The sequence below is a fragment of the Nomascus leucogenys genome, chromosome 12, assembly GCF_006542625.1.
Source record: "Nomascus leucogenys isolate Asia chromosome 12, Asia_NLE_v1, whole genome shotgun sequence".
NCBI lineage: Eukaryota > Metazoa > Chordata > Mammalia > Primates > Hylobatidae > Nomascus > Nomascus leucogenys.
The window spans coordinates 85,739,840-85,811,928 of record NC_044392.1 but is presented as its reverse complement, the minus strand read 5'-3'; the positions used below and the strand labels follow the sequence as shown (position 1 = coordinate 85,811,928).

Below are 72,089 nucleotides of genomic sequence, written 5' to 3'. Positions count from 1 at the left end.
GTAATGGTTGCCTAGTACAGAGATAAAAACTTGGCTGATGAAGTATCCCAAATTGACTTGTAAACTCCAGAAAACAAACAACTTTTCATTATACAACTCATTTCTCATCTCCAAGCTTTGGCAGGGAGCATTCTTACTTTGGAGAGCTGGTCTGATGAAGAATGCTTTTACTGCTCCATTTCATGAAAACCATTGTTTGTGTCTCTGAGTTCAATAAAAAGTCAAAAGTAGCAAGAGAGTGGGAAGAGTTAACATGCAAGAAGGTTCCAAAGATCCTCTAGAGATTATTAATCAGTCAGAAGACAGCATTGCCTGTTTTTCATAAAATCTTTTTCTTATAAGTGAAGCAAGCCTGGCATTACCAACAAATGTCAATGCCATACAAAGAGAGTAGATAAATTTAGAGTGAATGATTTTCCAGTTAAATAGGGACCAACGGTGAGTTTATAATAAAACAATTTGCACACAGTTTGGAATATGACAATGGTAATTGTTCTTATGTTGAAAACAAATCTTTTATGATGTGTGCTGTGGCAAAGCAGGGCATGACCTACCTAATATAGCCCTTGCCACATCTACACAGTACCAGGAAGACCATTCTATATTTGTAACGCTTGCCCAGCTTACCTAAGAGAGTGGCACATTTAAAGGCATGATTATACACAGGAGTTTTGAAACCCTTATTTTGAGCTGGAAATACAGCGTTCAATACCAGACATTTGAAAGCAGTGAAAGAATGGAATGTCCTTTTATCTTCAGCTGGTGGTTGATGTTTCTGTTATCTGGAACTTCTGAAGCTGTTTTAATCATGCTAGAGCACTGACTTTCAACCTGGCTCCACAGTGGAACCACCTGGGGAGCTTTAATAAACTGATATCTGGGACCTACCCCCAGAGATTCTGATTTAAGTGATCTGGGGTGTGGCCAGGCACTGGGATTTTTAAAAGCTCTCCAGGTGATTCTAAAGAGCAGACAAGGTTCAGAAAGACTGTTTTTTTAAAAAGAAGAAAACTATTAGATGACACTTTGTCATTTATAGCTACAAAAGTTAAATCTACCTAAATAGTTCATATCTCATTTTTACTAGCATCACGACAATCAACAAAATTCATCACATAAAATGTGGAATAATAGAATATTTTAATTATAAGGGACCCAAGAGATCATTTTAGTCCAGGGATTCTCAACCAGGCGTCCCTGGGCTCCTCGAAGTCCCTTAGGTAGTGTGTGAACCCCTTGAAAATTGCAAGTATGTGCATTTTTCTGAGAATAGATTCCATCACTTTCTAAAAGGAGGGCCTGGCCCCAAAAAGGTTAAAAAACACTTACATGGTCTAAGTTCCTCAATTTGCAGACAAAGAAATGAAAGACCAACATGAAAACAGAAAATAATATATTTCTCACCACCCCCTCCAGGACATCTAACGACCAAGCCCATTATGGCCAGTATGCTTTTACACAAAACTGATTAAAATTCCCCCCACAAAAATGAAACCCAAATAGACTGATGTTTTGACTAGATCAAGATTTTGACCAGATAAGTGAAGTTTTCAGAACTGCAGAAATAGTAAGATTTTTGAAGAAGACTTCCCTAGACTTCACTGAGAAGAGTTCCATAGAATGAACCTCCTAAGTAAGAACTTTCCCTGCAAAACTTACTTATCAGATTAAATATAAAGTCAGGAAATGAGCAAATATTAGCCAAGCCCAAGCAGAGATTATCCAGTGTTCCCAAGGTAGTGTTAGAACCTCAATTTGATTTCTGCAAAGTTTGTATCATGTTTAATTTATATTGTCCCATTACCTAGTTGTTATCACCAACCTTAAGAATTACTCTAATATCTTATTTCTCTTCTGATTTTGGCCTATGATAGCAAAATTTCATAGGAGTTCCTCTGGCAAAGTGTAAACAAATACAACAGGATAGTCAGGTATAAGTTAGTAAATTCAGAAAGCTGGAGTCAAGCCTGTGTCCAGTTGATTCCCATAGAAATTATGATATAGCTTTGACTATGATAGAGTAAAATGAGTATGGATTTTGGGAGTCAAACTAATTAATTTGCTTTTGTAAAATAGGATTAATTACTCCTCCCTCATAGGTTGATGTGTTCATGTAAATACCTAATATAACTAATGTAGAGGCTTGAAAATAATATTAAATATAATACTAAAATGTGATTCACTTCTTACTATCTTCTAAGGTTTGTGTTCTTTCTCCTAGATCAAGTAACTTTTCATAACTTTTCTATTCCTCTTTCTCACCTGAGCACCACTAAGCAAAGATGAGCATTAAAAAAAAAATTCTAAATCATGGCAGGCTCACTTAAATGGTCTTTGAGTTCTTAATTGTTTTTCAGGTAGATTTTACATTTATTCACTGAAGCTTTTAAAGTCCAGAGCAGAAAACATTACATTAATGAATAAAAGATGTAGAATAATTTTTTTCCCATGGGCTTTGAATTCTTACCCCAATTACAATACTAGGCCAAAAATTAATATCATGAATTGAAAAGAAAGATATATAGAAAAGAGCCAAATCTAAAAAAAGAGGAAGAAGGAGGAAGAGAAGAAAGAAAGAAAGAAGGAGGAGGAGGAGGAGAGGAAGGAAGGAAGGAAGGAAGGAAGGAAGGAAGGAAGGAAGGGGAGGGAGGGAGGGAGGGAAAGAGAAAGAGAAAGAAAGAAAGAGAGAGAGAAAGAAAGAAAGGAAGGAAGGAAGAAAGAAAGAAAAAGAAAGGAAGAAAAGAAAGAAAGAAAATGAAGGAAAGAAAGAGAAAGAGAGAAAGAAAGAAAGAAAGAAAGAAAAAAGGAAAGAAAGAAAGAAAGAAAGAAAGAAAGAAAGAAAGAAAGAAAGAAAGAAAGAAAGAAAGAAAAAAGGAAGGAAGAGGAGAAGGAGAGAAGGAAGGAAGGAAGGAGGGAGGGAGAAAGAAAGAGAGAGAAAAAAATAGGAAGGAAGGAAAGACAGAGAGGAGTATTTTGGCACCTACTGTCAGTTCTGGGCTGTGGTTTTAACTGAGACTAGGTGCCATGTATTCACTTATTCATTAGATGTTCTTTGAACACCAAATCAACATGAAGCCAGAATTATGTTAGACAGTGTGGGGTGAGGTGTCTGATGGATATTTTACAGGGCATCATTTCAGCCTTTGGGAGTTCATTTTATTGTAACATAAAACTGCTTGGTAAAAGTGTAAAGATATATATTTTTTATTTAATTAATGATATAAGTACTAAATGCTATAATTATTCATAAAAACAGAAGAGAGAGTTAGAACAACTGGGGAAGGCAGGCATTGAACTAAGACAGAAGTGACTTGAATATTTCAATCTAGAGGATATAAACTTTGGTGCGGCCAGGCACGGTGGCTCACGCTTGTAATCCCAGCACTTTGGGAGGCCGAGGCGGGCGGATCACGAGGTCAGGAGATCGAGACCACGGTGAAACCCCGTCTCTACTAAAAATACAAAAAAATTAGCCGGGCGTGGTGGCGGGCGCCTGTAGTCCCAGCTACTCGGAGAGGCTGAGGCAGGAGAATGGCGTGAACCCGGGAGGCAGAGCTTGCAGTGAGCCGAGATTGCGCCACTGCACTCCAGCCTGGGCGACAGAGCGAGACTCCGTCTCAAAAAAAAAATAAAAATAAAAATAAAAAAAAAATAAACTTTGGTGCAACTGGAGAAAGCAAGTATTGAACAGATACCTAAAGTACTAAAAGGTGTCAATCTCTGAAGCGTAGTTAAGTCGAGGTTCTAAGCAGGTGGGCTAAAATCCTAGGGTTGAGGCTTGTTCATGGGGCATTAAAGAAACTAATCTCTACCAGATGGTGTTTTGGAGTCCTAAGGGATAAGACAGTTAAGAGACTTGAATGTCATGACTATGTGATGTAGCCCTCGGACATTTTCTAAGCTTCATAAGCACATTCAGTGACATAAGGAAGAAATAATTAATAGTAGAAACAAAATTCTTCAGAAGTTCCCTAAGAATCTAAAGAAAAACAAAGAACAACCAAAATAATGGCCCATATTTGGGTTTTCTTCTACTTTTTCATATATGGCCATTTTCCAATAATTTGCAAAAATGCTTCAGAACTTCAAATAAACCTCGGACTACATACATTAGCCTATGTCTCAGTTTGGTGCTCCCAAGCTTGGTATATCAGTACTGCTCAGAATTCAACTGATAAAGACACGTCATGTGGACATATTTGTGTCATCTTTTCATTTCTCTATCATTTTTAAAGTGGGAGACCTGGCTGGGTGTGGTAGCTCACGCCGGTAACCCCAGCACTTTGGGAGGCCAAGGTGGGCAGATCATAAGCTCAGGAATTTGAGACCAGCCTGACCAATGTGGTGAAACCCTGTCTCTACTAAAAGTACAAAAATTAGCCAGGTGTGGTGGTGCACACCTGTAATGCCAACTACTCAGGAGGCTGAGGCAGGAGAATCGCTTGAACCTGAGAGGCAGAGGTTGCAATGAGCTAGATCGTGCCACTGCATTCCAGCCTGGGCAATAGAGCGAGACTCCATCTCAAAATAAAAATAAAAATAAAATGGGAGACCTAAAATTGTTTGTCAAAGCACACAATATTTTTTTTTTCTAATTTTACATTGTTCTTCTTGCCAAAAAAAGAAACTTTTTTTTCACTATACTCTCCATACTTCTTAGGGAATGACCATACTTTCTTGGTGACTCTTATTCCTGAATTCTCTATATTAACAACACTCTAGGCCACAGCAATGACTCAGTCAGTCCTCAGACTACGGTTTTGTGCCTAGAATACTTTTAATGGCTCATTTACACTTTAACAGTAAGACTTAACATGAATGATTCCTAGGTTTGCAGAGGAAAAGGGACAAAACATGCTTTTTCTCTCAGCCTCATGCTTAGTTTTGGCTGCCAAGGGAAACTGGCCCTATTCAGTTTCCCTTGGTACTCTATGTAAACAGCTTGAAGCCAGGGGGAATCAACTAATCCTGGCTAGTAAGATCGAGGGTTATGTCCTTACTCTGGGAATGCTAGCCTGCTCTGGTTATAATCTTACACAGATGAGGTGATAGATCCAATGATTATTATATGAATGCCTGCTTCTTCCTTCCGGGTGGGAAAAAAGATCAGGGAGGAGGAACAAAAGAATAAAAATAAAATAAAAAAAAAGGAGGAGTGAATAAGCAGAAACAAAGTTAAATATGAAGAAGAAAGAACAAATGAGAAGACAGGTAAACACAAAATTATAACTAAATTCTAAAAAAAATAAAAAGAATGGTTGAAATGGAAATAATGATGCTCCCAGCAGTGTTGAGCACTATTACTTTTTTCTCCTACTTAAACCACCATTGACACCTTTGCAGAAGTTGCTGTCTTTTCCAAAGTTAAATGTAATTTATCTTAAAGGCACCTTACTGGTTAATACATCTTTACAATAAACACTCTGCAAAGTGTAAAAAAACTGAAGAAATAAATTGAAGTGGCTTTTAGTAGTGGCTGGGGGTACCAGATTGACAGCTTTGGAAACTGATGACTTCTTTTTCTGCCAAGAATATATACAGCCTGATAAACAGAGGTGTAAGATTCCCCCAACTGCTTCTCCAATACGCCTTCACCCTGACAAAGTAATGGCTGCAAGGAAGAAAGAACAAGTTACCTTTTCCAGCCAGTTGTCTGCAGATACTGCTCAGGAACTGCCATTTAGCACCAAGGTGATAGGAGTATTTTCCTTACTACCAGCAAAACAGAGACAACTCACTTATTTCACTTGGAACAGTGAACAGTCAAATCAGATAGTGATAACTTTTAACTACCCTGAACTCTGCTGGATTCAACGCACTGAACTCAAACCGAAAGCTAACTTGAGTTTCCCATTTCAATTTCCCACATCCATCTAGTCCCCTAACAGTCCCCAGCACTAAATCAGGTAGTGCAGTATAGTGTAGCTATTTTATCTGGTTCTCCCAAAGTTATTTGAAATGAGTACTCTGCCATCCGTGAAATCAAATGAATCTCAGGGGCATTTCTATTTATGTGGTGTGAGGGGGATCTTTCAAAAGAGAAAGGAAAAGCATAAAAAAGGATGGAATGTTTCCAAGAGAACAAATAATGTGTATTTTCCTTTCCAAAAGAAAAGCAGCAACTATGTATGAAAAATTGAGGTACATAAGTTAAAGTGGAGCCTTAACATTATTTATTTATGTGCCTAACTTAAGAACCACTAAAGTCGTCTTCATCACATAACCCTAAAATGAACAGAGACCAGTATAACATGACTATCAGATTATCTTCAGTAGATGTTAGAAAACATATGCTTTGTTTGTCTTATACTTTTCCTAAATAATCATGCACAGCTTTATTTTGTTCCAGGAGTCATTCAAGCATATAAGAGTTCCATTAAGTTGAAACCTCCTGTATCTGTTTATTTTCCTGGAGTTGTAAACCTGCTGCCACCAAGTTGGTAGTTTTCTTATGTTAACAGCAAGAATGGAAAAGAAAAAAAATGCCAGTTAGAAAAGAGCTGTTCCATCTTCAGTCTCTTCACTCTCATTAACAGTTTGCATTTTTTTTAAGACAGAGTCTCACTCTGTTGCCCAGGCTGGAGTGCAGTGGTGCAATTTCAACTCACTGAAGCCTGGAACTCTTGGGCTCAAGTGATTCTCCCACATCAGCCTCCCAAGTAGCTAGGACTGCAGGCACGCCCCATTAGGCCTGGCTCATTTTTTTTTTTTTTGTAGAGATGAGGGACTCGCTATGTTGCCCAGGCTAGTCCCAAACTCCTGGCCTCAAGCAATCCTCCCCCCTCAGCTTCCCAAAGCACTGGGTTTATAGACTCAAGCCACTACATCTGACTGCATTTACTTTTAAAACAATTTTAAACACTTACAATGTTTTCAAGGCAGAAAGCTCTCACCCATCAGTCTGCAGTTCTCACTTATTGTTCCCTCAACTATTTTAATTCTTCTTCCTGGCTCTCTTCTTTCCTTGCATCTCAGAGCAAATCTCCAAACTTCTGTGCCTCATGGGCCTTCAACTGGTTTTCCTACACATTTCAAACCTTGTCTTGTCTTTGCTCATCTGTTAATTCATTCATTCCTTTATTCATTCATTTACTTAACAGTCATTTACCTAACATTTCCTGAGTCTTCACTTGTCCTACATACATGTGGAATCAAATCCAAGAATAAATATTGTGCAGTGGAAAAAGCAGTAGAACAAAAGTCCTGAACTCTAGTGTCATTGCTATGATTCATCAATTATGCGACCTTCAGCAGGTCACTTTTTTCCTATATATACTTCTAATAATAGGAGTTTGGCTATGTCATGTCTACGATCCTTTATAGCTCTGAAATTCTACAATTTTATCACCACCCCAGTAGCTCAGTGCAAATAAATTCATGCATCTGTGTTAATAACTTTGAGGTACCCTTTCCAAAATGTTTACATTTTCAATAGTTGAATTATAAGGGCTTTCCAAAGGGAAGTTAGAAAATCCTAACTGATATTTTTGGCATGTTAGTGGGCTAATGGAGGAGTATTTGAGAAGAGCAAATTTCATTTAGGAGATTAGTCTTGTCTACTAGTGTATTTGCTGTCTACAATTCATCTCCTTTCATTCTGCCCTTTACCCACCTCAAGTAGGCTGTTACTTCCACATGTCCAATGAAACTACTGCCATCAAGGTCACTAATGGACTTTGAGAGTTAAACCCAGTAGTCAATTGTTATTCCTCAACATATTTGTCCTGTCTTCAGTATTTGACATATTTGATCACCTCCTTAATATACTTTCTTCATTTACCATCTGTGACTCACACACTTCTCTACCTACTGGTCACTCCTCAGTTGGCTTTGCTAGTTCTTCCTCTTCACTGCTTCCTCTTCACTTAGTGTTGGTGTGCCTCAAGCACTGAGTTTTGGGTCCTATTCTCTATCTGAACGTAATTCCTTATTAATCTTACCCAACTCTTTGGCTTTAAACTCCATCTACGTGCCAAATACTCTCACATTTATGTCTCTAGCCAAGACACTTTCCTGAACTCAAGACTTGCACATCCAGATCACTAGCAGACCTCTAAAAGAAAGACTCATGACATTCTTGCCCAAACCTAATCCAATTAGTTCAGCTGATAGAAACTCCATATTTTCAGATATTTACCAAAAAAAGAAATATTTGGGGACATCCTTGGTCCCTTTATTTCTCTCATATCCTACATCTAATCCATTAGGACATTGGTTAAAAATATATCAGAATTTAATCACTTCTCAAGTCTAATGCCACCCTCCTGCTATGCACCATTACTGTCTCTCCCCTGGAGAGCTGTAGTAGCTTTCTAAAAGGTCTCTCTGCTTCTTCCACCCTTGCTCCCTTAGAATTTGTAATCAACACTGAAGTTAGAGTGGTCTTTTAAAGACACTAACTCAAATCCTCTGATGGACCACCAAAGTCTTCACAATAGCCCTTGAGGCCTTACATCATCTGGCCCTCCGTACTCTTCTGATTTCATCTCTTACTCTCCACTTTGCTCCCTCCGCTCTAGTCACACAGGCCTCCTTACCTCAAATATGAGAGGCATAGCTTTGGTGCTAGCCCTCCTTCTGCCTGCATATATTTGCATGACTAACTCCCTCACCTTCTTCAAGTTTTTGCTCAGTTCTCATCTTTCCAATGAATCTGATCCTGACCATCCTATTTAATCTGCAAACTGCCCCCCAAGCATTCCTCATCCCTGTGACCCTGATTTACCCTTTTGCCCTATAGCAGTTATCATCTTCCAATGTTCTACGTAACTTACCTGTTATATTTATTGCTTATTTTCTATTTTCTGTCTCCTCATGCTAGAATGTAAGCCACAGGAGGGCAGGAATCTTTTTTTCTTTGTTTGTTCATTGATGTCTTCCAAGTACCTGGGAACTGTCCCAGGCACCTTGTAAGTGCTTAATATTTCTTAAATGGATTAATAAATCAATAAGCAAATGGATGAACGGGGAATGGTCCTGTAGCTATCAGATTATCACCAACAACATGAGAAGCTACATATGAAATGTGTAAAGTCTCACTTTAATTATCCTATCAATGCCCAATCCTGCTGCTGCTTTTTGATAATTCCTGATGGAGAGATGGCCTTTGGAGTTCATATCTCTCCATTGTGGAAACCCTTGACCTTTCACCCATCAGAACCTCAAAACAAAACATACCTTGGGTTGGAGAGATATAAAGAGCTCTAGACCCATCGTGGGTGATTTACAATAAAGCCTATAAGATAACTACCTCACATTTCTGCTATAAGACATGTAAATAAGAAGAGTAATATCTAACAGTTATTGAGCTCTATGTGCCAGATATTATCCTAAGGTTTCACAGGTATAAATTCATTTCTTCCTTGCAACAACCCCTAACTCTTGACCTCACATCTCTCTCCTAATTATTGGGTGAGTTCCCGCTGGATAACACTCAGAAAGTAACAAAAAAATGCAGTGGGTCAGAAGGGATGACTTGAAACTAAAGAAGTAAACCATGGCCCTTAACATTTCTAAAGAAAAATGTTATCTCTGTCAAACACAGCTGCCATATCTCCATGAAGCCATGTTGTGGAAATATTTATGTTGACACATTGAAGGTCAAATATTCAAGGGTAATTAGATCTCTCCAAGGTGAATTATGGAGATGGCCTAGTTAGAAATAAATATAGACTTTTTGCTGTCCAGCCATAAATCGGTAGTAGCCTGCCAAATGCACTTAAGCACATTTATAAGTATTTTTGCTCATAGTTTAATTAATTATTTTATATATTTCCTATTACTAGTCTTTTACAAAAATGATTAGAATGACAAAAAATTTTACTAGCTTGACCATACTCATCTCAGTATCATTTCAAAGAGCTTTTCATTATCCTACTTTCCCATCTCCATAAACCTAAGAAAGAACTCTTATTTTAACTAACATTCTTGAAGTCAACCTCTACCTGCTGCTAATCATGTTCATCTTCTGAAAGTTGAAGACCTTCATTTCCCTAGTTAGCTTCATCAGTTCACCCAGCATACATTTATTAAATGCCTAGTGAATTGCAGGCATAGTTCTAACCACAAAGAAACATAACCCACAGTCTCTCAATCAGAGAACTTAGTGTCTAATAGTAAAGGGGAAACCAATACAGTGAAAAAAGTTTCATATACAAACCCGAATGTCCATAAAAAGGGGACTAGATAAATAAGATATTTATGTTCATGAAATGGAATACTACACAGCACATAAAATGAATTTAAATGAATAAATTAGATTTAAATGTATCGATATTACTCTTTTATAAAAATTGAGTAAAAAACAAGTTTTCAAAATGCATATGCAGTATTTACACTGTTCTCTTACAAAATGTCATTTTGTATCACAAATATGAGAATATATAACAAAAAATGAAAAACATAGACTTGAAGGTTAGGCACCAAATTCAAATTAGTTGTTGCCACAGGGGAGGCAGGAGGCAAGTGGAATTGGAAAGTGTATAAAGCAGACTTCAATTTGATCAGTAGGGAACTAATTCTTTATATAAAGAAAAATACTTAAAGCCAGTATTTTTTAAATAGTAAATTGTGTCATTTGGGGGTAGTAGTTTACATAGTGCTTTCCTATAAATTAACTTTTTTTCCAAATGTCTTACAAATGTATAAATGAGAGAAAGAGAGAGAGAGGTCACACTCAAAATACTACTCACAATAGAAGGAAGTCCCAAAGGCTACAGGGATTGGGCCAGTTAGGTTGGCAGGTGCCACATGAGCAGAACAGTAAGAAGGGCAAGAAGTTACACTGGGGAGAGACTAGAAGCTGGGAGCGCTCCTGGAAGCCTCTCTAAGAATGCTAGACTTGAGACAAGCATGGAGGATGACTAAAAGCTGCACAGACTGAGATGAGCAAAGAAGGTATTCCAGGAAGGAGAAACAGCCAATACAGAAAAGAATATGGAGCATTTTGCAGAGATGCAGCCTCAAGACACAGTCGAGAGTCTGCATTTTAATTTTGCTATTTACTAGCTTGGTGACTGTGGGAGGGTCACCTGATCTCTCTGAAATTGTTTCTCCAACTTGAACGTGGGGTAATACTATATTCTTGGCTGCATTATTGCACAGGCTAGAGAAAATGTAAACAAAGATGCCTAAAAAAGAGTAACATAGTAATTGCTCAGAAATTAAGATAATGATGAAGAATTATTAGCTGGGACTAAGACTCAGGTCTCCTGATTTCCTGAGTTAATGATCTTTTCATAACAGCACACTGCTGATTTTGTAATTAGCATTATTCTAATTTCATGTGGCCAAAATTTCACAATAATACACAAAGGAATCTCAGTGGAGTACTGGGCAATTCACTGGATCTGATAGGAAAAATACCTCTCTTTTCTCACCCACTCAACGCTCCAGACTCTGTCTTTTACTCAAGACTGTTAGTTGTTCTCTGAGGCCTAGCATATCCGATTATTTCATATGTCCTATCTATGACCTTGAAACAATCAAAGCTGAAACTTTTGGTAAATTGGCTTTCCAGTTATTGAGACAGCTGCTGGCTGAAATTCGGAATACCAAGTTTGTCTCACCCAGGAAGTTAAAATAGGAGTGTTACATGTTGAATTAACTGGCTTTCATTTGCTTACAGAAAACATAAGTATGTACAACTTTAGTCACATTGCTGTTATTGATCAAGTATTCACAGAGTTCCTCAATAGACTCTAACATACTTTTCATGTTATTCAATTTGTTATGAAAATAAGTTTAAACAGCTTTAAAACAAAAAGGGGAAAAAAAACTTCTGAGACTTAAAATGCCATGTTGTGTGAATAGTACATACTACTCTGAAAGTCCTTATGACTCTTTGGTGAGATCCAATTATCAGTAAAGGAAGGCTGCATCCACATGATTCTCAAACATGACACTTCCTCCAAAGCAGACTGATGGTCCCTTGCCACTCTACTGAGCCAGCTGCAGCATGTTCTAAGCCCAAATTTGGGCAATTAAGTTATTTTTCTCAATGAGGTTTTAGCAACCATTATCACTGTCCCAGAAAGTGGTCCTTTCTTAGAGATAAATTGAAATGGAAAACTCTGCTTCTCTCTCGGCACGTATTTCCAAATTTCATTGCTCTGCATGAAGGAAAAGAAGCATATGTTGCTTCTCAACATCACTCACTTTAAATAACTGAGAAAGATAGGGTTGTTTCAGCCACAGGAGCAATTGACATGTACCATCCAGAAATCTTTTGTCTGACAGCCTCAGCTAAATATGCCACAAATTTGCATTGATTACACTTTGTTTTTGTGCTCCATACCTCTGCTACTACTACCATTCCCACCGCCACTAACCCTTCCAGATGATTTCAGGGCTCGTCCATCTTCCATCCCTCTTCCATTCCTTTTCCTTCTCCCAAAGAACAAAGAAACAACTCGGTGATTTTTATCAAGGTTAATTAATAATATTTACTAAAAGTACAAATTTTAGCACATTGTTTTTAGTTTGCAGTAGGGTTGTCAAAAAAGGAATTTGAAATGATCTAAGACAACATCTCAGCCCTTCAGGAAAAACATGCACAAAACTACAGCCAGTGTTGGTTCTAGTAGTTGGCATTTGGATCTACAGTCTAGTCAAGGCATCCAGATAGAAGATAGGCCAGGAATCAGCAATTCTCTTAACACAATGTCCTTCCAAAGCATACTAGAGGACAAAGAGGGGTGGTAAATTACCTTCCTCTAACTGCTCTAAAGAGAAATATAACCCATCCCTGAGATTATTGGTGTAGTGTCTCCTATGGTTATACAACCTCCCAACAATTACAGGTAAGAAATAAATGAAAATAGGAAAAGCCTCAATTTTCTTTTCATTTTCTACTTTTAAGAAATTCTAAAATTAAAGGAATCTTTTTCTTTAAGAGAAGTAGAGACCAATAGGCACAGTACATCTAATGATGCTTTGAAGGTAACATTTTGGTGTTCATCCCCAAAGACAGGCTGGTGTAGAAATCTATGGGACTTCGATTAGCCATCACAGTTTTTCATTTTATTTTTTGATTAACTTTTTCATGCATAGCTGAAAAACACTAAACAGAATGAAAGGCAAGTGACTGTAATTAGACTAGATTGCCCAAGGCCAGAGAAAAAGAGAGGCAAATCCTGTAATTCAGCTCCTAAGTAACATCCTCCACATGATAGAGTTGCATCATACATTTTTAAATCAGGCTTTTAAAGTTTTGCATGCATACATTGAAATGAAAAAGTGTTTCTGTTGGGAAAATATAATTTGCATCAAGGTTTTCATTGCCTCTTAAATACACCTTTCCTCCAAATTTTAAAACATATAGAACATAGAGATATGTTGAGGCAGGAAGGGAAGGAAAAATATGAAAAGATGAAAAAGGATAATAAAAGTTACATCTGTGAATACAGTTTTTCAAAAATACTATTCATTAGTACACAGATTAAAATATAAAATGGACCAAGTCATATTCTCTGGGTTGGCAAATAAAAAACTAAATGTTATATGTTTATTATGTGGAAGACTAAGTGTTATATGTATATTATGTGGTTACATACGCATATTAAAAAACACCTTATTTAAACAAAATATGCTTTAATTTTGCAAAGGTTTTCTTGTTATCTTTATGGTCAAGATGTAAAAATGTAGACTAAATGTAGAATAACTGAACGAATGTACCCAAGGCAGATCAGTGTCATCCTGGAGTAAGGTTTCTCATGGGTGACACAGCTCTCCACCTTTATACCATCAGCATATGTAAAATAATAAGCTTAGCTAATTAGTAACAAGTGCACAAAGGGAGAGGAATATCTAAGATGGCAAAATGACCGTATTAAGATTGCTGAAGGACACAAGAGGCTAGAAGTACAGGACAAAACTTACAAAATATAATGTAGTGAGGATACAAGTATAGGTCTACATTGGGATCAAACGCACAGGCACAAAATTAGAAAAATGATAGATAACCAGAGCTAGGGTCCTTATGAAAAAAAGGCCCAAATATAAAATTAGAGAATACCTATGCTTTGAATCAGCTTAACTCCCATGTCTCCCTCTGTTTTCTCATCTGAAAACTGGCCATAACAGTATCTGCCTCTCAAGATTGCCAGGCAGTTTAAATGAAATAACCTATGAAACAGTCTTACAGCAGTCCATGTGCACAGAGATATTCTGAGCCCACACACTGTGTCACATCCAGTCAAGCATTATAATGCCTCCACTGTGCTCAGTGCTGATCAAGCCAATGGAATAAAACTAAAATCAGATCTAGGGGCCTCATTTTTAGAATAACAGAGAAAAGTCAGAAAACATTTATTGAGCATCCACTTACTTGTCTAACATCAGGCTCTGGGGATACTCAGGTGAAGCCATGGTCTCTGCTCTCAAAGAGTTCTCAATCCAGAATCAAACGATGGGATACTTCATCTAGAAAAAGGTGGCCAGTGTGTTGATGGCTCAGTAAGCAAAGTCCATGAGAAATAGTTGTCTGAATCATGCTTACATCACCCACTGCCTCTAACCTAATATTTGCTCTTTGAAGCTACTCAGTAAACACTTTTTGAATGAATGAGTGACTTCAGTTTCACCTGGAAATGAGAAAAGTTAGGAAAAAAAATGAGAAAATCTTCTTTAATATTTTGAAATTCTAACTTAAGAGAGAATATATGTATATTTGCAGCTCCAGAAAGCAGAACTGAGGCAAAGGGTTCAGAGGGCAGGGAGGCAAATGGATCCTGCTCTTTTATGTTTGTTACTATGTTAAGGACACTGGTTGTATTATAAAACTAATGTTTATTTTTGGTTCTTAATGGCCATATCATTGTTGCTTTGCCTCCGGGCCTATTGACTAGAATCAAGGTAAAAAGAACAATCCTGAGTTTTCTGTCCAGAGTTGCATGTAGAAGCAAAACCAAAGACTTAACACAAAAGGGAAGTAAAACTGTGAAAAGTCCATTTCCAAAATTAACAAATAGAGAAAGCCTGAAAACCACATACCTCAGGGCTCCATTACATCTTCAAGTAAAACCAGGATCTAACTTTTGGCTCAGAAGTTTCCATCCCAGGCCACTTCAGCCGCACAACATTTCAATTCTATTATTTAAGGAATGGTTTGAAATATCCCCCAATTCAGCTTAACACCTCCCATAGCACATTTCTGCAGAACATAAGTGCACTGCCAAATGGCCAGCCCTGCCGCAAACACAGGTAGAGTAGCTGGGCCAACAGGAGAGTTTACATTTGTTTGGCAACTTCCTCCAGGCTATTAGAGCTGAGACTGCAAGAAGCTAAAAATGAGAAGTGCCTCACCACTTTTACAGTGAACTAAACAGAATAGCAAAGAGCGTGGCTCAGGTTCCAGTACCAAAAGCAAAGCAGGAGCAGTGATGTGCCCACTCCTTGGATGTTCCAGCACCAAAAGCAAAGCAGGAGCAGTGATGTGCCCACTCCCTGGATGTTCCAGCCCCTCAGCAGGTCACACACTGAAATGCTTTCTGAGGTCCATGGCTACAACTTGAACCCGTGACCCTCTGAATGAACACCAGAACCCAGACCAGCATGTCACAAACAGCTACTTCAATCCACCTCCCAGCCTACATTTAATTAAGTGAACACGATGAAAAATAAATGAGGTTGTACTTAAGCCTTCAAAGGCCTCCCTAACCTTACCTTTCCAGGGGACTTTTGGCTAGTTGGCTCTACTCTCCTGCTACCTCCATTTGCCATAAGTTGTTATATTACATTTAGGCTCAAATCTGCTCAGGCTATAATCCACAATCCATTTTTCATTTAACTTCTAAACGTTAAGAGAAATGGAAACCTCATCAGTAAACATTGTGACAGTTATCTTTTTAACTGTCATTTATATAAACTTAGGCACATCCCATTCTAAATCACGCTCAGATGAATCAGTTGTTCAAATATAAACATATTTAGCAGAATTCTGTCATTTCCTCATATGTATATTCATTTGCGAATGACTCACTTCATACATCTTCATAAACCTGAGAAACTATCTTTTGAGTTATTCACAGATTCAGGTGATGATGCCGGCAGAGTCAAAAGCTGACTACGTATGCAGGGCCAGCACTGGGAAAAAAGTAGCCAAAAGTCATAGCTCTGGGATCATTTTAATCTATCTTTGGGTACAAGAAATGTCACAGAGGTTCACCTGAAAAGAAATTATCCCTTTCTCTTAGCTTGTTTCGTACCACCTAATCCTCTAACTCTTTATTAAACATTATCTTTCCCATCTGCTCTAGTGAATGTTCAACACCTTGTGGACCAACTCCAGGCTGACTGGTTTTTATGGGCAGCATGAGCTCAGTTTTATGCACATACTTAGGATTATCTCAAGGACAAAGAGGATAAACAATCCATTAACTGTAATAAGCAACTGCACATCTCAAGGTAGCTACAGCATATATTTGATTTCAAAAGAAAAGACTGAATTAAAATATGTCTGTCCAGAAATGTCTAACCTCCAACATACGGAAACAGCATTTTCTGTTCTCCATGCTCTGGTAAGCGGTACTACTAGAAATCACATCTCAGTCCCGTTCAATCAGACTTTCCAGCCCTTAAATCTTATTTTAAGATCCGACACTAGAGCAAGAAAAAGACCCTTTTGAAACTACTCTTCCTGATTATCTCTGGGCAAAGCGTGTAGAGGATGTGTGGACACACACACACTTTTTTTTTTTTAAAGGAAAATGCATTGTTATTGCTTTGTGTAGAAAACTTAAATTCTTCACTTTAGAATTACATGTGTTCCCATTGCTTAAATTTGTAAAATATAAATCATGGAAATTTAGCCAAATACACAGTGTTATCTGAGAAAGCCAATCTATATTGCTAGCCTGTGTTAATTACAGATATTAGAACCACATTACTATTATTTATTTCAATATTTAATTCAATCTAAAGTAATCCACTAAGACCTCATTTCCCTACTTCCTAATTTAAATGTGAACATTATTGAAAAAGTCTTTGCTTATTTATTTTCATAAGAATCCCTTATAAATGCTTATCTTCTTGCATCTGTTTTATTGATGAGCTCAGTTCATTTTTTTGGCTAACCTTTCAAACAAAGGTACCTTGCTTTTGCTGTTACTATAAAGTTTTATGATCCTGTAATAATAACAATTATGATGACATCTGATCATACTGTATACATTAATGACCAGACATATCTGGCCACGTGTCTTCACAGCTTACTGATCTCACTGATGAGCAATGTCAGGCTTCCTCCTTGCAACTTGTATCTCAAGATAATTAAAAGCTAGCTTTTTTTTAGCAGTTTGAAGTTTGTTTTTCAGTGAATTGGTAATATCACATACTGCACAAAGAGAGAATGTACCAGTCACCTGCTCAGCTTTATGGCACAGAAAGTGTGAAAAACAGGTACAGGAGTTAACATACTCAGAGTGACAGCTTTCAAGCTCTTGCATATGCTTCTTTATCCATTACTTTTTCTAAGGAAAGAATGCTAAAATGCAGAGCTGAGTGTCATCTTCTAATTTCAGTTCAGGCCCTTACTTAATAGGTCAAAGCCAAAGTAAAACCAAAGTGAAGAACTACACAGGGCATTGAACTGGGCACAAGCTATCTTGAAGAATGCACAAGCCAGGGGTGGTGCCCTCCGGGGACAGAAGATGAGTAGAAGTGAGAAGGAGAACTACTTTTCACTGGATTCTCTTTTGTTCCAGTTGAACATTTTACTTGATGCCCACATTACTTTAATAACAAGAACAACAACGATAACAACTTAGAGATAACTGAATCGTGTTTGCCCCCTCCCAGTGCTGTAACAACCCACATCCATCCCAAAGGTCTGCCCTAGTGAAATGGTGCAGTAGCAAAGGTTGTGTTCCAAAGTCCCAGACCCTCACTCTTTGCTCCTGCTGCCTCATGGGGATCCCTCTTCACCCCGTTCTCTCAACCTCAGCCAGTGTCCTCAGGTTTCACCCTGTCCGAGCAAGTTTCCAAGAAACCATCTGATCTACTGAATATAAGTAAATAATGACAGTTTTGCTTCTGTACATACACATCAAAAAACAGTGTCAGATTGAAACAGTCCATTCAAAACCTCATTGTGAGAACACCGAAAACAAATTTGCCTGTATTAAACAATCAGTTGGTGAAGATGACTACGCATGTTTTCTGTTCAGGGGAAGAGGAGTATCTAGGCAGGGAAGCGAAGGACAGCTGAGATCATGGACACAAGGGTTAGCAAGTTTACGGGATCCTGTGCTGGAGACCAGCCCACTGCGTACCAGGTTGAGAGTGACCCAACACATCTCTGGGTGGAAGGCTGAAAGAACAATATCCTGGCCTCCAGCCCCTCCTGACATTGCTGGTGTCTGCTCAAACCCTAAGCACAATGATACACATAAAACACTGACACTAGATATCTTCAAGGAAATGTTACAGCCATTTCATCAAGCAGGACCCTGGACTACTGAAAATGTGCTCTGCAAGGTTCTTTGAATGCTTTCCGTGAGGTTGCTCTAACCTTAGACTGATTTTACTACTTTTCTGTGTTCTCAATGCCCCATTTTTGATACTGCTGTGAACCCAAATTTTCTTCTATTCACATATACATGCATTAGAACACAGTAAGACGAAAGATTGCCTACTTTGAGAATTAAATTTTTCACCTTTAGGTGGTTAGTAAGGCCAAACTCATTAATCTTCTATTTGCTGTATTCTGCAGTATAATTACATGGCACCAACCAGTGAAATTGCTGGTGAAAGGCCTGTGTTATGACTCCAGGGCTATTCTGCATGCCCATGTCATTCTGTAAAAAAGGTGGCATCAGAATACTGGCTCCCATTACTAAACAATTCTAGTAAGCATCTACTTTAAGACATCTGCTTTTGTGTCCATCTGGGAAATTATTACATTAAGATTAAGCATCACGCTGTTTTGCAAAATGTGAACATACTTAATACCACTGAACTATATACTTAAAAATAGTTAAGATCATAAATTTCATATTATGTATTTTTACCACAATAAAATTTTTTTAAAGATTAAGCATCACTGATCTTCCCCCAAGTTAAAAACATGTTTATTGCTTTTGCTGGATTTAGAGTAATAAATATCTGCTTTATAAAATCTAACACCAGAAAACAGTACAAAGCTATAAATGAAAGGCCTTTTCATAATCTTCCCTGACCAGGATATTCACTCTTAGCCATTTTGTATGTACTTTTGGAGATATCTGTTCTACACAAACCTTAATGAGAGCATATAGCATGCTGCGTCAGACTTTTTTTGTTTCAAGTAACAAAATCTAATTCAAACTAGCTTGAACATAAAAGATCTCACATAACTAACTCCAGATGTACATCCAGCCAACTTCAGGCATAGGTTGATCCAGATTCAAATGGTATTACCAGGACTTGGTTTCTATCCATCTCTCACCTGGGCCATTCTCAGACTCCACATGGTAACCTCCAGCAGCTCCAGGCTCACAGCCCTTTGAATTACATTCTAGCAACAAAAGGCAGAGAATCTCTTCCTGCTAATTCTTATACAAGTCTTATGATTTGTATAGACCAAACATGGTACAAAACAATCAATATGACCAGGAAAATGAAATATTCTGATTGGCCAGGTTTGAGTCTCACAGCACCCATAGAGCCAGCTGTCAAGCCAACTCCTTTCTAAAAAACTAACTCATAGGGGATGCCCCCAGAAAATCAGGGACTATTAACAGAAGGGTGAATGAATGCTGATAAGCAAAAACATCAAATGTCCCCAATACGTTTTCTTCTTTCATCTTTGGCATCAGGGCCAGCTACATAATTTGTGGGGCCCAGTGCAAAAGGAAAATATGGGGCTTCTTCTTCAAAAGGCAGTAAAAAAAAAAAGATGCTAAGTCTACTAAAATATAAAGCTCTTTCCATCTTTCTGAAGCCTCTTCTTCAACTTACCATGGTATTTTTTTTGCTATGTAATGTAAAGAAAAAATCTAAATTTGACTTATTAGCATGAAATTTACCATTCATCATTAGGTTGTTTTTAAATCCAAATATGAAACTTTTAATTCATATGTGGAATCACTACAATTACAATTCATATTTTATAGTTCATGCATGCACATGTATTTCATTCTTAGCAGAACTCAACTGTTTTCATTTCACTTTCTGGTATGTGCATCTTCTACAACACTTCCTACCTTCAGCTTACTGATGAGTAAAGTAAGATTTAAAGAAAAAGTAATTATATGTTGCCTTTCTTTCCCTTTACTTCTTTGTCATCGTTTTCAGCATAAGTGCTTGCCAAATACACAGAAGTACAACAAGTATGAAAGAATATGATAGAGTTTCTTGAACACTCTTGTTTCTTAGAATGTCGTTGTCTTCTTTCTTATTCAAAGCAAGTTCTGGTTTGAATGAACAGAGTGGCTTCTTGGGGCTGTCAGGGACCTCATTTGCTGAATAATAGATGGAACTCCCTTACCTTTTATTCACTTTGACCTCCCACACATCGTGGGTCCACAGGAATTCTGTGCCCATGGACATTGAAAATGCTATGTGCAAATGGGGTGGCAAAGAATGGCAGACATGCATATTGCATGTGTCTTCTCGGCTCATGCACATGAGCCATTGTCCCATCAGACTACACTTACAAAACATGACTTTAAAGATAAAATTCTTAAGAATTTCAAGATAGTGACAATCAATCATTAAACCAAGCGTGGGGCCCTTCTGAGCACAGGGCTCTTTGCAACTCTGCACAGATCACACACCCATGAAGCTGGCCCTGGGTCTCAATAAACTAAATCAAACTATTTAAATAACCAAAAGTGACTGAAAAGTTCTGCAAAAAGACTGAGATATGGTTAAGGAAACCCACTTCTCAGAAAGAAAGGGCATTCTACAGAGAGCAGTGGCAACAGTTATTAAGGTAAAAAAAAAAAAAAAAAACAGGAACCATTTCAAGTGTCTGCCCTACAATTTATGACTACTCAATTCAACCTATCACACCTGTAAAACTCATTCATTTTTAATGGTTTTATAGTATTCCATTGTCTGATTGCACTACAGTTTAACAGTCCCATATTAACATTTAAGCTCTTTCCAATTTTCTGTAGGACTTTCATGACTATTCTTGAACACTTACTTGATTATTTTCTTAAGATAAATTTCCAAGAGTAGAATTGCTGAGTCAAACAAGATGCATGTTTTTAATTTTTATACTCATTGCCAGACTGCCTTTTAAGATGACACACTAGTTCACTAGTACTATAACACTGTACGAGAAAGCCTATTTCTTCACACTCAGCACTGGATATTACCATTCTTTTTCATCTTTACCAATCTGAATGATGAAAAATGATATTTCTGCACATTTCTTGAACTATGGATGAGGATGAGCATTCTTTTTATGGTTATTGTTCAACTTCATTTTTAACATTTCTGAACATTCAAATTCTACTGAAGGCCCCTGTCCCATTCTGTATGACAGATGAAAGAAAAAAATGAATTGAAGCAATATATTATTTCCTACCAAAATGAGTGCTAATAATAAGAGCAAACATTTATTAAGTGCTTACTATATACCAAGCACTTTATACACATTTCTCTTTAAATTCTCACAATCTCATTGAATCAAAAAAATCTTGAGGACGATTATTATCCCCATCTTACAGACGAAAGAAACAGCGATTTGGAAAGCTTAACTAACGTATGTGGCAGAGTAAGGACCCAGTGGGAACATAGATCTACCTGAAGCCAAAGTCTGCTATACGACTATGTTTCTAAATTCAATCTGATGTTTTTAATTTTCATATTAATATGGCAAGCAGTCCTGCATCTGGTTGAATTAGAGCATAAAATAATCCTTAGCCACAGAATGACATTGTCTAATACCTAGCAAACCCTGAGGATATTAACCAAAAGGAAGAATGTTACCCAAACTCTATCTGTCTGGCCAGGAGCTGAAAGCAACTAGGAAAGCTGAGTGTGCATCACTCATCTTGAAGCCTCATAAAAGAAGGGAAATTGTATTTGCAAGTCCAATTTCTGAATGTTTGAAGAAGCCTCGCAGGAACACTGCAGTGAGGAGTTAAAATGAGGGCCCTGAGAGGGGATGTGGATAATATAGTGTGTGGGGCTCTCTACTGGAGGGTATGTAAATACTTTATACACTAATTCAATTACATTTTCAGATTATGCAGGAAGACTGATTTAAGCAACAGTTCACACCGCTGCCCCATCACCCATGCATGCATGCAGGAGAACTGAGTTAAGAGACCTGAGTCGACCTTAACTCTGTATTTCTTGACTTTTATGGGCATAAGTTGGAACTTTAATGTTTTATTAATGTCGAGTTTTTGGAGTTGGTATTCAAAATATTTCAAGCAAAGATATGACAGATCTCAAATACCTGGAACCTGTTCACATTGGCAGGTAGTAAAAAAAAAAGTCCACTATCTTAGACAAATTATTGACCAAAGAACTCAGTGGGATTATTTTGCTTACATTATTATATAAAGGATTCTGACTCCACAAAAAGTGAAAATATTTAACTTGCAATTATTTATATATTGGCATGGATAATGTATATACTTATGAATTTTTGAAAGTCCCTGTTCCAATGTATAATTAAATACATTCTTAAATTGATCATCTTCGGCGAATGGGCAATAAGGAACTATAAATAAGATTTGCTCAAAGCACAAAGGAAATGAGCTAATCCTTGCAAATGCGTCAGAAAGTCAAGAAATTATAGTGTCTTCCTTTTTATTCGTATCATGTATTGATTTATGAAGAAGTCTCTTCCAAAACCTTAAGGCGCTGATTGTATTTATTGTTTTCTAGGAGGAAATTCAAAGATAAGCCAAGGTTGCAATTTTCAGTAATAAAAACTTTTCTGTCAGACTGGTTCTCTTCAATTTCAGAAGGTTTATCCTCTGGAAAATAGTGAGATTTATGTAGAAATTTTCTGACAGAAGAGGGTGGAGTTACATTGAGAGTTTATTTCAGCTTTTTTGCATCTGAATAAATAAATGTATTTGGTGACATGTATTTTCCTTGAAAATATTATTTAATGACAGATTCCCTTTTGAAAGGCCAAGGATCGATGTGCTGTAAAAATTTTAATCAGATTATTAACCATTAATGGGTGTTAACACATTTTCTCAGTGTTACTTGTGTTTTTGCCAACGTTTATATGACTTGCTTTACCTCTTTCCCAGTTCATTTGCAATTTTCACAGGTTTTATTAGGGAGATTTTTATTTTTCCGGAAACTGAAGATTTTAGGTTACACGTTTCCATATTCATAAATGTCTTGACTATGAAGAATAAAGTGAAAAAAGATTTAAACTGGGCAAAAACACTGCTTATAAAACATTCAGGAATAATCATATCAACTAAAGCAACTGCTTGTGCAAAGACAAAGGGGGCCAAATCCTGTCCTTGGATGTGCACACACAGCTCCTATTAGCCGTTGAAAACAGCTACGTGAGTGTAGCCAAGGACAGTGTTTAGCCCAATTTGGTCTAATTTATCCAGACCACTGCAGCCATGAAAGATAAAGACAGATTATAAGACATTTTGCACGTCAGTACAGTAGTATGCTTTGTGTTTTTCCAATCCCCAGGGTTTCCTAGATCAGGCCAAATGTCAGTGACTGCATCTGAGTTTGAAAAGTATATACAGCAAATTTATATACTTTGCAATGCTACTTGCCATAGTTGGCAGCCCTATCTCAGAGGATGCCATTCTTTCAGTGTTGGGAGCCAAACTATAGCAAATTAAATTTACCAAAAAGAAACAGGCTTAGTCATATGCAAACAAAAATAAATGCTAAAACAGAAATAGAAGAACATTTGTTTTAAACAATTTTTTAAGATACCAATCAAGAGATATTGAACTAATGTGTTTTACTCAAGAATAGGGCCATAAGTCACAGGACTGGCTTTGTAAAAGCCAGTGCTTAGAAGATTGGTGAAAGAATCATCAATTCCCCACCAAATTGGTGCCTCTGTACACTATACATATCTTGAATATCTAATAACCTATCTTTCTTATACAATATTATAGAAATTATCCAATAATGGGACCACCATCCCCCTATTTTTTCTTCCACTGACATTTCACAGAGAGAAAGAAAAAAATGATTTGGCAAACTCTTTTGTAAATCCATGTCAAACAGCACACTGCCAAATATGTTCTGTTTATTGAAGTTAATGGATACCCAGGGATATTTGCCCTTGTGGTAGACACTTATTTGACACTTCTTATTTACTGACAACTTTTGAATGCTTCTTGTCTGCTTCATGTGTCTGGTAACCCAATCCAGGGCTTTTTACATGAGTAAAACTATCGATGTCAACAAAATACTTGACATGAGTACAAGATGTATCACTAAGGCCATCTCAAAACTTTTGGGGACATGTCAAGAACAGATTAAGGGAGAAAGAGAGATTTATGAGTAATTTGTCAAATTTCACAAAATGTAAGCTGATATTTTATGTAAATGTTATACCATTCTCTAGAGAAAGAAACGTTTCAAATTCCATAAATCTGACATGCTGATGGAAAGTGTGTGTGTGTGTGTGTGTGTATGTGTGTGTGTAGAGAAGGGAATACACACATGTGTGCATCACACAATTATACTATGTGCTCAGACCTGTCAGGTTTAGTCTATAGCAGTAGTTCTGCAAACGGCTTAACAAGCTAAAAAAAAAAAAAAAGAATAAAAATGTTTAAACTTTTGGCCAAAATAAAGCAACTGAATGTGGTTTTAAATTGTCCACACCAGGCTTTGCTCTTTTCTGGAGATGGCAATGAATTCAACATGCCCATAAAATTCCAGAGAAGGTACGGATTAATAATGATGTTGGCAGCATGATGGGTGGGACGTTTGGGGAGACTGCAGTAAAAATATCAAGCTATAGCCTTCCTTTTTCCCTAAGAGAAGTAACATCCAAGAGCCTACATGGTTCTTTTCTTTCTTTCCCCTTGAATTTGCAAAAGTTGATTGGAAAAGTCTGCTCCTGGTTTTAAGGCTGAAGTTGGTCATCCGGACCATGGATAACTGCAAGATAAAGGTCTGTGATGCACAGCTTGTGAAACAGGAACCAAAATCAATGCAGATGATATACTGGGAACTTCATACTCCAAAGGCACAGGGAGTTAGACAAAGTCTCAGGCAGTAAAGGGTTAACAATCCAAAGTTAAACCAAAGAAGGCTGAGAGTCAAGAAATTGGGTTGTCTGAGAAAGGGTGCTTGCCTCCTCTGAGACATCAGCCATTAGCATCATCCCAAATAATTGTTCATTCACTGCTTCTGCTTTTTGCTGGGCTTGTGTAGCCCTGGAACTACAGGCAGAAAAGGAACGAAAAGACTCTTCTGCTTGGTACAAGGACAATTTTGTTAACATTATCAGGTCATTTTGATGGTGCCACTCTAATGAATTGAACAATTCAGCACTCTGAGGCAGTCCCCTAAAGGTCATCATCAAGTAGATCTAATTACAGTGGCAAATTACATGACAAGGAATTTTCTTTCTCCACTCTGTGGCTTGCATATTTTTTTGCTAATTTCTCAATCTGTGCATTGAAGTTAATAATCATTAACGTACTAAAGTATCTTGAGCTTCAGGGGGAAAGTTTGAGAATTATGTAGACAGAAGTGCTATTGTTTATAACAACAACAATAATAGCAATACTAGCTTCCACATATTAAACACAAACCATGTGGTCAATAACATACTACGTAGTTCACACAATATCTCATATTCATAAAAATTCTAAGAAGTGGGTTTATTATCCAAGTCATACAGATTTTTTTTAATTATGGGTTCAGAGAGAGTAAAAAATTTTCCCCACTTCATACAAGTAATTCAAGGTATAAGCAGAGTTGTTACATTTGCATAAAAACTGGACTCCAGGTTTGTGCTTATCAGCTCTTGGGTTAATATGGAACCAAGGTCAAATCCTCACCAAGAAGAAGGTTGATTTTTATTTGTATGTCCACCCTTTCTGAAAGTCATCAGAAAGATTCCCGGTTCCACAAATATAAATTTGTCTGTTACCTTTTCTCAGTACCCTTGTGATTACAGGTGATTTCTTCTCCTTGTAACATTAGGTGTCATGGATATCTTCGTTTCTGTTTTTGTTTCTCTAAAAAATAAGAAGAAATGGATAAATACTCACAATATGTTTGTATCCACAAATGAAGCTGAATTGAAATTGGTAATAAATGGTCTCTCAAATATTGTTTTCATTTGCTAGTGCTATACCTAATGACTGACAATTTCCTCATCTTTATTCTCAAACAAGCTGAATGGCATTGGTGTTCTGAGCATTGTATGAAAGAAAGGCAAGTCCCGATTTTTTTTTATTTGACTGGTAAACTGATTTTACAAGATTGACAATTTGTATTCACATCCTGATATTCTTTGGGAACTCATCAGGGCCTCAGTGCACCAAACAAGGTGATAATACAAAAGCAAAGAACCATTAACTATTTCTTGTATCACCAAATGTTCCCAATATTCTACACAACAAACTAGTACTTTGTCAGTTGAATTTTTAAAGTCATCCTTGAAACTTTTTCTTTAGGCATTTTTTTTCCTTATGCTAAACTTTTTGAAAAAAGAAAACTCACTAATGTTTAATCAGAGTATTTTTCCAACTCTATCTGTCTCTATGACCTACACCCCTGCTGAGTCATATTGGTCAAGGCCATCTCTCCTGTGGAGTCTCTCCTTCAGCCCTCCAAGGCTGCTGTGTTAGGCCGTTCTTGCATTGCTATAAAGAAATACCTGAGGCTGAGCAATTTATAAAGACCTTTAATTGGCTCATGGTTCTATAGGGTGTACAGGTGTGGCATGAGCATCTGCTCAGCTTCTGGCCTCAGGACGCTTACAGTCACGGCAGAAGGTGAAAGGGGAGCAGACACATCGCATGGCAAGAGAAGGAGCAAGAGAGAGAGAGGAGGGGGCCAGGCTCTTTTAAACAAATGGCTTTTGCATGAACTCGCTCATTACCAAAGGGATGGCCTTGAGCCATTCATTAAGGATCTGCCCCATGATCCAAACCTCCACCCCATGATCTGCTCCACCTCCAACCTTAGGGATTACATTTCAACAGGAGATATGGAGGGGCAAACATCCAAACTATATCAAATGCCTTTCAGGAAAAGAGAAAAATTGGTATCTGAAGCTCTCTGAGCATATGAGAAGAGCATTTGGTTCATACGAGAAGAGATCACCACCCCCATCTCTCCTCTTTTTGCCATTTTACTCCTTTGTCTGCCAAAGTACACAGCAACAAGAAGTTCCAAGAAGACAGGAACCTGGCATGCCTTATCCAACATCCTATTCCTAGTGCACAGAATAGTGTCTGAGAACCTGACAGATGCTCATTAAATATGTATTAAATAAATAAAAAGTCATATCTGAATATGGGGGCTATCAAGGAATTTTGATTATCCAAAATGAAAAGTTTTGATTCTCCATTCCTCAGGATCAGAAATCGTAAGTGTTTGATATGATTACAACAGGTTCACACTGCCTCCCCTCTCCTTCCTCAGAGCTAAAAATCTGTCTCTATAATTGTTTCTGGTCACAAAGTTATATATGTATATTTTGCATCATTGGGACATTATTATCTGGGCATCTTGGCTACTGAAGACTGATCCTTTCCCCATTCAACATAGTAGATTTGGGTAGAAGGGTGGAAAGGTTAAAAAACAAATCTAAAACTTCAGTACATAACAAATGAAAGATATAAGATAAAATTATAGGCCACTTCCTGGAAAAAGTTATGCCCAACACTACTGATTAATTTACAATATGACATTATAGTGGTGTCTAATTTATTATATAACTTTTCCCAATTTAAAATAGGAATGTGTTAAATAGAATTTCTAAAATGTCTCATTCTAATCTCCAGACTGTGAATATGACAAAATATCATGCCCATAAATATATTACATCACATGGCAAAAGGAGCTTTGTAGATGTAATTTAGGTTGCTAATCAGTTGACCCTAAAATTAGGAGATCACCCTGGATTATACCAGTGGTCCCAATGTAATCATATGAGTCCTAAAAATCTGAGAGCATAGTCAAAGGGTGAAATCTAAGAGAATCAAAACAAGACTTGCCATGGCTGGTTTGAAGAGGGAGGAGGCCAGGTGAAGAGAAATTTGAGTGGTCTTTAGCAGCTAACAGCAGCTCCCAGTTGACAGCCAGCAAGGACACAGGGACTTCCATCCTACAACTGCCAGGAACTAAATTTTGCCAACAACCAAACAACCTTAGAATGGGATCTTCCCAGAGCTTCCATATAAGAGCCTAGCTCAGCCAATATCTTGATTTCAGCTTTGTGATACACTGAACATAGGACCCAGTCAAGCTATCCTGGACTTTTGATCTGTAGAAACTGTGAAATAATAAATTTGTGTTGCTTTAAGCCTCTAAGTTTATGGTAATTTTTACAGCAGCAACAGAAAGCTAATAAAGGGAATGATAGAGTATCTGGCTTCACATCATTAAAAATAAATATTTATAAAGAGTTTAAACATAAGAATAAATTTTTACTTGCGGGGTATTTTTTTAATGTTCAAACTGGGAAGCATTCTTTATGGTTCTATAATGAATGGAAGGGTGAGAGGGGTGGGGAAGATAATCCGACAGAGGTATATGCTAAAAATTAATATCAAACATTACCCAGGGAAGTTGAGTCACTCAATCAACCAGACTTGATTGTTTATCTGTTATCCACAAAACATCAAGCTGAGCAATGGATATAGAGATTAATCAAATAGAGTCCGAGTTATAGACCCTATACTATAACAGAAAAATAACATAAAGTGTGAGAAATGCTATCATTTTTATGGGTAAGTGTGCCACAATGGGATAGAAAGGAACTGAAGATAATTGAAAGGGATAGCTCAATCCATTACCAAGTCTTTTCCATTATTGTTCTTTCATATCACTAAAACCCACCACTTATTTTTACCTCTATATATCCATATTACCACTCTATCGGATCAGACCAAGGCCATCTTGCCTAGATTTCTGCCACAGCCTTTTAACCCAACTTCCTGCCACCACTCTTACCATCACCAAATTCATTATCGCAGTCCAGAGTGGTATTTCCAGAATATTACTGTGATGATGTTACTCCTCTGTATAATATTAACATGTTTCAGTAGTTTCTCATTGCCTTTATACAATTTCCAAACTCTTTAAAAATGGCTCATGTGGCCTTCCATGACCTGGTCCCTGCCTCCTGTCCAGCCCATTTCTTACAATACACACCCTAACCCCTGTGCTCCAATCACAATGAACTCCTTGAAGTTATCTGAACATTCCTGTCCTCTCTCCTTTGAATTTTGGTAGAATTGCTCCTTCTTCCTGGAACTCTCACCCTTGGCCCCACATGACCTAGACTGTTCCTAATCACCCCTCAAGCTTCTGTCTAGAAGTAAGTCCTCTTTGACCCCCACAAGCATACGACTGAGTATTTTCCATGTGTAGACTTTACATCATGAATTGTATTTGCCTATTTACTTGTCTTTCTTCTACCCTACATTGTAATATCTGTGGGGGCAGAGACCATGTTCCACTCCCCTTTGTATCTCAAGAATCGGAGTAGTAGATAATCAGTAAAAATATGCATACTGATAGGTGTGCTGTAAGCCAACAGTTGGAAAATATCAAAAAGTCAGGAGAAGTTGATAGTATTAAAAGATGAGACAATATTGAAAATTGGAAATGGGTCACTTGGCCTAGTGTTGGCCAATGCGCTATTGGATCTAGCATTAGGAAGTCATCTTGCTTGTAGGGGTCAAAGAGGACTTATTAGTCATCTTAGCAAGACCAGCTTCAATTGGATAAGAAGTGAGTGGGAGCTGAGGAAACAGGGACAGTGCTTTTGTAGAGAACAGAAAATGTACTCCAAAGCACAACTTTAAAAGGCTTCATAGTTTAGAAAAATGTCTAAAACTCCATTTCCTGGCAGAAAGGGCCAAACTTTGGCCCAAAAACTAAGGTTGAGACACAGTTTAAATGAGGAGTATATGAAAGCTACAATCAAGGAAACCATAAAACCAAAAATTGAGTATCCAGAAACAGCTCTCTGAAGGCAGGGTGAAAAACCAAGCCATAGAGAACAAAGATTATGAGCTAGGAGAGAAAAGAAAAAGACAGGACATGAGCTCCTAGGTGATTACCTGGAATAGGTGTGGCCTTCTTTTACTAACTCCCAATGCATGGTGAGTGGGGGGGAGGATGGTAAGTAAAAGAGGGCTGGCTGCACACAAAGGGCCAAGGTAGGTAAGATGAGAGTTGGGAGGAGGCTAAAGCCAATAGGAGATGGGGAAGATTAGATTTGATCATGTCTGTAGGCTGAAGAGAGGGAATCAGAGATAAGAGAAAGAAAAAAAATTTACATCCACGGAGGAGGTCAGAGGAGATAGAATCCAATGAACCCAAAAAGTTAATAATGGGATGAAAGAAAAGCCCTCTTACTTTAAGACTGAAGAAGAAATACTAAAAGATGTGTGCTTCTTGGCCAGGCACAGTGGCTCACACCTGTAATCCCAGCACTTTGGGAGGCCGAGGCTGGCAGATCACTTGAAGTCAGGAGTTCAAGACCAGCCTGGCCAACATGGTGAAACCCCGTCTCTACTAAAAATACAAAAATTAACCGGGCATGTTGGCGCATGCCTATAATCCCAGCTACTCAGGAGGCTCAAGCAGGAGAATCGCTTGAACCAGGGAGGTGGAGCTGAGATTGCGCCATTGCACTCCAGCCTGGGCAACAAGAGCAAAACTCCATCTCAAAGGAAAAAAAAAAACAGGTGTGCTTCTGTAGGCGAGTCTGTAGGTGGAAGCAAAGAAAGTCCAAGGAGATAGCTTGGAGCTGCTATAATCTCTGTAAATTATGAAGAAAGGGTAAAGGCTGAGAGTGAGGGGCATGAGAAGAATGGTATGAGTTTAAAGGTTTCAAACAGCTGCCTCAAGAGGAATTCTAGAGGAAGTCCTTCGGGGACAAGTGAGAGGATTGCCAAGCTGCATTGAGAGCCCAGCCAAAGTTACATAATTAAAGAATAATGATTATTTTTCCTGAATCTTAATTTCCATACACATCCAGAAAATGTTGCCCTGCTTGCATATGTTGCTGCTTCCACAAAAGAAGCTAACTTTGAGAGAAAGAAAATCCAATTGAATTTTTAAAATAATTTCTTTTGTAAAATGGTTTTACAAGTGTCTGTGGTTAATTTCCAAATACTGGAAAGTCAACAATTTTTGTAAATCACAACCACATGTGTTTTATGCTTATATGTGTTTCTACCTTTTCACATTTGGTTTAAAAAAAACAATTATAGATGGGGGTAAAAACGTCAGCCAACAGGGTTTTGTGGATCACACAGCCCCATGCAATTAAGGCACCATTGTTAATTTTCAAATTGTCATAATCCATTTGAGAATTTAAGACAATTCAAAAAACAATTATGAGTGAATGAAAAGTGAATTGGGCAATCAACTGAGATGAAATTCAGCCCAGAGAAACAAAACGTCGAGGAAAAAAATCCTAGATTATGGGAAGAATGAAAGGCATATGGAAGTGACTGATTGTGTGGGGATGGCCTTTAAAGGCCAAGGTTACTTGACAAGAAGGTGGTAGGGGTTTGTTTTACACTGAATGGGATTTAGCTGTTTCGTTAAGTGCAGCAGATTTGGCTTTTTCATTTTTAAGTTGCATAATAAAAATGTTTAAGCCTACCCAGATGCACATAGATATAGCTGTATGTTGTTTACCTAAGACTATCATATAGCAGCAAATAAACAAAACCAGTCCCCACAGACATTATGGAGCAGCTTGCTGCAAAACAGAATTTCCATTGCTTATTCTGATTCTATGAGGGAAGATTAATTTCTGATGCATCTAAATGAATTATTTTACCCTAAATCTACAAGTTGAAATTATCATGCCCTATAATTTTTAATTTTTGAACTTGAAATAATGTAGGTGAGAGGATCATCTTCATCTTCAAACAACCTAAAAACACTCTGGTATATTCTGTGGAAGGCCACACTAATGTGTTCCAAATTAATGTTTAAAAATTTCTGTTCCCTGAAATTTTACATTCCACACAAGCAAATAGGCCCATGGAGAGGAGTCAAATATTATTACCTGATGGCTCCTGTCCTTTTAAATTCTTCTTGCTAAACCTCTATTCTCCTCTAAGCCATTTCCTCCTCTTCCAATCATCATTCTATGCCTTTTTTAAGGCATCAGCCAAGATTCATCGGATGCTTTCCTTGATAAGTCACAAACCATCATGATTTTTCTCATGGTTTAAATTCCCTCTGAACTCATTCATTCATTCACTTACTCATTCATGCATCGTTGTGCACCTACCATATGGGACCTCCATAGCATCAAGTTCAGTGTTCTTCATGCAAAGTGCATTTATTCTATGCCTCCTTAGGGTCCTGGAACTATGCTAAGCACCATAAAACTTACAGGAAGAAGTAAGTATATGCAATGATTTGTTTCTTTCAAAAAGACTTCAAGCAACCAGCTGTCAAAAACAAACTATAGTACAGTAACATGATATACAAAATAAAAGAAAAAAAGTCAAGCAATAAAAGAGAAGAAATTTATATCAAAATTCTCGGCTGAATTTCTAGCAGTTACAATGGGGAAATTAAATGGATCATGAAGCCCTCATTCTCTAGTAAAAGAAATGCTATTTCTTTTAAAAAGATTATAAGTTGAGCAGGAATAACAAAAACATGGCAATGCTGGTACTGCTAATGCCACAGCCTCAGAATCATTCTTTACAGAGCATACCAGTGAGTAACTACTAATTCATCAGAGATGCCACTCAAAAAACAAATTCTTCTCATTATCCCTTGTATAAATGAAGTTTTTCCCTCAAGAATTTTGCCATTTGAAAATGATAATAAAGCATGCATACCTGTAAAAATTGGAGAACATTTTACAGCTAAACTGTGTGATGCTAGTTAATTATTTCTGATACTTCTTTGTACCCCTGCTAGCAATGAATGTATTCCTTGCCCATGGTGGGCACATACAAATCATTGCCTGGTTAACTTACAATGCAACATGATTTCAGAGACAGAGGACTCTGCTAGTGAGAAATCTTTCTTGCAGAGGAAGAACGGAAACCGAGCCTAAAAAGATGAGCGTTTGTTGAATGAGTGAACTAAGATCTTGAATCAGTTAACTTTTTAGAAGAGATTGTTTTTAAAATCATAATAACTAAACTGAATCTGTACTCTTGCATAGCGACTTCTCCATCTAAGTTGCATTTTCCCAATAATTCTTTGTTCATTTTATACTGAAGCCTGCTTTCTTCTGCTTTCAGACTTTAATATGTTAAAAATCCACAGATACCAACTCAGTGTGTTGGCCTTTATAGCCACACAAGAAAGTAGGGGGCAGTTTGTTGGTGCCCTCCACTTTGTCTTCTTGAGATGCGCAAGAGTTTTGTGTCATCTAAGGAAGTAGAAGTTCCTTATAAGGTTAACAGTTCAAGGAGCTGTTAAAAGATCATTTTAATTGCATCAATAATCCATTCAACAGCACCTACTGGATTTGTCTACTAAATTAGCCTTTGGTTTTCATCTCCAAAAAAGAAAAAAAAATTCATTTTCATTTCCTTCCTGTTGCTGGTAGTTAGAGGTTACAATATGCAAAAGCATATATGCTGTAGACACCCCCAAATCAGTAAGTACTCAAAATTGTGTGCAAAATATGAATAAAATATTGATTTCATTAAAAATGTTAAGGACTACTTAATTCAAAAACATTTTATATGTTTGCATATTTATTTCTAAATTTGCATATTTGTTTGCATATAACTTGTAAAGATGAATGTTAATTATACTTTAAAATCATTTATAAATTGTAACTAAGAATGTTGTATGAATTTTTAAAACTGCCAAATTCTCAAGTACAACTAATTATAAAGTGTCATGTAAAGTACACTGGAGCAGACTTCATATTGAAAAAATATTGAGATCTTGACGAATAGAAAAGCAAAATTATTAACTGCACTTGCTGATTAAATGATACCTCAGGCAAGTGAAACTTAAGTGACACTTCATGCTTTTCCAAAGCATCCATTTACCGCCACTGAATTATGACGAGAAACTCATGCTCCTAACCAGACAAATATTTTACCTGATGCCTCCACATTATCCCATGTTTAAATGTGAGCTTCTGAGAATTATTCCATATTTTGGTTGTACATATTCTGAAAATGACAAAGAATAAGTAAATAGGAATCATAATAAGCAGTAAAGCTACTTCAGCAGCACCCTGTGTCAAATGAGGTGAGCTGAGGCGATTTGACTGTGCACTAATTGGATTTGTAAAATGATTCAGAGTAATTTAAAAAGCATTTACACAAGGTCAGATCTGAACTGGTTTCTAAAAAGAACCATAGAAAAGAATGAAATGTCCAAGTAATTACACTGGACATGTAGATCTAACACTGTATCTATTAAATTGGGCATGAAATTGGACTTTTTTTTTAAGTACAGTAGGTCCTACACTATAAATCTCTAGACAATTTTCTACATGTTTGATAAAATGTTTAATTATACTAAGTACAGATATGTCATAGAAAGGAACTATTGCTCATGTACCATTTTTCCTAAATTAGCAACTACTGTAAGCTAATTTCTTTCTTAAATTTTGTAGAGTTGCGGCATATTGAAAATTGGCTGACTTGGTTTCAGTTTATTCCAATATCTACAGTCTTGCCAATAGAAAGAGACATTGTTATCACTTTCTCTTCCACCACCACCATACCCTTTGTCTCTCTTAGTTTAGGGTTGATTTGTAAATGTCGTACTATAAAAAATAATTAATGCTAAATTATTCCATGTTGTTATATTATCAGTGTCCTATCTGAATCCATACTAATATAATTAGAGATAAAGTCGACACTGAAATAACAAGTATCTCTTAAAGTTCCATGCATGTTAAGTAGCATTTACTGTGCTGGCAGAACAGAATTTAGATCTCGAAAATAATTTGATATTAAAAGACAAAAGTAAACAAATTAGACTGTAAGTTTGTTTCTTCCCCCTGGGTATTAATCAGCCCCAGTAAACCTTGTATTGTACTCTTCAAATCTGCATTAATCAGAATTTAGGTTTTGAAAGTCAAAAGGAAAAAAATTGTCTCCCTCTGGTGGGGAATCTAACAAGTTTTTCTTTCCTTTTTTTCCTGCAGTCAATTTCAGCTAAGTTTCATGATGCTTTAAAAGAGTACACTTGGATAATCAGTTTATCATCTTTTAAACAGATTTTACTATCTTTTGACATGATCAACACTCAGAAAATCCAGATTCAAAAGTCATTTTTACTTCTTTTACTTTTTTTTCCTGAATAAAATGATAAAAGAAGGAAAATAGAAAGCCAATGTCAACAAGTAGGAAAGTTCTGTTTTACATGAAATACTCAGCTCTGAATGGACTGGGTGATAAAAATTTTATTTTAGAATCTGTTAGTTTTGAACTTACACCCCTGAATAAGCTGTTTCAGAAAAGGAAAGTCCTGGAAGACCACCCTACACCCCCTTCACCCAGATCGTCTGTCATGAGTTCCCTGGCTTCTCTCCTTTCTCTATAAGGCCAAAACACTTTCCCATAACCTCCATTGTATCACCTATTGCCTTACATTGCCATTCTTGTTTGTGTGTCAATATCTTCCGTAAGACTATGAGCCACTCAAAGAGAGAGATCCTGCCTCATACATCTCCAAGTCACTGGTATTTAGCTTGGTCTTCAGCACAAAGAAGAACTTACCTCTGTGCCAGGCAGTGTGCAAAGCTCTCAGCATACAACCATGGAGAAGATACATCTGTTTCCTGCCTTCATGAAACTATAATCTAATGGGAAAAAATGGGTTGATCTGGAGTACATTTTACCATGGAAAGAATATATTAAATAGCAACTATTAACCCACAAAAGCCTATACAGTTTATATTTGACGTTGAAACGAATTAAAATTTCCCTTTAGGCAGATTCATCCCTTAAAAGTTCTACAGAGTTATTCTCATTGTGATGTATAGAAAGAATTTTGAACTACAAGTTTGTATGTCTGTAACCATTCAGTTAACAAACATGTACTGAGTATCTACCATGTGTCAGGCACTGAGCTAAGCCATGGAAACACATTTTGGTCAGGAATGGCAGGTAATAAATAAGTAAACACATTTTTAAAAGCTGAGTATAGCTTGTAATTTGTGCTGTGAAGGAAAAAATTAAGGTGACAGAGGATGGAGTATATCAATTGGTGTTTGAGCAGGAAACAGATTTTATACTCAATGAGGTAACTGATGAGAGTTTAATAAAGGGACTTTGTAAAATGTGTGGACAGTATTAAGGCGAACGAGTAAGGGAAAGCAAAACACCTTAGAACTAGTAAAAGTGGAAAGTCACTACCACCCGTAGGCCTCAGTAGAGAGGGAAAGGAGCAGTTACCAGAACACAAAGAAAAAGCTATAGCTAAGGGAAAGGATCTTCCAACAAGAACTCTGGTTTTCAGTATCAAAAGCAGCCACCAAGGACTTGCAGTCTGGGCGTGCAGGGTCATAAATGCATTGATCTCTCTCTCCTCTGAGAGTACCCTGCCAAGTCTCCCTTTGATCAAACCCAACCAGAAGCCAGAAGGCAATGGAGCTTTCTGCTGCTTTCCTTAAAGGTCAGCTTCCTGTCACAGGCAGAAAGAGTCTCTAAAGAGTGGCAAATGGAGAACAGTGGTACAGAGAGTTATTAAGGCATCCAATGTTGGAAGAGGTGACATCAGAGCCAAAATCCACATAAATTTTTTTTTAATGGGGACCAGAGCAAGAAGAGATTTTGAAACGGGAAAAGTCTTGGTGGCCCAACTCTACAACTAACTAGAAACGTAATGTTGTACCAGTCACTTCACATTTTCGGCTACATCAGTAAAATGAACAGATTGGACTATGATGACCTCTACGCTCCCTTTCATCTTGAACCATTTGGAATTCTCTTTGAATTTCATGATTCTACTTCCTCTTAATATCCCCTCCCATGATGCTTCAATAGCATGAGGATACATTGAATGTTTATAAATTAGGGCCTCACTAGATTTTCTGAGAGTTGACAGTCCCACAAGTAAAGAAGAAGGGAAATGAAAAAACCTGCCTAGACTTATCTAACTCACAGAGTTTGCAGCAAATCTTTGGCCTGTGTGTGAAAGCATATGAAGAGACCTGGCTCATGACATACCCAAAGCTGACACATCTTCATAGAAAATGGTTTAATTGAAATTATCCCAAGAATATGATTTACTCCTTTTGAAAATTTCACCAGAGTTTTTCTGTTTTCAATCAAAACTTTTTACAAACCACATTTTAAAGTTGGCGAAAGAGAGTTCAAATGACATAGATTATCTTTCTCTTGGAACTAATATACATACATCAGGGTTTATTGTGACAGTCACAAGTGAAGTACACTTAATTAAATTATTATTCCCATCTTAACTGACTCACTGGGTAGAAATAAGTTCACATGTCAATATAGGGGCTGGTTCTCAACCACACGACTGTACCATTGGGATATAAATTATCATAGTATTTGTGTACTAACTGGATGAAAAGTGGTAGACTTTTTCTTTTTCTTTTTTTTTTTAACTTTTTTCTCACTTTCATGGAGACTGGCCTATACATGGAATTCTATGTAATGGGTCAGAATGCAATAGTAGAAGGGGTAGACATTTCTCAACCCAAAAACTATTAATTCATTCTCTTATTCATTCATTCCAAATTGACTTACTAAATGCCAGTCACCAATGTTTGTGTGTTAGATGGTAAAGAAGAGCTAGTACTCATGGAGCTAATCAGTAGGAGCTGCCACCACCAGATGTCACTAACTCAACTCCTCACCAATAATCCTCTGTGAGTATGGAAACACCTTTTTAACCTTAAAAGGTTTCATATTCACCACATTTGTACAAAAATAGGTATGTTTTAGTGTCTGTTAATTGAAAAAATACTTAATGATACATATGACAGTAAATTCAGTAATCCTTTCAATAAACATTTATTCATCATAAGAATCTCTACATATATTTGAAAGGAAGTAGCGCATTCATTCAGGAAAAACTGTTTTGCCCATTGACAATATATCATGTGCTTATGGAATTGTGGACCTTGTGCCATGCAGCTTAACCCCTCCCCAGAAATCTACAGACTTCAGGTACAGAGATACTGTGCTGAAGCCTGTGACGACCTAAAACCAGGCTGTGACCTCCACAGTCCCAATGCACTTGCCGTATTATGCCATAAGAATGATACCATGTTCATACAACGTTACTCTGTCAGTTTCTAGCAATGCTATTTTCTCGTCCCCAAAATCTCATAGTTTATATGAAAATAGTTTTCAGATGTTTTAGTTATATCCTCTTTCACATCACACCACCTTTTGCCCCAGACACAACTGCATGTTGACAGGAGGAAGGCTGAACTCTTCAAAGAAACTCCACCTTCTTATCATAAGGATGATGGTTTTTAGACAAAGGATGTGTTTCGGATCCTCTTGTTACCTAATATCATCCCTGCCCACAAAAGACACTTCTCGATCACTCAGCTAAATGGACTCTTATCAGGTGCACCTCACTAATATGACAGATGTGCCATTAAATGTCGAAATCCCAAAGCAAAACCTAACTTGACCTGATGCTTAGCATGACTCCACCATGCTAAACAATAGGTAACATGTATCAAATAGTTGTATAGCCAATGCGCTGAGAGACAAGAGACAAATTGTCGCTAATTCTGCTGGGGGAAGAGTTCCCAGAAAGTACATTTGACTTGGGCCTTAAAGAGTAAGTGTACTTTTTTCTTTTTCTTTTCCTTTTTTTAAATTTATTTATTTTTATTACTATACTTTAAGTTCTAGGGTACATGTATACTTTTAGCACATTGTGGAGATAGAAGAGTCATCCAGGGGAAACATTTCTGGGGAAAAATGAGAATAGAAGAGATCTGGAACATAACAAGCAGTCTAGGGACTCAGTTTTTTATTTTAGGCAATAATTACTGGCTTAGGCAGTTTAAGAAGTCAGTGTTGACCATTGCTTGGTAGACAGAGAAGCACACCAGTGAGGGAAAGCAGCATCCCCAAAGAGCAGATAGAAAAAAAAAAAAAAGATAAATGCCACAGTGAAGACAGAACCCAGGCAGAAGTAATATTTTTCTCCTTCAAACCCTTTGGTACTTTTCATTCTACTCACATTCTACTCACATCTACTCACATTCTACTCACTTATCACAGATTACTTTGCCATCCAGTCCTTTATGTTCTTTTATTTTTTCCTCTAGTGGATTGTAATTGAATTCACACAAGGGGCAGCAATGTGATACAGTGTAAATAGCAGAGGATTTGTAACCGGACAGTCATGTTCAAATCCTAGCTTCAACTCTCCATGTATATAACCTCAGACAGGTCTCTCAACCTCTCTTAGTTTTCATTCTTTATAAAATATGGATGATAATGCATATTTATGACAAAATGATGAAACGACTCTTGGGGTTGTTTTTAAGAGTAAGTGAATGAAGTAAGGCATATGAAGTCTAGCATACAGGAGACACATAACAAATATGTTTCTTCCCCAATCTTATCTCCATTTGAGAAAATGATTGTCTTCACACCTTTCACATAGTTGGTGCTCATTATGGGCTGAAGGCAAAGTAGTTGTGTTACAGCATTGCATTCCACGTCACCCAGATTATACTGCCTTGAATAATTTGGATTGGTTTGTAGTCTACATGAAGTTTACTCCAAAAATCATTTATGAATCACCTTCAATTACTGGCATTGCTAGTGCCCAGGGCCATAAAGTATGTTCAACAGGGGCCTTGCACTCTGAGTGAGTTATTTCTTTGGTGACTAATCCCTATAGAAAAACTTTTAAGGAAATTAACCAATCATATGGTGAATGGGGTCACTAAACCGGAGTAATACAAGAATATATTTTTAGAGTCGGGTAACTTCTTCATGAGAATGCTTGATAATGCTATGAGGGCTTTAGACAAAAACTAATACCACAGCTAAAATCAAAACTCTTACCAGAAGAAAATATCTGGGGAGAAAATGTTGCATTCTATGCTCACAAAACTGTGTTTGATCTTATTAGTTAATTGGTCCTTTAAGTATGATACGGATGAATAGATTTAAAACTGGTTCAGAGATATAATAAAATTCCTGTTTACACTTTTGTATAACCTCAGGAGCTGGAAAATCACTACCCCAGGTTGTGATCCAAGATGAGATTATTTAAGGTAGCACCATGCATGATAGAAGCCTAAAGGAAAGAGGCCCAGTGAGGAACAGCTCAGACAGTGGCCACAAGTCATCTCCCAAGGACAGAATGTCCCACTATCATAGATAGAGCAGTACTAAAGGTGGCAGTACTTGTGGACAAACACAATAATCCAAAGATGCAGAAGAACAGGAAGAGATAAGAAAACTCAAGCATACCTTAGATAATGAACACTAAGAGGCTGCTTAATTAGAATTGAATTGGAGTGGCTCGAAAATAAATTGTAAGTAGGTCGAGTTTAGGGAGAAACCTTCTGCCTAATCACATTGCCATTGTGACTATGCTCTGTTCTCTCTCCTTTACTCCACTCTCTAGCATCTTGACCCAATCCCTTATCCCTTTCTATATTAATAAGGAGAGAATATTTATCAAGCCCCTCATATTGGCTGGGCACTGTGCAAGGCTTTCATATGTGGTATCTATTTCATATTACAATTACCCTAAGAATTAAGTGCTGGTATTAGCCCCATTTTGCAGATAAGGAACTCAAGACTTAGAAAAGTATGGACCTGCCCATATTTATACATAACTAAGTAGAAGAGCTGAAATATGAACTCAGGTCTGTCTGATGACAAAGTCTGTGCTTCTTAGACTGCTCAAGTTTAGTATGTTACCCCTCTAACCAGTACTTATATTTTATACCTTGATAAGTGTTGTTAAATTTTAATTTATTAAGTACTCTCAAATAATTTTTTTAAATCATTTTAGACTCAAAGAAATACATTTCTAATGGTAAGACTTCAGCTGAGGTCCAGTGATAACTGGAAGCCAGGAAGATAAAATGAGCAGTAGAAAATCATCCTAGTTGAACTCAAATTATATCCCATAGGTGGCTAATGCAGCCAAGTCATAGGGTTAGATGTGAGTCAGAAAGAAAATGTTTTTGAACTTGCAGCAGAGCTTCAAAGTGGTATGGTTGAAGGAGAGTGATAAGGTCGAACAAAAAACTGTCTCCAACTTAACCTCAAGAAATGGAAAAAAAAAAACGGGAATACACTTCAGAATGGGGATAAGAGCTGGATATACTGGTGCTGAACTTCCCTCCTCCCTAAAATACATTCTATGACTTTACTATTCATGAGTGTAAATGTTGTCTAGGCTATTCCCAGTTTAAAAAAAAAAAGCAATTGGCCATATCCTTTTCAGCATTTTAATGTTGAGCTATTATAATCTCACATTCCAGTGGCCTTCCAACTGCATGGTTATAGTCTCCTTACACTTACTCTGAAATTGTTTTTCCATTGTTATCTTACATTATAGTCGCATCGTAATGTCATGTTTAAAGGTTCCCCATACACTTGTAATGAAATCGTTTTGCAGTTCAGAATGGCATCATATTGGCACTTTAAGCAGGGTATCCATCACCCTGTATTGATAGTTTTCACAAGAAAACACCCTATTTTAGTGACTGTGAAAGTAAATAGCTGTTGCCAGTGATCTGTTCTTCCATTTCAAACTTAAATGGTCTCATCTGTTTTATTTTACCTTGCAATTTTCACACCCACTGTGGTATAGGCCAAATTTATACTAGTTGCTTTCAAATGAGGACTGTCATTCCATTGGCTCATAAATGTTTATATGACAAGCCATTTATCTGTTTTGGTTTGGTCCTTGTGCAATAGATAACTCCTTACAATCTGATAATCAATACACTTTGGCCACTTTATTTGTAAAGCTAATGTAGATAAGTCTTCTGCTAATCAAAATCTAGAGGCAAATTATTTGGTAAAGTTTTCAAATCAAACAAACTGAATATCTAAAAGCAATGTGTGCAACTACAAAAATTTTATAACACACTGACACCAGAGAAAGAATTCAAGCCCAAATGACTTCCAAATGGTCACACATGAAAAATTTGAGTGGTAATTTAAGGCAAAATTTAACAAAAGACAAGAAATTTAAAAAGAATAAGTGTTGTGTTATAATTATTACCAAAAACCAGACATTTTTATTTAATTTTTTAAAACATCATCATCACCTCTTATTGGTTAAACTTTGAGAGGTTAACAATTTGGTTCGAATCTCCACTTCAGAAATTAAATGTTACCTCACTTACACTTGGAAGTAGGCCAAGATGGGTGCAAGTCTCCTGACAATAGGCTTTGTTTTCGAGATCTTTCTATTCTCTGCTACTAAAGGAGCCATTACTGCCTCCACCACAATTCCTCTACAGCTGTTTCGACAGTTCTTCACAGGTCCAGCTAGAAGTTGGAGGAGCAAAAGAGAAAATAAAAGTAATAAATTCTTGTAAGAAAAGATTTCTGCTAGCATTTTCAAACTCAAATTTGGCATTCAGTTGGAGCTGGGGGCAAAGCTTCAGATAAGCCTTTATTGCATATAAAACTATTTCTCTGTTTTTGGGAGTTAACACTGATAATGAGGATGATGCAACTAGCAAATCAGTTGCATCCAAGTGTTAAAGACCATAAATCCACTTGTTTTAGCTGTTTTTGCTTGAGCTAATGCTCAAATATATCTTCTGTCAGGAAGCAAGTGGCAATAGCTGCAGCAATAATATTGGTTCTTGGATAACCCAAGGTGCCCCGAGAAATGATAATAAACTCCTTAAAATCTCCTCCCCAAATTTGAATGCACTTTATTTAAAAGCTAAATATATGTTCTCCACAAGAGACTATGGCATGAGGTGAAAAGCCTAACTAAATATGAAATAGGATTAAGAATCACTCCACAGTGCCCAGCCCAAATGCTACCATCTCGGTGTGAAGGTTCCCTGACTTTCACTTCAAAATTGCATTTAAAATAAACCAAAGATAAAAATTCTTATTTGAATGACCACATATTAAAAACTTGAGTGCAGTTTTAAAATATAAGCCTAATTATAGGCAGCTGAGTACCGCATGGGAAAAAAAATCATATAACCTTGTAGAAGGGCCTAACTATACAATCAGTGTCTGAATTTCTCTTCCCTCTGGCTCTAAGAGCATTTTAACTGCTTATAATCAGCATCCTCTTCTATTCCTGAAAGTAACTGGTAGTTCCAGGCTTTTATCAGTCTCCACAGAGACTCAACCCTGCCCCTCTCATTCATAGCTGTTGATACCCGTTCCCTCTTCATCGGGAAAATTGAATTCATTGGTGTGATCCCATCATCCAGCTTTCTATCTCATTGTACCCACTACAACCTACAAGTGTATCTATGGCCACACACATTGACACTTTTCTTCCAGTCTCAGACAAAAAGATGAGTTTTCCTTTGTTTAAGACCCATCTTCTTCCTCTGGGAGCATCATTTAATTAGGTGAAACTCTCTCACATGCATCTCAAGCCAGCCTCTCTCTCTCTCGCTCTCTCCTACTGTCTCCTTTTCAGCACATAAACATCTTCAAGCTACTCCCATCATTAAAAAAAATTCTCCCTCGATTCCATATCTCCCTTAGCCCCATATCTGCCCCAAATTATGGTGTAGCTTCTCTCCCCACCCCACCATATCTCCAGCTAAATTTTTCAAAACATCCATCATTTTCAATCACAGCTCCACTGCAATGTCCTCTATACCTTCCTTTCTACTGAAATTCTCCTTATTTCAGTAGTCATCTTTCGGTATTTCACTAGCTACAATGGATTCTGTTAATAATTATGTCCTCCTTAGTGAAACTCTATTCTACCTCGACTTCAATTCAACCATCCTTTCCTGATTTTCTCCAGTCCATTCACTATTTCTTCTCTCCTTTTGACATCAGCTCCTCTTCCTCTACCTACCCCTTCAGTGGTGTTTCTTCACCTTCTAAATGCTATTCCTCCTTTACCCTCATAAAACTTCTTTCATCCTTGTGACTCTAAATACCACATAAAAGTGGATGTGTCCTTTACCTCCAACACTGACTTGTCTCCTGATTTTTCTGTTCATATATATAACTGCCCACTAAACAACTCTACCCAAATGTCCCATAGACATCATAAACTTAGCATGTCCAAAGTGGCATTTATCATCTTCTCCCAAACTCATCTCTTCTTGCTATATCCTCTTTCTAAATTAATGTCACTTCTATCCCCTGAGACACCCAAACCAGAAACTCAGGAATCACTCTTGACTGCCTACTTCATTCTCTACATCAACCAAGCATTTCTGACTAGTCAATTAAAATGTTATTGAATATCATACTCTCCTCTCCATCCCTACTGCTTCTCCCTTAGTGAAAGCCCTGGTAATCAGAAGCTAGTCTCTTCAACAGCCTCTGTATCTGTCTGCCTTTATTTGGTCTTGCTGCGCTCAATCTTCTGCAAAACCACCAGACTGACATACCTAAAGGCCTAACCATATCATTCCCCTTCTTAGAAACCCTTTAGTTGCTTCTCTCCACAATTTTCCAAGCTCTTTCACATTTCATACTTTGCCTTAAAGAGCTCGCTGCCCCTACTGATCTCTCCAGCTTCATCTCTCAATTCTTCCCGACTCATGTTGTATGATCTAGAAACACTTCAAAATTTCTCACAAATACCACTCTGCTTCACACATCTATGACTTCACACGGACTCAAGGGAAGATATGTGGGGTCCTTTCTCTAGTTTGACTTTGATCTGCAAGTCAAACTGTGGGTATTTATTGGCCTTTTTTTGGATTACATACTCAAGTTGCCTCAGTTAAAGCAGCTTTATTGTAACATAACTGCGGAAATAAGAGACAGGAAATCACACAAAAGCAACACAGAGCCAGACCTAAGGGAGCACTGGAATATCACTCTAAATACAACAGTAACTCTAGTAGGGCAGGAGCAGTGGGGAGCATTCCATGGCCACTCACAGTTTCCCACCCAGAAGTATCTATTCATGGCTCAATTGTTCTACCATTACAGTAGTCCAGCTGTTCATAGTGGTTCACTTTACTGGTTTGGGCACAATTGATTTATTTACTATCACCATACTGTGGCTTTTCTCTATTCTCTTTTCTAGCTCATGGATGTTTATTGTCTTCTCTCTGTATGTCTTTCTGTTTTACCTCCTACCTGCCTTATCATTTTATGTACGACCAGAATTTAAACTTTCCCTAAGAGAGGATCAGATTGGTTGGTCAGACACCATGTGTATAGATACTGTAGGTACCTCTTTGAGAAGCATTACCCCCCTTAACCATTTCATAGGCCACTTTTAGTAAAGTGTCCTTGTCCTGAGTGTGAGTTTCATATGGAGAAATTATGAAGATTTTTGAAAAATCTGCTACCAAGAAGACTTTGGATATAAGTGCACTCTGAGATCCCTCAAGAGAAGGTAATATAACCGACAGAAAGTTTTTATGACTTGTAAGTTCACTTTTTAGAAAAGATCGGGCACATTCAGGGTGGTATGGTCTTAGATATAAGTTCACTGTTTAAATTCTTACAATTACACCATCATAACACTCACCTTTTACTGAGCAACGGCTAGGTGACAAATACTTTACAGACATTATTTTAATTATTATGAAAACACTGGAAGTCAGTCACTATTCACACCTTACTGAAAATCATCAAGGAAAATTAGTGTGTTCAAGGTTGCCCAGGTGACCTAATAAGTGATAAAAGAATTCTAACCCAAAACTGCCTGGTTCCAATGCTAATCCTATTCCTTCTGTACCTTTGCTACATCTAGACTATATTTCTTCATCCTTCTGTCTGTAATTTATTACAGAATGCTCTATAATACTAACTACTTTATAGCTTTTCTTATTCTTCAGCCTTGTCCTTGTTCGATACAAGAACAAAGTTGCAGCTTTTGACACATGATGTCCTAGTCTCATTGTGTCTAATATATGTGAGAACTTTTTCTCCAAATTTCTGTCTGTATCATTCTCAGTCAAAAATTGATCAAAATTTAAAAATTGACAGTATGATATCCTCATTAGTCCAGCTTTTCTCTCATTGAGAAGATGGCTTCAGTATAGATATAGCCCAGCAGCATTTTTTTCTTTAGTATGTGGCTGTACATTAAATATACAAATATGCTGACATCTAAGTAATTTTAAAGGGAGAAAAATGAATGTGGTGTTTTAACTTTTGTTGACTCAGTAAAGAGGCTGGAAGTGTTCATATTTTAAATAAATGTATATAAAATAAAAATGTACATTTCAAAGAAGTAACAAAAATGCGTGCTACAGTGGAGATACAAATATCCTCTTCTTTCTGAGTGGAGTTTTCAAAACTGAAAAGCTTAAGACCATGAACAACTACACACACCCCAGCTTAACTTAGTTCAAATACCACTCAGAGGTGCTGAGTTGAGAGAAATCCTTTGTGAGATCAGGATATTACACAACCAAACATGACTTCCAACGTTTTATTTCTATCATTCTTTTCAAATTGCATTCACAGCCACAACTGCTCTCTTCTAATAAAGGTGAGAGCAATAGCATTTCTTCTTTTAGAATAGCAATGATATTACCAAAGAAAAATAATCAAAGTTGGCAAATTTATTTTGGAATTCTCAATGGAAACCAATATTCATTTAACTTGCCCCCATAGCTCGCATCCCCCAAGTCATCACCTGGGAATAATAGCTTACAAATTTTAACATTAAATAAATGTAAAGCATTAGAACTGATGCAAAGTACTATTATTTTGACATACTGTAATTTGAAAAGGGTAAATCAATTTAAAGCATTTTTGTTTAAAATCAGCTTCTAAGGCCATAAACTCACAGTGGTTGCCAAGTTTCAACCCAAAGTGAATGTTAAGGTCTATGTTATTAACCCTTGAAAAATGAGCTCTATCATGGAAACAATGACAGACCTGGGCACTACCAGGTGCAGCTGCTGAAGCTGACAGTCAGTCAAGCAAGAGTAATGCATGGTTTCTTCATATGCAAATCACAGAATATGTGCTTACCTTTAAAGAACAATGTCAGATTATTGTAAAAGTGTTTAGATATAAATACCTTTTTTTAAGAAACCAAATTCATTTATACTGAACTCTCTATGGCTGACATACCATGATAAATCACCTCATTACACAGAAAGCCATAAATATGGCTATTGAGGATGAGTGTGATTGTAAATGAGACTGCTGGAATTCTGCTGTGTCTTGCAATGATCCTCAATAAAAAGATGCCTGTAGATCATGGTAAGCTTCCCTTGGAAATAGTGCTCTATGCTTACAATGTTATCCAAATAAGTTTTCTGATCCTTGGGGTTTGTTTCTTAAAATAACACTATTAGGGTATATTTTTCATGGCGAAGTCCATGAATTAAACAACAATAAACCTTCTAAACATGTTGCAACACATTAATAAATACAAATTGATGAGTTTATATCCTGGGAAATGTCACAAAGTAGCCTTCTGGGGTGCTAAGGATATTCTAAATCTTAATCTAATAGTCATTCCAAGGAGTAGGTGTGTATCAGTCCATTTTTATACTGCTATAAAGAACTACCTGAGACTAGATAATTTATAAAGGAAAGAGCTTTAACTGACTGACAGTTCAGCATGGCTGAGGAGGCCTCAGGAAACATGAGGACTTCATGGCAGAAGGTGAAAGAGAAGCAAGGTAGCTTCTTCACAAGGCGGCAGGAAGGAAAAGTGCTGAGCAAAGAGGCAAAAGTGCCTTATAAAACCAGCAAAAACTCACTCACTATCATGAGAACAACATGGGGAAGATGGCCCCCATGATTCAGTTACCTCCACCTGGTCTCTTCCTTGACACCTGGGGATTATGGGGATTATGGGAATTACAATTCAAGACGAGATTTGGGTGGGAACACAAAGCCCAACCATATCAATGTGCGTGTATATGTGTGTGTGTATAATCACAGAGCTGTACACTTAAGATTTGTGCACTTTATTCTATGTAGATTATTTTGCAATTTTTTAAAAAAGTTAAAAAGCAAAACAAAACAAAAACATTCTGACATCCCTAAGTCATTTTTTTAAATGACAGCCTAGAACAAGAACTGCTAATGTGAACTTTAAGTATCACCTCCCAAATTGGAAGCCCATGTCCTATTCTCCAGCCCTTGCCTCCCAAATCCTTTTATATTCTTCATGTGCAAAAATGTCAAGGTAGAACTGTTCCCAGGGCGAATTTACTATTCAAATCTGGAAACATTCAGGCTAAAGTGAGATTTCCAAAAAAGATCGTAATGCCTTTATAGAGAAGAAGTAAGATGAGAAGTTGTCCAGACAGCTGGCAGAAAAAAGGACAGAGAGAAGGATGTAAAGTGTTCTGAAATATATACAGAGCTGGAGATCAAAGATCCCTAGTATGTCTACCCTCAGGTGTCCCCACAGGTTTCTTGATCCTCAGTTCATCATTCCCACCGCTATTCATATTCTTACAATCCGTGCCTCTCACATCCAACTCACCTCCCTCTCACCTGCTCAATCACCAGGTATAGGACAAAAGGAACTACAAAGTCCCCAGCTGTGCTGTCTGCCAAAGACAATAGGTGCTGTAACAATAGCTCAGCCTCATGTTTAAAAATCAAAACGTCCATTTGATTTTCAATTTATCTTTAACTTAGAAACTTTCCGGCTCTTGGTAAAGAAAACCCAAAACATATTCGATATCTGTGTTTATGCAGTACACAGACACCTGAGTATATGGTAAATGTAGTTTTTGTAGCACATGTTGTTCCTTATTTAATTCATTTAGCCTGACAGAGTTCATAAAAATGAATGCAACAATAGTAATATTTCATTTAGGTCCACTGGCATTTCTCATGATGTACATTAAAAAGATGTAATACATATTATAAATGTGAGAGCAGGTGTATACACAGACATGCTTTTCACTCCAAGGTACATTAATAGAATGATGAATTCCATGTATTAAATCTATAATAACCAAAATACTCCGAGTTAAGACATCTGTACAGAATTAGGTGCCAAATGAAATGTCACAATCAAATAAAACATTTCTTTATGAGAATCATAGGATTTTTTTTAGAGCTAGAAAGAACATTTGAAATCACCCAGTAAAACCTGCTCATTGACAGATATCTAACCTCAGTTTTTAAAAAATTAAATGATTTGTATAAGTTCACGCAGCAAGTTAATGAAAAAGCCACAGCTAGAATCTTCCTTCTCCAGGTGCAGTGCTCCTTCTACCACATCATTAGCAGCAATGGCTTGTGAAGAAACAAATGCACAAGGTTTCACTGTTAATAACCTCCTATGCTCATTTTAGTGTGTCAACGGACGTTTTTTGTGATGCATGCTCATAATTTCTCACACTTCTGCTAACTTGGTCAATCTTCCCTCTTCTTGAAGACTGGAACTGGAACCAAACTGGATTCTTTAGACCATAGAGCACATAGTGCAAATTGAACAGACCCTGTGGGCACTCGGTTGGTGATGGAGTCAAATACTGGTCATTTATATTCTACATGAGTATTCACACAGACTTATCCAAACAAACAAGATCAAAATTGTTTTTGTTTAATATAATACCTTCATCCTAACTAGACCAACCTAATCTGAGAACTGAAATTAAAAAGAAGTATTACAATTTAAAATGTCTCAACACAGAGCTCAGAACCAAAGCAGACAGAAGCCATGGCAGCAGGGAATGAAAGGGAATAACAATTTTAAGTCCCAGAGAACATTGGGTCCACCAAAAGCGTTTCAAAATCACAAATTTATTTATTTATATGTTTTATTTATTTATTTATTTTGAGACTGAGTCTTGCTCTGTCGCCCAGGCTGGAGTGCAGTGGCGCGGATCTCGGCTCACTGCAAGCTCCGCTTCCCGGGTTCACGCCATTCTCCTGCTTCAGCCTCCCGAGTAGCTGGGACTAGAGGCGCCCGTCACCACGCCCAGCTAATTTTTTTTTGTATTTTTTAGTGGAGACGGGGTTTCACCATGTTAGCCAGGATGGTCTCAATCTCCTGACCTCGTGATTTGCCCGCCTCGGCCTCCCAAAGTGCTGGGATTACAGGCGTGAGCCACAGCACCCAGCCCAAAATCACAAACTTAAAAGATCGTTAAGAAATAGTCTAATTTCTGAAAAGTATATGAAAATTTCAACTGCAATACTTCACCTGATATCTGACATGTGATTACCAAAGACCTAAACTGAAGGCCAGAGAAAACACTAAAACACCCAGCATTGCTGCTGCCCAATTTGGCTTTGAGAAATTGTATTTGAGTATCAAAAACTTCAGTTTACCCTTCTATGCAGCAGCATAAGTCAGAAACTGTGCCTGTGTCTCAGCTGAAATGTGACATGAAGCTAAGTATGAGGCAGCCACTCCAGTTTAGACAATACAGTCTTAGAACAACTCTTACCACAAGGACAGTGAAATATTGCAATAGTAGCAGGTTGCTAACTAATACAAATGATTGGAAGATTCCGTGTAAATGTTTGAATTTAGAAAATTATCAAAGAAGCAAAAAAGACCAAGAAATTAAGGTTAACACAAGCTGTCTTTTGTTCTTTTATAGAAATGTGTGGATGGAAACCATTAACAGCACTGCCTTGGACACTAGTAAAATTCCTGTAGAGTGTTTTATAAAGGTAATGAACTTGTATGTGCCTCACTGAACAGGCCTGCTATTAAATCTTCCCTAAGAAATGGGATGAGATTGCTGGGGTGTTTTGTGAGCGGTGTGAGCTTTGCCCATACATAGCCAGGAATTTTAATCACTGGCCCCAAAATTATGATTTCCCTAAGTAAAATAAAATAGAAACCAATCCAGTACACACTCTACATCATCAATTTTTAATCTACTTCATTTTAAAGGTTTCTCTTGTTAGAAGTAGATTGGGGGAAAGTAGTAAAGTAGAAATCTCAAATGACAAATGTCCAGCCTTGACAACCCAATCACAAACAAATTAAATGTCCATCTCTGTCACAGCTGGCAACCCCAGCCTGGCTTGAGGGAAATCCTCCATGTTGTTTAGAACAAATGTATTGGAGGTTAATCAAAACCTAATGAATCCCTTAGGAAAATAGTTCCTTAGTCCACTTCTGTAAGAACTGTACTAGTTTGGAGGAGGTATATACCAGTTGTTTTCTGGGATAACAATTGTTGTGTAAATGAGAGAACTGGACACCCCCAGGAAAACATTTCAGCTATGTCTATTATCCAAATCTATGTCTTCACTCACCAAAGTGTCAAGGTGATGCATCTGTTGATCTGTCTAACAATACATTTTATTACTGACATGTAGGGAGAGAAAAGACCAGAAGGAGGAAAGTAGTCAGGGCAAAGAGAAGAGGCAATTTTTGACTTCTAAACAAAGCTTGTCTGTAATTATTTGGTCTGATCAACCCCTCCAGTTTATTTTGAATATTCTACAAGTATGAAAACAAAAGATGCTGATAAGGGTGAGTGTGGAACATTAATTTAATCAAAGGAAAACAAGGGACATGAAAAGGGCAAGGAAATAAGAAAAAGGCACCAAGAAAGTTATCATCAGCAATAATCATATTTGTCCTGAACCCTGGTTCTTTTCAAGACTGCTTACAGTGCTGAAAGACAAGCCCTTTCAAGAAAAAAAAATAAAAAACCTGTAATAACTATACCAGACATTTTTCATGGGCTTCCAAGATGCCAGGCATTTCATACACATTATCTCTAAATCTCATTATTGCCTGGCAAGGAAGGGGTCATTATCCCCATTTTGTAGATGATGAAACTGAATTTCGGAGAGGTTTGAACCTTGCCAAGCACAGAGCCGGTAAGCAGCAAATGAAAATTCCTACCCAGAGCTTGAGCTGTTTTCACCTTACCAAGATCAAATCCTCTCCTTTCTGCCCCTCTCTCTTTCTGGTCTTCTCAATAGTTTTCTCTCTCAGGGAAGTCCTATTGTTTATAGTTCCAAATCTAAAGCAAATTAAAAGCTGCCTCACACCAAAAGGCTACTCCAAACCATCTAGTCAGCAAGACAGGTAAAATCACTTGGTTCTATTATGTTGCAGATTATATAATTAGTCAAAGCAAAATGGGGCAAAGACATGTGGGAGCAAACAGGTTTAGGACTACACTTCCCTTATGTATATTCAGCCTTTGCACAAAGACTTACTGTTCCCACCTTTCTTAGCAGATTTGAAAGTGCTGGATTCCAATGCCATTTTAAGGTTTACAATCCCTGGAAGGGCTCAGATAAAATGAGGCAGCAACCATATGGTTCCAGTTTCCTCCTCTGCCCCCACAAAGAAGCCTACTACACATCTCTAATTAAAGGATAAACATTAGCACTAGAAATTGTAGTTAAAGGATTTATACACACCTAGGATCCTCTTGACCACACACTCATTCATATTACTATGTAAAAGTTTTATTTACTCCCATGCGAACTTAGAATTGTAATACGGTTTTATGGTCCATCCCAAAGGCATAACTTGATGGGGCTAGAGACACCTTCGGGGAAAAAAAAAAACAAAAAAAAAAACAACTAGAAATCTAACTTTGAAATGAAATGATGACTTTTTTGCTGGGCGTGGTAGCTGATGCCTATAATCCCAGCACTTTGGGAGGCCAAGGTGGTCGGATCAACTGAGGTCAGCAGTTTGGACCAGCCTAGCCAACATGGTGAAACCCTGTCTCTACTAAAACTACAAAAAAAAAAAAAATTAGCCAGGCATGGAGGCACATGCCTGTACTCCCAGCTACTCGGGAGGCTGAGGCAGGAGAATCGCTTGAACCCGGGAGACGGAGGTTGCAGAGAGGAGATGGCACCACTGCACTCTAGTGGGCGAAAGAGTGAGACTCCATCTCAAAAAAAAAAAAAAAAAAAAAAAGAAGAAGAAGAAGGAATGATGACTTTTTTAAACTGTTTGAAATCTCTCTGAGAACAGTATTAGTAATATTTGCTAGGAGCCATTTTGGTGTCCACATACTAGCCCCCTTGGGGACAACATGATGTCACTTAGTGTCAAAATATTATGGGAGCAAGAGCCTAGGAGTTGGAGTCAGAAATGCAATAGCTTTGAATTCTGGCTTTGATTCTTTCTAGTTGCTGACTTGTGGTATATTATTTAAATTCCTTGAGTCTCAATTTCCTCATAGAGAAAGATCAATATATGTTTCACAGGGTAATTGTGGGGGATTGAATGAGGTAAAGCACATGAAGCCCAACAGAATGCCTTGGCACATATCAGGATGAAAAGCTGCTCTGTTCTATATTTCTTTCTCTAAATTCTAGTAACAGATTCATTCAACCAGTGTTTCGACAAGTGCTTTTTGTGCTTCTTCGAGGTAAAAAGCACAAATCTAAGATTTTAGGCACTAGAAGGGGTAAGTTATTATCTTTTCTTATTCTTAAAGAACTTATAGATTAGTGGAGGACTTACTTATACATTACTTACACGTATATAGAAATTTTATCTTAGGCACAATGTGATAAGTAAAACTAATAGCTAATATTTATTTAACTCTTTGATTATGCCAAATACTGTGATTTATACCATTTAGTTTAATGCCTATAACCTTAGTGCTGTAGGAGATATTAGTAAAGTTCTGTGAAAGCCCAGAGAAAGAAATTATTAATACCAAGAAAGGAAACTCTGAAGGCTCTTCTAGAGTATTTGTGATATTTAAATCAGGTTTTCAAAGACGAGCAGGATTTTAACAGCCTGAGATATTTAATTGTCTAGGAGGAAAAAGCCAGGCACAGTAGCTCACACCTATAATCTCAACACTTGGGGAGGCTGAGACAGGAGAATTGCTTGAGGCCAGGAGTTTGAGCCAGGCTGAGCAACATAGTGAGACCCCATAGTGTCACATGCCTGTAATCCTAGTTACTTGGAAGGCTGATAGCTTGAGCTCAAGAGTCGAGGTTACACTGAGCTATGACAATACCACTGCACTCCAGCCTGCATGACATAGTGAGACCAAGTCTCAAAACAAAAAAAGGAGAAGTGAAGGGAACAGAAACAGCAAATGTAAAGATCATGAAAGCGTTCAGTTCAGTATTTCTAGAAAACACAAGTATCCCATAGTAGCCACTGGACTAAAAGATGAAGCTGTAAAGATAGGATGGAGACAAATGGTAGAGAGCACAGAGACCAAGCCAAGGACTAGATCATTTCCCTATGAATTACCCAATCAGATCTGTGTTTTAAGAAGACCACGGCAGTGGATGGAACAGATTAGAAAGAGGAGTAACTGGATATAGAGAGTCCAATTCTCGGCCTGGAAATAAAGGTCCAAAGAGTACATACGTTCACTACTATCCCTGCCAACAAGTTAAGGTAAATATAGTTTTTTCCAGTGGCATTGGTCTGTGTAGGAGGGAATAAAAGATTCAACCTGAATTTGTGGCTGTCACTGTCTTCCAGGAAGATTGGACTCCTGACAGCCTGAACTGTGGATTGAAGGGGTCTTCATGTGGGAAATTCAACAGGCTAAGAAAAAGTTGTTAAATAGAATTTAGGAACCAGAGAGAAGACATAAGCCAAGTCTAGGCCTAAGGAAGATTCATATTGGAATTTTTTTTTTACATATCTGGGCCTTTTGTAGCTACACATCACACTCATAAAAATTCAATCACCAGTAATGCGTCAACTCCAAAACAATCACTTCATAGCCTTTTTTCTTCTCTTTTGCAGTGGGTGGAAGGATAGTTTTTTTATTTTTGTTTTTGCGGGTTTTTTTTTTTACATTTAATGCTCCTCAGCCTCTCAAGGAAAGGGTGTTTATCCTCATCCTTATTTCCTAAGCCCCTACACAGGACATGGGACATAGAGGATGCTGCATGATTTAATAAATGTTTAATTATTTGATCAATTAATTCAAGTCAGAAGGCCATAATAGGCTAAACCAGATTTCAGCTGCTTCTGGTTATGTGGGTCAATGTGAGAGCCACTTCTTTAGCATTTTAGACAAAGTGGCTCCATAAGGACCTTAGGTCCATTTCCAGGCCATCCTTGCATTTGTAAAAAGAAGGTTTCCAGAAGAAGGTTGTTTCCAATTCCCCCAAGCTCTATAATATGTATAAGACAGCACAAAATGCAATAGAATTTTTTCCCTAAATAGATATTTATTCTACTCTTCAGAACCTTGTAAGCATGGAGTATTGGCATTTTTGTGAATTGGTCTCCCCTGAACAGATAAAAGCCTGATATATGCTAATATATATGATTTATATATCTTTTTAGATAGACAAGCCTATACGAGAAGTCTAGAAGTCACAAACCTTCATTTTCTTCCTTGAGTCTTCTATCAGTCTGTAATTGAGTCCTCCTTGTCTGGTCTCTGTCTTCACCTTTTATTTATTCCTGCTCTTTCTGCAGTGTCTCAGCTCTTTCTTGTTGGCCTTGGACATGGATTTTCAGTCAAATGGTTCCACCCAGTTTTCTCTCCAATGGAGCTGTGTGTGACTTGTACAGCTCCAGGGTAACTGAGAAAATAAAGGAAAATGATCATTCCTCATCCAACTCAAAATTAAATATGTAAAAGACAAATATTTCTTTTGTCTGATTGCATATTCAAGCAGACTCTATTGATATGCTTACAGAGTTGTTCTGATTTCTTTATTTTTCCAAAGAATCTTTTCTGTCATCCTTGATAGGTATGTGCCAGAACTCTAGAGAGTATGTTTAGGACCCTGGACCCCCAAAAAAAGAGGTGGAGGAGAAAATCCTGTCTTGATACAATACCATAAAGATATAAAGTAGGAAGAATTTAAAAAATTAATTGTCATGACATTGAGATTTTTCATATTCAAAAATTATATATCTATTTAACAAAAACTTCGTAATGGCTCTACTATGAAGCTAACTTCAACCAGCTGGGACATAACATGAACAATGCTGACATACTGCAGTTGAAAACATGAGCCCCGACAAGCCTTAATTTCCATGAAAGGATACAAATTATTATGAACATAATCCAGAGGCAAAAAAAAGGGCTGGCAAACAGACAACTTTGGATAAATTATGTTCCATTAAACATGCCATTATTTTTAATGTTGTACTTACCGGACACTTTGTAGACCTTTATTTTCGACAGAGGATGATTACAGAATTATCTTCATTTTTGAAAGAACAAAACCAGAAAAAATGAAGTTAAACTTCAGCTTAAAAGATTAGATCAAGCACAAAATAGTTTCATGGCCAAATTTGAGGGGTCTTGTTTAACATTAAGATGAGGAGAGGGGCTACTCACAGAGAGAAAGGATTTCAGATCTTGCAAACGTTTAAATCTTGTATAACACATGTTGGGGATTAGTCACAAGAAACAACAGAAGGAAAGCACTTCACTGGATACAGCAGTCTTTTGCACAGTTCATCCCCACTAATTAAAACACCTTTCCCACTTGGCAAACTACTATTCAACTCTCAAAACCCAAATCAGTGGTCACCTTCTCTAGGAAGGCCTCCTTACTCCCACCCCAGTTGAAGTTAATCTTGCCCTTCTCTGTATCATTCTCTACTGTGTACATAATTCTATTATTGTGCTTAATTATATTTATTTGTTCATATGTCAGCTTCTCTACTCAAAATATTAATTCCTTGAAAGCAGGCCAATATCTTATTGATCTTTGAAAAAGCAGAGTATCAGAAACATAATAGGCACATTATTCACTTCACGCAACTAAAGAAACAAGGACTAAATGTGCAAAATTGCCAAGTAGTTCTTGAAACATTTTGCACGGCCGAGAAGTCAAACAACATTCAGTCTTCAGCACCTTTGCCCTTCTTTGGCAATTTCTTTCACTCCCTTGATTTCAGCTGTTCTCATTAGGATTACCAAATCTGCATTTCCATTCTTGAACTTTTGTCCAGATTCTAGGTTCACTTTCACTGCCTGCTGAACATTTCCACATGAAAAGCTCATGAATACCTCAACTTTCAATATACCCAAAAAGAATTTATTACTCCTCTGTCACAAATTTACCCTTCTTGCTGTGTTCTCTGTATTGGTTCATTGCTTCACCATCATCCCTGTATGACAAGTTAAGCACCTAGAATCAGCTTTTCTCCCCACTTTTGCATTCCCCACCCTATTCTCCTGTTGCCAAATCCTTTCAGTCTGCCTATCAACGGTCTTTTGCTTACCTCTTCTCTTTTCCACTTCTACTGAATTAGTTCAAGCTCTCAATATATTTCTCCTGACCAATGTAATAAGCTGCTAAGAGGCTTCCTGCTTCAAACCTTTTTAACACAACTCCCATTATGCTGCAAATAACTTTCCTAAAACAACAACATATTTATGTCGGTTTCCTGCTCAAAGACAACACTGATGGCTCTTCACTGGTGCAATTCCTCCTTCTGGCATGCCAAGGCCTCTGAGAGAGCCCCATGATCTCTCCTTTTCCTATGCATCCATCATTTTTTCATACTGCCCCACACAGTGCACACTCCATTCACACACCCTCTAGACATACCTCTCTACTCCTCAAACACGCCCTTTGCTGCCCCATCCCCAACAACATTGTTCTACCATACCGGTAGAACCCCTCTCACTCTTCTTCTCCATTTCCCTATCAATGTCCTATTCATCTTCTAGGCGAGTGGTTCTTAACCTGTACTCCATAGACCCCCAAGGGTCCAGAGGTAAAATTAAGAGATCTGTGATTTAAATGGGAGAAAAATTACATTTCCATTTTCGCTAACTCCTAACTGAAATGTAGTATTTCCTTTTATTGTGAATCTAGGCAACAAACAATGAAAATATTAGAAGCACATAAGACTTTGTCACAAATAGAAATCACAGATATATCCATATCACATTACAGTCATTACAGATATCTTGAATTATTATTTATGCTCATTACTACTTTAAAATTACAACAGTTATTACACCTGCAAATGAATTTTTTATTTAATGCCTTAAGAAGTGTACTTATTATTATATCACAATTTTTTTTATATTTCAAGAGCTATTTTGATACAATTGGTTTCAATTATAATCCTTTCTCTTTTATTTTATACATTCCAAACATTATTTTGAGAACAGGTCATTAGACACAATAATGGTTAAGGATGCCCGTCTAGGTTTATCCTGAACTCTACCACAAGATGTTTTCCCACGCCTCACCCCTATCCCACACAGTATAAATTAATATCTTCTTTGACCTGATTCCATCAACTAGTTGAAACCCCTCCTGAGGCTCTAAGGAGGCTTGCCTTCTGCCTGCCTTCTTTTGTAGTTATTTATTAGTCATTTACTAGGCTTTGAGATCCTGGGGATAGGAACATTTATTTCCTGTTTTTAAGTGGCCCGTGCTGATTGCATCCATGGTAGGTGATGAACCTGACTTGTGCTGAACACATTTCTTTTTTTTTTTTTTTTTTTGAGACGGAGTCTCACTCTGTCGCCCAGGCTGGAGTGCAGTGGCGCGATCTCGACTCACTGCAAGCTCCACCTCCGGGGTTCACGCCATTCTCCTGCCTCGGCCTCCTGAGTAGCTGGGACTACAGGCGCGTGCCACCACGCCTGGCTAATTTTTTGTATTTTTCAGTAGAGACGGGGTTTCACCATGTTAGCCAGGATGGTCTTGATCTCCTGACCTTGCGATCCACCTGCCTCGGCCTCCCAAAGTGCTGGGATTACAGCCGTGAGCCACCATACCCGGCCGAACACATTTCTTTTTCAGGGAATGTTTTAGGTTGATGGAAATCAAATCAAGAAAATAGACATGTTGCTAATGTATTCCGATGGCTGAAGCAAGTTTGTCAACTTGTAACACAAACTGAACTGCTCTGTTCTCCTACCTGATTTCTGTGTCTCAAAACAAGACAGGAAAACAAGGGCAAGGATGAAAAAGGTGACTCTAGAATTCTACCTTTGGTAATCCAGACACACAGCAATGAATAATTTATTTAAATATATATATATCTTTATGTATATGTGACTATATATACATATACTGCATATCAATGGTTTGGCATTCGGTATATAGTGTATACATTATATGTATACACAATATATTAAATATATATTATTTTATTTATAGTTCCATCACACAAGTAACAGTTTAAACAAGTTGGATTTGAACATTCACAGGAGAACATGTGGAATACTGACCAATCAAAAACCATCCATGCTTCAGGGTCAAAAAATGTATTTTTGAAACAATGATTTTTATTATTACTTGCTATTGCATAACATAAGGTCTTTGTGTGAGGATATGAAACAGTTCCTTCAATGAAGGTATTTTATGTTCATTGATACCCAAATCCATAATCTTAATGGTATGGTTTAAAGAAATAATGTAACATAACACATGCATGGAGCGCTCATCTCTGAACAATTAACGGAGATTGATAAAAATCAACACCAGATAAACACCCTTTTGACAATGAGCCTCATTATATGATGCATGGGAGAAACAGAAGTTGTGAATGATAAAGAAGATATAAAAGAAAATGCTGCAAGAGATTCAATTTAATACAAAGATGAATATTACAAATACATGTTTAACTGAATAATCAAATATTTAGTCATTCTTTTATGTTATTCCCACCAAAAAACCTAAGACATAACAAATGGCCCCAAAACCATCTGCTAGGAACATCCATTTGCATGCTAATTTTTTATAATTCATAGTTTGAAGTTATTTGTGCAAGCTTCCTATTCTCCTTCTTTAAATTTTGGCCATTTCTGTGTTCCCTGGCTCATTCCTGCTTCTTACAACAGGCAAGGGAATCACCAATATTAGTAGTAGTAACAATAATAATAATAAACACCCATAGGTTATAATGTTCTGTACCTTTTAATGTTTTAGTTACTAATATTTCATGTTAATTCTTATAAGAACACTGTAAGGAAAACAGGACAGGTATTATACTAAATATATAGGTAAAAGGACTAAAGCTCATGGAAGTTAAGTAATGTGCTCAAGTTCCCACAGCCTGTGAATAATGAATAACACAGTCAAAACATGCATCCAGGCCTAATGAGTCTGAATGCAGTTCTCTTTCTGTTTCCATTCTACCCAAGGAAGAGTTAAAGATCATATAACTCCATTTGGGTGATTTCTGAATCTAATTTCAGCTCCTAACCAATCATTGTGGTTAAAGGAATTATTTACCACAGATATACAGTAGGCACTTGGTTATTTTTTCATTTAATTATGCAACAAATAGTTTTTTTTAGCACCTCACATTTGCAAAGCCTATAAAATCGATTGGCAGATCCAACTGCCCATAAGCACTTAGGGTATTTACATTACAAGGAAATAACTTAGACCGGCATATTTTTAACTTTTCAGGATAGTTTTCAAAGGGGAGTCAACACAACAACTTATTAGTCATCTGCTTTATTCTTGTACCCATCCTAATTGTTAAGAGAAGGAAGGTAGAGAAGGACACTGTGTAGAAAATGAAAGGCTGTCATAGGGAACACTGTAGTACATCACCCAGATACCACCTCACCCAAGGTCATGCTCCCTCCCCAGGAGCAACCTACATCCAATGACTAATCTATGCATGGGTGCAAAGTCCAAGCCTCATTGTGGAGCCAACTGTGCCCCCCTCATGCATAGACGATCCCAGCCCCTGAACCCAAACTGACTGCCCACTCCTGCTTCCTCACTCTGTCATAGACATTAATCTCATGGGACAAGAAAGAAGGTTCTTAAATGGGATTATGGAGCCAAATTGGCAATTGACCAGTTGGTGTTGATGATCTCCTCACTTATAGTAGATGGAGCACAAATAGCCCCTGACATGTGTCAGTGGTGCTACTGTTAAAGTTTCCACCACTGGAGAACTGAAATGGTAATCCATTGGAAGAAAATGACTGGTAGGTGTAATGTCTCATGCACTTGAGAAATATGGGAGAGATGGCAAGTGTAAGGATAGTGAAGGCTATTTCTTGGGGCAATCAGTGCTTTTGGAGAAAGATAATGAAAGGCTGAGGGTGATTAATCAGCAATTGAAGGCTAATTATCAAAGTCAGAGCACCTCAATGCAGCATATAAAGAGTCTCATCTCCTTCAGTCAAGGGACAAAAAGCTGAGGATGAGAAACTGAACTTTATAAGTAGCAGAGTTGAATTCTTGGTTCCTCCGAGTCACTATGCCAAGGCCAAGATTCTGATTTGGAAGAAATGAGACCCTGAGATATGGAATACCATATCTTTGAAAACCATGAGTCACCAGGTTCTCCTGAACTCTCTGGACTTCCAGAAGTAACCCACTCCTCCCTGTAGAAATCTAGCATTTCCCCTGTGCTTGAAGATGATATAGAGGCCCCTATCTTGCAAGACAGAATGGATCCCCTCAGAACATTCCCCCAACCTGTCTCCCTGGTTATTCAACCATTATCTAGTATTAAGTCACAACAACACATAGTTTATGTTGAGCTGGGCCTGCTGAGTAGACAGAGACAATATCTGCAAAGAGCTGCAGAATCTAGACAACAGGTACCAATAGGAGACAAGAAGGTACATATGGGCTTGGATGCTGAGAGTGCTGGATCAAAGGAGGTAGAACATGAAGTTGGATAAATGAAAAGTTACTGATTTTGAAGCCCTCATTAGGATTATACATCCTGGCAAAGACCCTGGAAATTCATATTAGCACATTACTGGGGTGATCCTTTGAAGTTTAGAGAAAACAAAGTCTAGTAAAGAATGCTCCAATTGCCATGGCAGATAGTAGAAGAGGGATCAAACGGCTTAGAAAAATGGGTATACCAGCATACATATACTAAGACCAGAAAATCTACCAGCTAGCTTTGGCCTGCTGCAAGGCCCAGAGGACACTGTTTACCAAAACAATAAGAAATGCACTGGCTACAGGGGCACCAGCGTCACTGAGAATCTCAGTGGTAGCTGTCTTCTGTTGGCCAGGGCTGACAGTAATAAATTCCATTATAAAACTGAGCCCCTTGATAGCAGACTGGATGATAAAATCCTAAAATAATGGAGACCAGGTAGTGGAACATAGCCATGAGAAGTAAGGTGAACACTCGAGATTGGAATGGCAGCCTGGAGGGTCTGACTCACAGAGAGCTATGGAGATGATTAATAGAACATAGCACTCCTAAGGGAAATATAGATGGGATGGCAACAAGGGTACTGCTCAATTCACATAATCAAAAGAAATCAGAGACGGATGATCAGGAGGCTGTGGGCACATAAGAAGGCCAATCCCTTGCCCAGTTTCTGTACCTGAGCCAGTTTTGAGGCCCAGAACTGACTGACTGAAGGAAATGCTGGGTCCCCAGGAGGAAGGCTCTGCAACACCATGGCAAGTACACATGGTAATGATTCCCCATTCCAAAAGGGACCTATAGCCATTTACTCAGGCAACCATATACTGGGGACAGGGTAATTTCAAATATTTTGAAGACTGTTGGATCCAGGGTCCATGCTGACCTTTATATCTAAGAACTCAAAGCATCAGTCACCACCCTCTATTAGAGTGGAGACCTGGTTAGAAAAAAAAAAAAAGTCCAGCTCACAGACTCTCCCGGTGGGTACTCCAATTGGAGAAGACTTTTTTGGTAGTTGGCACAACCTTAGCATTAGTTTCTTGGCCAGCCAAGAAAGTAAAACAAAAACGATATTACAACTTGAGGAAACTGGAAGATGTTTGTGCCACCCTTAAAGACCTAAAGGACTTAGGGGTGGTGTTGCCACCTAATTTCCATTCAATTTACCAGTCTGGCCTCTGAAAAATCGGGTAGATCCTGAAGGATAACTGTAAACTACCACAAACTCAACCAAGCACTAGCCCTCATTGCAGCTACTGTGCCAGGTGCTACAGCAGATTAACAGCCTCTAGTACATGGAGTGCAGCCATTGATCTGGCTTATGCATTCTTTTCCATCTCTATGGGAAATAGTTCTCACAACAGTGTACATGCACAAGGCGGAGCTTGCCCAAGAGCTAATTTAACTCTCTTACTCTATATAACGATATGGTATAAAGAGACCTGGATCATGCTGCTGTGTTGTAGAGCATCACATTGGTCTGCCATATCAATGATATGTAAATTGGACCAGAATATCGAGAAGTAGCAAGTATGTTGGAAGCTTTAGTAAAACATATAACACTTTGGCTTTCCGTGCTGATAGTGCTCCAGCAAACATGGCAAACATTCTTAAAACCCACCCGACATTCTGTAAGAAGTGTGGCAAGCACCAACCCCACAAAGTGATGCAGTACAAGAAGGGCAAGGATTCTCCATATGCCCAGGAAAAGTGGCATTATGACAGGAAGCAGAGCGGCTATGGTGGGCAGACTAAGCTGATTTTCTACAAAAAGGCTAAAAGTACAAAGAAGATTTTGCTGAGGCTTCAGTGTGTTGAGACCAACTGCAGATCTAAGAGAATGCTGGCTATGAAGAGATGCAAGCATTTTGAACTGGGAGGAAATAAGAAGATAAAGGGCCAAGTAATATCCAGTTCTAAGAATCATCTTTTGTTTTATTATGAAGAAAATACAATTTTGATATTATGTTAAAAACAAATGTATCACTCTGATGGGCAGAGGTAAGCCCTACAAAGATTAAAAGGTCCGCAACATCAGTAAAATATTGGGAGAGGGTCCAATGAACTGGGATCATCCTGGGACATCCTCTCAAAATAAAAGAAGAAACTGCATCTCCTGCCTCCCACCACAAGGAAAGAAGTAAAATGTCTGGCAGGCCTCTTGAGCTCTGGAGGAAGCATATTCTACACTTGAGAATCTTACTCTAACCTATATACCAGAAAGCATGAAAGGCTGACAATTTTAAAGGCAGCCCAATGCTGGAAAGGGTTCTGCAGCAAGTCCAGGTCATGATACAAACAGTCCTGCCACTTGGGCAATAGAATACAACAGACTCTATGGGCTTACAGGTACTTGTGATGGGAAAAAACACTGTGTGGAGTTCATAGCAAGCCACGATATGGGAATCACAATTAAGAATTCTAGCATTCGGCCAGGTGTGGTGGCTCACGTCTGTAATCCCAGCACTTTGGGAGGCCAAGGCAGGCAGATCACAAGGTCAGGAGTTCGAGACCAGCCTGACCAGCGTGGCGAAACCCCGTCTCTACTAAAAATTCAAAAATTAGCTGGGCATGGTGGTGAGCACCTGTAGTCCCAGCTACTCAGGAGGCTAAGGCAGGAGAATTGCTCGAACCCAGGAGGCAGAGGTTGCAGTGAGCCAAGATCGTGCCATTGCACTCCAGCCTGGGCGACAGAGCAAGACTCCATCTCAAAAAAAAAAAGAAAAGAAAAAAGAATCCTAGCATTCTACCAAGATGGGTGAATCACAAAGTCAAGAGAGCAAGACCATCCTGGCCAACATGGTGAAACCCCGTCTCTACTAAAAATACAAAAATTAGCTGGGCATGGTGGCAGGCGCCTGTAGTCCCAGCTACTCAGGAGGCTGAAGCAGGGGAATCTCTTGAACCCGGGAGGCGGAGCTTGCAGTGAGCCAAGATCGTGCCACTGTACTCTAGCCTGGGCAACAAAGCAAGACTCCGTCTCAAAGAAGAAGAAAAAAAAAAAAAAAAGAATCCTAGCATTCTAGAGCAAAGGCATACCACCAGCAGTGGAAAATTAGGTACCTTCCAAAAAACACAGCTCTTGACATACCACTGGGCCCAGGTGGAAATGGCGGCATGGTCCACAGAACAGTAAATAACCATGCTGTCAGGACTGTCCACCATGAGCTGGATTCTGTCTACTCTGAAGACCAGCTGTAGCAGTGGGATACATCCCAGTAATCTTCTTGAAAGTTTTCACCCAGAAAAGAAACCCACCAAAACCCTGAAGGAGTTGTTCCCAGAACTTTTACCGGCAAATGGATCTGAGCAGCACAAGCAGTAAACTTTAATAGACATTTTAATGTGCTATCCAGATCACCCCTTCGCTTCAGGCCAGAAACACTCATTCCCCCAGCTACCATGAGTATTAGTGATGGACAGCTCACAGCCGATGGTTCCTTGAGATACTGCCCTCAGCTAATGAGAGCCATCTCTTCCAGTGTCATGCTTCCTTCCCAGAGCAACTGGCATCAAATGACTGATCAATACAGGGCTACAAAGGCTCACTGCCCTTGGCCCAGGGCCATTTTAGCTCCATAGTTCCTGAGAGTCAGCTGAGATATCTGTTGTGACTAGAATACAGTTCAAATTTTCTCTCCAATCATCCTGCATTCTTCATTCCCTTACAGGTGTTGATCCAAGAACATTCCCTAGTAAAATTTCTGCATGCTAATCTCTGAACTTTCTTCCCAGAGAATCTGACCTGTAACAGCTGTACCTAGAGTGGGCAATCTTTCCTTGATATACTGTTTTTATAACAAAAGCTTTTTTTAGATATGGGATCTCACTATGTTGCCTAGACTGAAGTGTAATGGCTATTCACAGGTGCAGTCATAGCTCACTATAGCCTCGAATTCCTGGACTCAACTGATTCTCCTGCCTCAGCCTCCCAAGTAGCTGGGACTACAGGCACATGTCACCACACCTGGATGCAAAGGCTTTTTATAAACTAGGATTTTAGAACTTTGAAAAACAAAACTCACATGGCTGCCCTAATGTTTAATCCACAATTTCAATTTCCAAGTTGTCTTTCAAAAACTCATGTTAAAACTAAAAAGTCATCGGGGCCATAGAAATACCTATACTCTATATCTTTGTAGCTATTTATTTAAACAGCTGTTTTATTACATTGTAAACATATTTTCCCATTCTATGAAATCAACATTATTGTTAAATTTTATATCTTTCTTCTTTCATAAAATGATAAAAATTCATTGCCTACTATTTCATTCAGTTTCTACTGAGAAATAATTACAAATTCTTAAAACTTCACATCATCAGTATTATCAATCTGCTGCCTTATATACTGGTGTAGTAGAAGAACTACTGAACCAGGCATCTAGACTTCTCAGTTTAGCTTTTTTATGTGACTTTGTATTACTCACTTTATTTATTCATTTAACAAATATGGTGCAGTGCTTGGGGTGTTTCAGAAATTGCACTTAATTCTGAGCAGAAAGAATAAGGAAGACAGGCAGCCCCAATCCTCATGAAGATTAGAACCTAACGGTGAAAGCAGACATTAAACAAGTCACGATATAAATAATTGTTTGACTAACAATTGTGATATGTGTTCTGAAGAGTAAAGCCACAGTGTCATGAGTGTGTAGAACAGAAGGCCCTAACCTAGCCTAGGATGCTGAAATTTCTTGAGGAAATGGCATTTAAGTTGAGATATAAAGAACAGATGAAACTTAGCAAGATGAAATGGGGGAAAGAGATTTATAGACAGAAGGAACTTTATACTTGAAAATTCCATAAAGGGAAGAAGCTTAGTATGTTCGTAGAACTAAAGGAAGGCTACATAACAAGAGAAGAGCAGAGACGCAGGAGATTGGGAGCAAGCCATATCACACAGGGCCTTGCACATCAGAGGGACAGTTCTGAACTTTATCCTAGGTGCAGTAAGAAGCCATTTCAGAGTTTTAGGCAGAAAAAGACACAGATTTCCTTATATCCATAATGGTGATAATAACATCTGTCTGCTTACCTTATCAATTGCTAAGAAGATCAATAAGATATTGGATGTGAAAAAAAATCACGAGAGGGCAGAGCAGGGTGGCTGAACAGAAGCCTTCACCAATCATCCCCCACTCAGGAACACCAAATTTAACAACTATCTACACACAAAAAAGCACCTTCATAAGAACAAAAAGTCACATGAGCAATCACAGCACCTGGTTTTAACTTCATATTGCTGAAAGAGGCACTGAAGAGAGTAGGAAAGACAGTCTTGAATCACCAATGCCACTCCTCCCCAACCCCTGATAGCAGCCATGTGGCGCAGAGAATCCATGCATTTGGGACCGGGAGATTGCCCAATGATTGTGGGACCCTGCATTGAACTCAGTGCTGCCATATCATGGCAGAAAGCAAAACCAGGCTAAACTCAGCTGATGCCCACCAACGGAGGGACCATGTAAACCAACCCTAGCAAGAGAAGAATTGCCCATCCCAGTTGTTGGAAATTGAGTTTTGACAAGCCTCGCCACCACAGACTAAACTGCTCTGGGGTTCTAAATAAACCTGAAAGGCAGTCTTGGCCACAAGGACTGCAGTTCCTAGGCAACTCCTAGTGTTGTGCTGGGCTCGAAGCCAGTGGATGTTGGGGACACGCAACCTAGTGAGACACCAACCAGGGCAGCTAAGGGATGGCCTGCACCACCCCTCCCACAACCCAAGGCTATCCAGCTTGCAGTAATAAAAGTAGCTTCTTCCTTCTACTGACAGAGGAGAGGGAGGATTAAAGAGGAGTTTTGCATCCCAGATATCAGCTCAGACACAGTAGGACAGGGCACAAGGCAGAGTTGCAAGGTCCCCATTTCAGACCCTAGCTTTCAGACAACATATCTAGACACACTTTTCACCAGAAGGGAACCCATTGCCTTGAAAGGAAGGACCCAGTCCTGGCAGCATTGCCACCTGCTGACTACAGAGCTCTTGGGCTCTGAAGAATGAGCAGCAATACCCAGGTCATACACCTTAGGTGAGACTCTGAGCTGTACTGGCTACAGGTGAAACCCAGCACATTCCCAGCTATGGTGGCTATAATGAAAGACTCCTTCTGTTTGATAAAAGCAGACAGAAAAGTAAAGAGAACTTTGTCTTGCACCTTAAGTACCAACTCAGTCACAGTGGGGTAGAGCACCAAGCAGTCTCTTGGGGTCCCCGATACCAGGTGTTGGCTCTTGGATGGCATTTTATGTCCTGGGCTAGAGGGGAACCTACTGCCCTGAAGGCATCTCTAGGTCCACCCAGGGCCTGGGGGAACTCGTGGCTCTGAAGGGAAGGGTACAAGCCTGTCTGGCTTTGCCACCTGCTGACTGTAGAGCCCTAAAGCCTTAAGTAAATATAGGTGATAGGCATGTAATGGTTACAGCAGGCCTTGGGGAAGACCCAGTGCTATGCTGGCTTAAGGTCTGACCCAGCATAGTCCCAATGGTGGTGGCTACGTGACTGCTCATGTCAACCCACCCCAACTCCAGGTGGCTCGGCACAGAGAGAGGGAGAGAGAGAGAGACACTCTGTTTGGGAGAAAGTAAGAGAAGAGAAAAAGAGTCTGTTCCTGGTAATTGAGAGAATTCTTCCAGACCTTATCCCAAACCAAGGCAGTACCTCCATGAATCTGCAAGAACTACAGTATTACTGGCCTTGGGGTGCCCCAATACAGACATTATATCACAACACCCTAGTCCCTTTGAATACATGGAAAACCTTCCCAAGCAGGACAGGCACAAACAAGCCCAGACAGTGAAGACTATAATAAACACATAATTCTTCAGTGCCCAGACACCAATTAACCTCTACAAGCATCAAGACTATCCAAGAAAAATGGCCTCACCAAACAAACTAAATAAAGAACCAAAGACCAACCTGGAGAAACACGTGACTGTTCAGACAAAGAATTCAAAATCTGTTTTGAGGAAATTCAAAGAAATTCAAGATAACACAGAAGGAACTCAGATTCTATCAGATAAATTTAACAAAGAGATTGAAATAACTTCAAAGAATCAAACAGAAATTTTGGAGAGGAAAAATGCAATTGGCATACTGAAAAACACATCAAAGTCTCTTTATAGCAGAATTGGTCAAAGAGAAGAAAGAATTAGTGAGCTTGAAGACATGTTATTTGAAAATATACAGTTAGAAGAGACAAAAGAAAAAAGAATGAAGCATGCCTTGAAGACCTAGAGAATAGCCACAAAAGGGTAAATCTAAGAGTTATTGGCCTTAAAGAGGAGGTAAAGACAAAGATAGGGGTAGAAAGTTTATTCAAAGAAACAATAATGGGCTGGGCATGGTGGCTCACACCTGTAATCCCAGTACTTTGGGAGGCTGAGGCAGGCAGATCATGTGAGGTCAGGAGTTCAAGACAAGCCTGGCCAACATGGCGAAATCCCATCTTTATAAAAAATACAAAAAGTAGCCAGGTGAGGTGGTGTGCGCCTGTAATCCCAGTTACTCAGGAGGCTGAGGCATGAGAATCACTTGAACCCAGGAGACGGAGGTTGCAATGAGATGAGATTGTGCCACTGCACTCCAGCCTGGGAGACAGAATAAGACCCTGCCTGAAAAACAACAACAAAAGAAATAATAATGGAGAACTTTCCAAATCTAGGGAAAGATATCAATATGCAAGTACAAGAAAGTTATAGAACACCAAGTAGCTTTAACCCAAATAAGACTACATCAAAGCATTTAATAATCAAACTCCCGAAGTTCAAGGATAAAAAAGCCTAAAGGCAGCAAGATAAAAGAAATGAATGACATACAATGGAGCTCCAATATGTCCGGCAGCAGACTTTTCAGTGGAAACTTTACAGGCCAGAAGAGAGTGGCATAACATACTTAAAGTGCTAAAGGAAAAAAACTTTTACACTACAATAATATATACAGTGGAAATATCCCTCTAACATGAAGGAGAAATAAAGACAAACAAAAGTTGAAGTATTTCATCAACACCAGACTTGCCCTACAAGAAATGCTAAAGGAAGTTCTTCAACCAGAAAGGAAAGGATATTAATGAGCAAGAAGACATTATCTGAAGGTACTAAATTCACTGGTCATTGTAAGCACAGAAAAACAAAAATAACATTAACACTGTTAACTGTAGTATGTAAACTACTCATATCTTAAGTAGAAAGACTAAATATGAACCAATCAAAAATAATAACTACAACAACTTTTCAACATATAGACATTACAATAAGATATAAATAGACACAAGGAAAAGTTAAAAAGCAGGGGGACAGAGTTAGAGTGTACAGTTTTTATTAGTTTTCTTTTTCCTTGTTTGTTTGTGCAGGCAGTGTTAAGTTGTCGTTAGTTTAAAATAATGGGTTATAAAATAGTATTTGCAATCCTTGTGGTAACCTCGAATCAAAAAACATACAACAGATACACAAAAAATAAAAAAAAAAAGATTAAACCATACCACCAGAGAAAATCACCTTCACTGAAAGGAAGACAGGAAGGAAGGAAAGAAGAAAAAGACCAGAAAACAAATAACAAAATGGCAGGAGTAACTCCTTCTTACAATAATAACATTGAATGTAAATACACTAAACTCTCCAATCAAAAGACATAGAGTAGCTGAATGGATTTTTTAAAAAAATTTACCAAGCAAATGGAAAGGAAAAAAAAAAAGCAGGGGTTGCAATCCTAGTCTCTGACAAAACAGATTTTAAACCAACAAAGATCAAAATAGATAAATATGGGCATTCCATAATGGTAAAGGAACCAATTCAACAAGAAGCGCTAACTATCCTAAATATATATGCACCCAATACAGGAGCACCCAGATTCATAAAACAAGTTCTTAGAGACCTACAAAGAGACTTTAACAGTGGGAGACACACAATAACAGTGGGAGACTTTAACACCCCACTGTCAATATTAAACAGATCAACATGACAGAAAATTAACAAGGATATTCAGGACTTGAACTCAGCTCTGGATCAAATGGACCTAATAGACATCTACAGAACTCTCCATGCCAAATCAACAGAATGTACATTTTTCTCAGTGCCACATGGCACCTATTCTAAAATCGACCACATAATTGGAAGTAAAACACTCCTCAGCAAATGCAAAAGAACCCAAATCATAACAGTCTCTCAGACAACAGTGCAATCAAATTAGAACTCAGGATTAAGAAACTCACTCAAAACCAAACAACTGCATGGAAATTAAACAACCTGCTCTTGAGTGATTCCTGGGTAAATAATGATATTAAAGCAGAAATCAAAAAGTCCTTTGAAACTAGTGAGAACAAAGAAACAATGTGTCAGAATCTCTGGGACCCAGCTAAAGCAGTGTTACAAGGGAAACTTATAGCACTAAATACCTATAGCAGAAAGCTAGAAAGATCTCAAATCAACACCCTAACATCACAATTAAAAGAGGTAGAGAAGCAAAAGCAAACAAATCTAAAAGCTAGCAGAAGACAAGAAATAACTAAGATTAGAGCAGAACTGAGATAGAGACATGAAAAGCCCTGAAAACAGGAGCTGTTTTCTTTGAAAAAAATAACAAAATAAATAGATTGCTAGGTAGACTAATAAAGAAGAAAAGAGAGAAGAATCAAATAGACACAATAAAAAAAGATAAAGGAGACATCACCACTGACCCCATAGAAATATAAACTACCATCAGAGAATACTATAAACACCTCTGTGCAAATAAACTAGAAAATCCAGAAGAAATGGATAAATTCCTCAACACATACACCCTCCCAAGACTAAACCAGGAAGAAGTTGAATCTCTGAATAGACCAATAACAGGCTCTGAAATTGTGGCAATAATCAGTAGCTTACCAACCAAAAAAAAGTCCAGGACCAGATGGATTCACAGCTGAATTCTACCAGAGGTACAAGGAGGAGCTGGTACCATTTCTTCTGAAACTATTCCAATCAATAGAAAAAGAGGGAATCCTCCCTAACTCATTTTGTGAGGCCAGCATCATCCCGATAACAAAGCCTGGCAGAGACACAACCAAAAAAGAGAATTTTAGACCAGTATCCTTGATGAACATTGATGCAAAAATCCTCAATAAAATACTGGCAAACCGAATCCAGCAGCACATCAATAAGCTTATCCACCATGATCAAGTGGGCTTCATCCCTGGGATGCAAGGCTGGTTCAACATACGCAAATCAATAAATGTAATCCAGCATATAAACAGAACAAAAGACAAAAACCACATGATTATCTCAATAGATGCAGAAAAGGCCTTTGACAAAATTCAACAATGCTTCATGCTAAAAACTCTCAATAAATTAGGTATTGATGGGACGTATCTCAAAATAATAAGAGCTGTCTATGACAAACCAACAGCCAATATCATACTGAATGGGCAAAAA

General features: G+C 38.0%; 1 protein-coding gene and 1 long non-coding RNA gene across 2 annotated transcripts; one reads left to right on the top strand and one right to left on the bottom strand.

The window, feature by feature from the left end:
- Positions 1-35,823: 35,823 nt before the first annotated feature.
- On the bottom strand, positions 35,824-55,640 carry LOC100579211. Its single transcript, XR_004032721.1, has 3 exons — positions 55,437-55,640; positions 42,422-42,566; positions 35,824-35,902 (listed from the first exon to the last, which is right to left on the bottom strand). It is a non-coding gene; the product is annotated as an uncharacterized LOC100579211 (long non-coding RNA).
- A 7,643-nt stretch (positions 55,641-63,283) lies between these two features.
- LOC115837581 (60S ribosomal protein L36a-like) lies at positions 63,284-63,658 on the top strand. Its single transcript, XM_030823655.1, has one exon. The coding sequence runs from the start codon at positions 63,284-63,286 to the stop codon at positions 63,656-63,658; it is 375 nt and encodes a 124-aa protein (XP_030679515.1).
- The last annotated feature ends 8,431 nt before the right edge of the window (positions 63,659-72,089 follow it).

Excerpts from the sequence above, each read along its gene's own strand:
- LOC115837581 (XM_030823655.1), top strand. The coding sequence starts at position 63,284 with ATGGCAAACATTCTTAAAACCCACCCGACATTCTGTAAGAAGTGTGGC.